At 43.8% G+C, this 72,089-nt stretch overlaps 1 protein-coding gene and 1 pseudogene across 1 annotated transcript; one reads left to right on the plus strand and one right to left on the minus strand.

Annotated features, from left to right (window-relative positions):
• Window positions 1-30,267: 30,267 nt before the first annotated feature.
• LOC116757730 lies at window positions 30,268-32,760 on the minus strand (annotated as a pseudogene).
• Window positions 32,761-48,636: 15,876 nt separating this feature from the next.
• On the plus strand, window positions 48,637-59,907 carry PLET1 (placenta expressed transcript 1). Its single transcript, XM_032639865.1, has 5 exons — window positions 48,637-49,129; window positions 52,656-52,857; window positions 56,283-56,344; window positions 58,135-58,142; window positions 59,794-59,907. Exons 1-5 carry the CDS (start codon window positions 48,946-48,948, stop codon window positions 59,905-59,907), a joined length of 570 nt encoding a protein of 189 aa, XP_032495756.1. The 5' UTR covers window positions 48,637-48,945.
• Window positions 59,908-72,089: the final 12,182 nt, after the last annotated feature.

Raw genomic sequence — 72,089 nt, forward strand, 5'->3', positions numbered from 1 at the left:
GTTCAGATTCTGACTCTATTTACTGACGACCTCACCTTGGGCATGTCAGCTCACGTCCAGTATCCTCATCTGGATAGCAGTGACAATGACATTAACCGGTCCACAGGGTTGTTTGTAAGGATCTGTGACCCAAGAACCAGGAATGCCCTGGCAAACTCTAAAGTGCTAGAAGGGTGGGGCCTACTTTTTTTGCTTTTCACATCACATTTCCTCTGCAGCTCAAAACCAAAGGAAGTGAGACCTTGTTGCTTTGGCTTTTATCATTTAACTTAACCTTAATTCACCCCCCCCCCACACACACACACACACACACACATACAAAGTCCCTAGAAGGCACAGGAGAAGAAAACCATCCTCTGGATTTGCCTCACTTAGTCCTGAGTTTCCCACCTACCCCGATCCTTCTCATCTCCCTCTCAATACCCCAAGGTACATGATACACTGAAGCAAGGGGATAAAGAGCATGCAGGTCTGAGCTCCAGGCCTTAGAGTCTGACAAACCAGTCAGAACTTTTAGCTCTGAAGTCTTGTCCAGGATGTACACGGATGTACTCAACACGTGGGCTGGGGGTCAACAGCGCTACTTCGATCTCAACACAGCCTCTTCCTTTTGGTCAGATCAGGATGGGTCAACTATAGACTAAGACAGGAGATCCTGCTAGAAAGAGCAGATACATGGAGAAGACCTGTGATCATGTGAGAGAGTCTTCAGGTGGAGGAGGTCCAGAATTTCCTGCTTATCCCCAGCTCTGCCTCTGACTTACCTGTGCCACTGGATGAATTGTTTAACCACTCTCAGTTCCTACCTCTCCTCCTGGTGTAGTCCTCCTGCATAAATCTCTATTAACACCTGAAATATTGTTAGAAAGTTACAAACAGTCCATCCAGTGTCAATTAATAAAGAATGGCTTATATTTATAGATCTTTGATCCTATTTAAAGCACTTGATAGATGGTAAACAAAGTAAGTATTATCATCCCCATTTTATAAATTTAAAAACTGGAATTTGGGTCCACTGATAAAATTGCTCAAAGTCTTAAAGTTTTATGTGAAAGGCAATGTGGAGAATAAAACCCAGGACTTCTGACTCCTAGGCCAGTGCTCTCCCACACGGCTAACTCCAGCTGCATTCTACTAAATGTATCCATGAGAAACATATTTCCATTTCTACCTCCATAGAGAAAAGCAATGGTGCGGGTGTGCCACGTCCAGTTGCGACTGGTCCTACTTTAGAGCTGAAGGGAGTGTTTACTTTCCAAATAAAGTCACTGCTAGAAAGAAAGTTTGCAAAATCTGGATTCATACGAAAGAGTTTTTCTGATTAGAGGGAAGCGGGAACAAGGCCAAGGAAAATCTAATGGGAGACAGCTGGAGATGCAGGTGTGCAGACTTATAAATTACTCTGCAACTCTTCACGAGAGCTCCCCAAGACCCACAACTCAGTGGGAAGACTGGTGCTCTATTCCACCCAAGTAACTCATAGGCCTGAGAGGAGGGTCATGGCCTGGCACTCCAGCTCCCCTCAGGACAGGACCTAGTGGGCTTTCTTCCCAAAGCCAAGAGTGATAGGCACCTTTGGGGAGCCTGCCCAAGGCACAATGAGCCTCTTTCTCTGAGAACTGCTGCCCCCCTGCCACCCCCTCCGAGCCCTGAGTTGGAGCCAGCAATTACGCTAGTACCTTCACATACATATACATACCCAACCACAGCTGATTGGGCCAGACTGGTCACCTGACCCAAGCCAGGCCCGTCAAGTTCCCTCTCTCCCTGGAGTCTGGAATTAGGACAGACTCCAGGAAGACCGTCAGTCAGCCTGAGGTGGATTACTTGAACAGAGAAAATGCAGAAGCTCTGAGGCATACATTTTACTCCAAGCCCATGAGAAGCAGACAAAGTCACATTACATCCTGAAAAGGCCTGTGTTTTACGAATAATGTTTCTTTCACAGGAAAGCAGGGGAAGAGAATGAATGGAAGGTCTGGGTTCCTAACAGCTTTGGAGCTTCTAGTCCAACCGTGCTTGTATTCTCTAAGGTACTCCAGCATCCCAATATCCAGGGCTTTTTTTCTTTTCTTTCTCTCTTTCTCCCCCTTCCCCACCCTGCCCCCACTGGCTGTAATTAGTTTCTATTATTAACAATCAAAAATACCTTGAATAAGACCCTAATAAGAATTACTCTCGACTTGATGACTGTTTGACATGGTTACCTGCTATCAAAAGAAGTCTCATCCCTGCCTCCTCCAAAGGCCCATGCAATGAAATTTAGAAAAGTATCTGAAGACAACTTTGGACCCAGTGGATGCTTCATGAAGTGACTGAAGGTAAACGGAACATAAGTAAACTGAACTAATTCCTAGACCTACTTTTTAAAAAATCAAATCAAATCACTTAGGGTTTAAAATGGCATCTGGCTGGATGCTCCTGATGATGTGTCTCCAGACTTTTCCCTAAATTACTTACAAAACAGAAAAAAAAAAGGCAAAAATTCACAACAACATCAAAAGTGAACCAACAAACTCTTACCTGAATCTAAAAGGAATTTCTATTACCTCAATAAAGCTAATGAAGCTAAGCTGCATTGAGACAAACAATCTATGTTTCACCTTGTAAAACAGAGTAACCCCACCCACCTGAAAAATGATAAGAATACGTTGCCTTTCTCCTACTTTCTACCCCCAGTTCAGAGATCCAGGACCTAACCAAACAAACAACTGGCTCTCTACTACGGGTGCTACTCTTTGGATAGGCCAGAGAACTATTCTGTCTCCCCCAATCTATCTACATCCATTCACAGACAATTCCTGGGAAACCATGGAACAGGAATTAGCAGAGGACCAGCGATAGCACATCACATTTTGGAAGGTATTTTTCCCACACATGATGCTTCATAGGCAGGACAAAGGCAGTTTGTGCTAGAGAGTAAGATTTTGACATACTCATCAGTTCTGACTGTTAGAGAACAGGCAGAAGTAGGAGGAGATCCCACATCAGTTCAGCAGGGCTGCACAAAATGAATCCCATCAATTCTGGGAACTGCTGAGGAGCTATGCACCTCAGCTGGCCCTCCAGCTGCACACCTAAGGAACAGGGCAGTGAGGAAAACCAAAGACAAGCCACATTTCTTCTGTTAGCAAGCACCGAGTCTCCATAGAGCTCTACATGCTTTAAGGTAAATAAAGTGAAGAGGGTAGTGGGGTAGGGGTGATGGGACCTATAGAAAAACAATGTCATAAACAAGAAAAAGAGAATCACCCAGAAGACTAAGAAAAAGAACACATCTCTGAAGATGATTTACTATAGAAACCAGAAGAAAATTTTAGGAAATTGGCATCTATAATATGAAAAACAACGTGAGCCTTTTATATTATGAGGTTGAAACTGAAAACAAGCTGAGATAAAATTGATACCAGGATAAACTTCAAAGACTGCCACCTTGAAATGACATTATAGGTCCTACAAAAATGTGATGGGGGGAAGCTCCTTTGTTTATGCAAAGCCTAATTGTGAATCTTTTAAAATAAACAATAAGATATAACTTTTAATAATAAAAGAGACAACAGTTAGTTAAAAGAGCGGAGTGTTTTAAAATGTCATCCAAAACAATATTAGACAATGTTCAGTTATTATCCACAGAGGTTTCAGTCACTTGCTTGTGAGAGTTCTTCTTTTCTACTTTTAACAAATGTCTGAGCAAATCAGAACTCCATGTACCCATTGGGGAAAGGTGGTATTCTGAAACTTTTTTTTTTGGCAGAAGTGACAGGAGTGTTAAACTCCAATAATTAGGACTTCCCTGGTGGCACAGTGGTTAAGAATCCGCCTGCCAATGCAGGAGACATGGGTTCAAGCCCTGGTCTGGGAAGATCCCACATGCCACGGAGCAACTAAGCCTGTGCACCACAACTACTGAGCCTGTGCTCTAGAGCCTGCGAGCCACAACTACTGAGCCCATGTGCCACAAGTACTGAAGCCCACACGCCTAGAGCCCGTGCTCCTCAACAAGAGAAGCCACAGCAACAAGAAGCCTGGGCACTGCAACAAAGAGTAGCCCCCGCTCGCCACAACTAGAGAAAGCCCACGCACAGCAACTAAGACCCAATGCAGCCAAAAATAAATAAATTTATTGTTAAAAATCCATTAATTACTTCATTACCTCATTTGAGATAGTTTCACTGTCCAAGTTACTCTCTTTTCTTAGCAGCAACAGTAATTAAGAAAGCAAAATTTAAGGCAGTTCTCATAGAAATTTTATAAGAATTTTGTAAAAATCTTTTAGAAAAGGTACATGGTGACTTCAGAATATGTATTATCAGAGTAAATTCAGCTGCTGTGCAAATACACCCAATATTTATATATTGGATGAAATATAATAAAAGTTGATTTGTCACTTAGAAAACAGCCTAAGACAAATGTTCCAAGTTGCCAAGAGCAGCTCTCCAACCTTGGGCACACAGGATAACAAAAGTTCTGCCATCTTCATCATGTGGCCTCCAAGGTTGTCATTGTCATCTCCTGGCACTTAGCTGGAATAAGGAAAAAAGAGCGTGGAGAAGAGCTCAATGAATGCTCTTATAGGCAAGTTCTGTAAGACACACACATCACTTGAATTCACTAGAACTCAGTTGTATGGTAAATATCCAGGGGCTTCAGGCCTATAAAAGAGAATCTGACCAGTGGTCTCCAAGAACAGATAGAAAGGAAGCTAGTTTTGATAAGAAAACTATCTGCAAGAAAATAAAATTATTTAACAATAATTAATTGGAAGCAGTAAATGAGTGGAATTGACATGGCAGAAAATGAGTAAGTATTATGGATGGCAAACTTGAGAAACACTTCCAAAATGCAGAGAAAGAGAACAAAGAATTGAAACTATCATATTTCACTGATTTTAAGATGTCCGTTTTTGCACATGTTTACAATTCAGAAATCAGGTTACGTCTTACAATTGGTGGCATCTTACAATCGGTGGCATCTTACAATTGGTGGCATCTTACAATCATAGTGGACCAGGGGGCTGTCTTGGTGAGGTTGTCAAGTCCTGGGTATGGCCAAATGTGGTCTCAGTTGTTCATGTTGTAAGCACTTTAATTGATTTATGTACATTGTTGTGATCACATGTGAGTTTAATTGCCATTTAAAATGTCTTTTATAAGATTACACTATGATTTGGCATTGAAACAAGAAGTTATTGTGTATGCAGAAAGGCGTGGAATTAGAGCAGCAGGATGTAATTTGATATTACTGAAGTAAATATCTGTTATTGGAGCAATGACTGCAATTCCTTTTTTTTAAAGCCAAGTTCTTTAAGGGATCAAAGAAAGGTAAAAGAAGTTATCCTTAAGTAGAAGCTTAGAAGCTGTGTTATGTTTCGTAACTGAGATACACGCAAAAGATATTGCCTGTCACATGCCAAACAATGCAATTGAAGGCAGGAGAAACTTCCAAATCTCTAAAATAGATGAAATACTTCAAAACAAGAAGGAAGCTGGTGGGATCAACTTACCAATTTCACAGGGCTATAATTATGGCATTACGTCATAATTTAACTGGCAACATTTTTTCTTCCTTAGTTGTACATAAAATATAAGTGCTTCTTACAATCAATAAAATACAGTAATTAAAAAAGAAGATAATAGCTATGGAAGACCAGGAACAGAGATTCAGCCCAAGAATTATGTTTCTGAAGAAGAATCCAGAACAATCAAAGAAGAAGCCATCACTGAAGATACAGCAAAAGAAAACTTTCCAAAAAGGGAGGGGAAGAGGGGAAGCTGAGAGAAAGAAACGGGTTCGCCAGGTTCCAGGAAAAAGTAACTAACAGAGACTCACACCTAAAAATATTCTGACAACTTTTTAAATTAAAATAGAAAACGTGTTTTCTATGTATCTATCTCCAGACCAATAAAAGAAGATAAAAATATCTATAAAGGAATAAAAATCATGCTGACCTTGGTCTTCTCATCTATGATAGAATGATGTCTATAGAGTTTTGACACAGAAAAAATTTAGACTCAGGTATATTACTCACAGATAAGTTTTAGTTTTTGAGAGGAGTTAACGAAAAAGACATTCATAAGAGCTCAAAATGTCTGCCACTCATATACTGTTTAAATCACTTTAAGATATATTCCAACTGCTCAAGTCATGACAAAATTAGGAGCTCAAGAATGGGAAAATCAAAATATAAAAGGACTAGCAGTGAGCATTGAAGCCAATCACACATAAAGATAGGTCTAAGATAGTTCTTTAAATACAGTTACAAGACAGAATGTGTCAAAAATATGTGTCAAGAACATAAGTGTCAAACATCTAGATCCAGGACACACAACATCAAAAAATAATTTAATAATAACCCAGGTTGTAAATCCATAATTAACTCATAATCTTTCAGGTAAGAAGGAGGAACAGAGGGAAATGAAAAGATACAAAAGTCATTATCCTACACAGTTGTGAGCCTAAAAATACTGTTTTACTCTTGACTTTACCACTGGGAGAAATATTGATTGGTGTTCACATACATTTTTAGAAACACATTACATATGAGAGTAGGGGGCTGTCCTTAAAAAGATTAAACTTCACCCCTGCCTCAAGGTCTTTAGTCTGAAGACAGAGGATAGATTTTAATTTGTTACAAGACTAAACAAATGTTAAATTCCTGGAAGAAACCTACGGAGAACCAGTCTTCCAATGGTGATTAGACTTTACTGCTTACCAGTATTTTCCATTCCTTCTGGTAAAAGATTCCTAAAAATCTGGTATGTAAGGATGCAGAGTTCTTTACAGTTCTCGTTCACAGTGGTGCCTCTATACCTGAGAACACCACACACACACAGATACACACACACACACCACGGCCCATGTCTGTGTAAATTGTGACAGTCCTCAAACTGGACAGCCTTGTTCAACAGCATCACTGGTGTCACAGAGAAAGAAAAATACAAAACTTCAGACCACAGGGAGGTGTTCCATGGTGACTATTGTGACACACACATCACTTGGGCCTGAATCAGTACATACACCAGATGTTTTCCATGTGCTACCTAATTTAATGCTCACAACAACCATCCAAGTAGGTACCATTTTTCCAGCTTTACAGAAGCGAAAACTGAGGCTCAGAGAGGTTGTTTTCCAGAATTCCACAGCCAGTAAGCAGGTGGCCGAGGCAGATCTCCAAGCCAGGAATTTCTGGAGTAAAAGTTTCATCACACCATACCATACCACTTCCCTAATTCAAAGAGAGAAGGTAGAAGGAAAGAGAAGAAGAGATTAAGTTTATAATTTATTAAAATCTTAGTACAGGTGCTTCCTCTTCTACAAAATAATAATAATAATGCAACACACTGAACTAATCACCCTGTGCTGGCACCACATTAACCCTCCCTTAAGCAGTCACAAAGTGGATATGGGGCTGCTTCTTCTCTAACATAAATGGTTCTGAAACATTCCCAGGGAGTGCCCTGGTCTCTGGGGCGTGATTAGCAAGTACCAATTAATGTGCCTTCACGCCTCTTTGTTTCTTCAGTATTCTGGGCTTTTCTCTTGCCAGGAAGAAAGATTAGATTAAGTCATTGATTTATTCTAAAGAGTTCAAGTTCTACCTAATGCATTGATCCTTCCCAGGGCCTTGAGGAGCGGACAAGACAAAAGAATGCATCTCTAACAGTGGAATTTTAGACACCAGCAAGGGAGTTATTTTTAATCCCTGCCACCCCTCCCCCACCCCCCAAAAAATTCTTCGCATCACACCATATTGAGCCAGTGGTTGCTCATCTCGCTGTTCGTAACTCAGTGTCTTGCACCCCTACAAATCCTGTGTAAAGAGACTCAACTAGGGTGTAACCAGACTGGTCCAACCCCAGCTCTCAGACTCCGGGAGACGTCGTGCCGTCGCTGGGGGCACCCCGCGTCTGTTTCCGCGGTTCCTCCCCCGCCCGCCCCCGCCACCGGGGTCAGCCCGGCCGGCTTTGGCGCCCGCATCCCCGAGCCACTCGCGCGTCCCCGAGCAGCCCGCGTCTCCGCGACCCCCGCCCGGCCTGACTGGAGGCTCGGAGGCTGCGGGCGGGCGGCTGCTGCCACCTCTCGGCCGCCTCCCTCCCAGCTGCACTCAGCCCTCTCCCTCTCCCACCCCGCCCCAGAAACCCTCCCTGGGCGTCCGGCCGTCCGCGGCGGGGGCGGGGAAGTACGTGATCCCTGGGCCTGGGAGGGTGAGGACCCACCCCGCAGAGGCGTCTTCCTTTCGGGCCACTCCCGCTGCGCACCCGCAATGGATGTGGGGATGAGCGCGGCTAGCACCCACCTACCCCCGCGTTCTGTGACGCAGCTGCCCGTGCCCCTTCCCCGCCTGGAGATCCGGAAATGCCACCTCGTTTCCCCGGGCCCACAGCCTGGACCCCAGTACACCCGAAAACAACCAGGACCCCGCCAATCTGGGCCTTCCTGGCTGCCTAAAGGAATGCGGGTTGGAGCAGAGACTTTTAAACTCAGATTCCTCCGTCAGACACCCCTGAATTCGAATCTCCAGGGCAGAGGACAGGAAACTGTTTTTACAAAGTTCCCCAGGTGATCCACATGGCAGGCAGACTGGGGACCCACCCAGTTAGAAAATCTACATGACCTTTTCCCATCACCTCCTCTCATGGACAAACAAGCACCCGGCGGCTATCAAGAGACATCCAGTATCAGGCCCAGGGCTTGGAAGGAGAAGGGTGTGACTGACAGCACTGTCACCTAGCCCAGGGGTGGCTTTCCAACCTTCTCTGTTCAAAGTGCTCTTAGAGGCTCAGGAATTTTTGTTACAGTCCTCTGAGGCCAAAAGAAATACCTAAGGGTTCTGTTCATTTAGTTAGGCCCAAACCATGTAATAAATATTTATGTCCTAATAAATGAGTAGCCGTTAGAAAAAATAATACATATAAATTAGGGAATAATTCATTCTTAAATAACCACAACTACTTACTAACGGGATGTGTGGTGTGCCAGTTGGGCGGTGCACAACCCCTCAAAACTCGGAATCACGTTAGACATTGCCACCCTCATTTCCTGTTCTGCACTGATTTGCCCGTGGTGCTTGCTTTTTATCACAGCAACCACTGAAAAGCCAGCTTCACAAAGAGATGTCATCAAAAAGCATGTAGGGCAATCTCATGGTGAAACTGCAAGCTATCCTGAGCTAGTTAGAAGTTTGCGTGGAGTCCAACAGACGTTGAGTGTTCTCTTAAACATTTAGCATCCCGTGGAGGCCTGTGAATTCATCGCAGGGCTCCAGGACACCCCGGAGCAGAGTTTGGCAACACGCTTAGCTCTTGCTCTCCATCTCATCTCACACCACACTCCCCAGGGTTCACAGTGCTTGAACTACTAGGACCTTCTTTCTTCCCTTGCATGAACCAGGCATTTGCCCTCCTCGGCACATTTCCTGCATCCTTGCTGTTTTCTCTGCCTTGAATGCTCTTCCTTCCGCAGGTCCCGGCAAGGCAGACGCCCCCTCGGCCTTCAGGTCTCAGCTCAAATATCACTGCACACCCCGAAGCCTCCTCGGGCCTCCTACTACATCACCCTCTATCAGCCTCTCTCCTTGTCTTTGTAGCTCTTATCACTATCTGAAATTATCCTGTTTATTTATTTGTTGGTTTACTAATTTTCTCGCTTCCCCATCAGAATGTGAGCTTTATGAGATTTTTGTTCATTAGTTTTCACAGAACCCAGAACAACGCTTAGCAATAAACAGACAATCAGTAATTGTTTACTGAGTGAATGCGGCCACCTTGACCCGCTCCGAGAGGTAAAGGTATGAAGAATGTGCTTTACATGTGCTAATTCTTTTGATCTTCACAACAGCTACTAAAAAACAGATACGATGAACCCCACTTTATAGATGAGGGAATCAAGGTTCAGAGAAGTTAAGTGTTCAAGGCTGTCAGAAGCTAAGAGTCAAATTCAGGGCCAGCTGACTCCAAGGCCGCTTTTCCTAAAATCACATTGCCTCCCGTGGACTTCCCATTTTCTGCCCAGAAGAGCTAAGGCCACGGCAACGTCAGGAAATGGAACATGGGAGTTAATCCCCAGAGTCCTTAAAAGAGAAACTGGCCCAGATTGGAGTTCACCGTGTAGAGGCCCCGGCGCCCACCTCCAGTAGAGACCAGCACAGGTGGCCCTCCCTGGGGAGGTCTTGCCTCTGCAATCCTCCTCCTGCCGGTGCCAGGCTGAGGGATGCCTCTGGCAGCCATATCTTTGGCCTGGCCCATGTTCCGTTGTAAACTTAACGACTTGTGTAACTGGTGGCTGCCTCTAACTGCCAAGTTCCCGTTGATCACCCTGACGGGTAGGGGGCCCAACACACACAGATGCAATGTGTGGATCTGATGGGCACACACCGTGCTGTCTGCCTTTCAGACACTCCCTGAGTGAAGCAAGGACTCTGAGGACACACCCACCTGCAGTCCCTGCAGGAATTTTAGGTTGCGTGACGCGCCCCCAGGAACTGTGAAGGGACTCACAGCTCAGACACTGGGTGGTTGCCCATTGACTTTGAGACGCTCGTACAAAGGAGAGGAGATTAAAATTTGGTCTCTAAAATCAAGGGACCTGTGCTTTGTCACTCTCTCTTCCTCATATGCTTTGCTTTTACCACTATTAAACTGGGTGGTTCAGACAGGAAAACAATTCACCTTTCCTCTCCTCATCTCTACGCTCCCCTTTGCCTGGCCTAGCCAGCTCCTGCTTCTTCTTTCACACTCAATCTCCTTGATTCCTCTTCCAGCAAAGCCTTCCTGAGACCCCACTGGGCCAGGTACCCCCTCCTCTGTGCTCAAAACACCCCACGAGGGCTTCCCTGGTGGCGCAGTGGCTGAGAGTCCACCTGCGGATGCAGGGGACACGGGTTCGTGCCCCGGTCTGGGAAGATCCCACATGCCGCGAAGCGGCTGGGCCCGTGAGCCATGGCCGCTGAGCCTGCGCATCCGGAGCCTGTGCTCCGCAACGGGAGAGGCCACAACAGTGAGAGGCCCGCGTACCGAAAAAAAAAAAAAAAAAAAACACCCCATGAATGACTGGGTCCTGGTCCTGACCACATTGCAGTGTAATTACATGCGTGTGCGGCTCTGTCTCCCCCACCAAACTGGACGCTTATTCACTACTGCATCTCCAGCCCTTAGCACCATGCCTGGCACAGAGAAAGAGTTTAGCAGTAAATATTTGTGATGGGTGAGTTACTGCATTCCCAGACCACATGTTCTGACATAGTTGGGAAGATCTGTCACCCCTGTTCTAGTCTCTGCGCTATCAGCATTCGTAGGATCTTAGACAAGACCTCAAAGATCATCTAGCCCAGCACACAGGCACCTGTACCCTGAGGTCCCTGCGCTGGAAGGGTGGCCCTTGAAAACCACAAACAGCGAGAGAATGATACCCTGGGAAAGGCTTGGCCACAGGCTGCTGAGAGCTCCTAAGGCTCTGAGCCTGCATCGCTGACTGTTTAGAACAAACTGTAGGTGACTGGGTCAGGGACCGGGCCCCCCACACTGTGTGACACTGCGGTTGCTCCCTCTCGGGTCTGTGACATCACCTCCACACACAGCAGCCACTCCAGCCTCCCTGACGCAAAGATAGCCTGCCAGACAAATGGTCAGAAAACAATTAACCTGAGACTGGGTAACAAGAAAGTAGGAACATGCAAGAACAAAGGAGATGGCTCCTAATAGCAAAGTTTGCAATGGCCTGCCAGCACCAGGAGACCTGGGGGTCAGGGCTTCAGTCATCAGGATCTGCCCCTGATGCTTCATCTCAGGACAACAGAGCCCCCCCTTTCATCATGAGCTTGCTGCTTGGCTGGCCTGGGAGCCTGCAGGGACCCCCTGTGGCCAGTGACGAGAGGAAAAGGCAGCAGCTCAGGAGAACAGCAGACAGTCTCCCCGTTGCCCGTGGAGAAACAGCAGCTTCTCTGCAGCCGGACTCGGAGAGGCAGGAAAGAGGAGAAACATTTAGGAAACATCAGGTGACCAACTGCTGACTGGCAAGCTTGTGGGGAGAAATGAGAGACAGAGACAGAACAGCGGGGAGGCGACACAGACACGAACACAAACTGAGAAACAGAAGTCCAAAACTTCAGAAAGAATTGCTAAAAAGAATGAGTTTTCACAATCAATGAGATCCTGAGAGCAGGAGGGACCCTCCTGAGAGTTGGGAGGGGAATATGAAAGCATAACTAGAATGTTCCGGACCTCATCCCCGGAAACTGCAAAGCCAGAGCACATTTCCTTTCAATTCCCAAACTGTGATCACCTGAGGCTTAGGTTCCACGCCCCCGCCAACCGACCTGTCAGCCTGTCTGCAGCTCCAGCCTCCCCGGGAGGCCACCCCCATGGAGCCCATGAGCTTACGGCTCTGCGGGTGACACCAGACTTCCGCCAGGGGGTGCCACCACAACTGCCACGCGGGCCACTAGAGAAAGGACCTTGCTCTGCCCCTGCTTCTCAGTCCTTACCGTGGGATCCACCACATAGCATGCCTGAGACCAGCTACATTTACCATGAATTCCCCAGAGGACTGGAGGTACAGAAGGACCTACATAGGCCCCTTACCCACCTGCCTCCCACCTTCTGCCCACCCACCTTCACAGGGCCAGCTGTCGCCCACCTCCCATCACCAGAAACATGCCAGGCACCTCCAGACACGCTCTGGAGTCTGAGTCCGAGAGATACTGCCTCACCCCAGTCTGAGGCCTCCTCCCGAAACCAATGTGTGCCCTGGATTGCCCCCTTTCACACCCCACCCCTTCCAGGGAGCACCACTCCCACCCACCCTGTAGTCCAGAAGTGCGCGGGCAAGACCATCTCATGATATCAGAAAACAGTACATTTCCCAAAGGCTGGCTGATCCTTAAATAACCTCGGGTGGGGAGTGTCAAAAGCCCAGCTCAGGGGGCTTCCCTGGTGGCGCAGTGGTTAAGAGTCCGCCTGCCAATGCAGGGGACACGGGTTCGATCTCTGTTCAGGGAGGATCCCACATGCCGGAGCAACTAAGCCCGTGCACCACAACTACTAAGCCTGCACTCTAGAGCCCACGAGCCACAACTACTGAAGCCCATGTGCCTAGAGCCCGTGCTCCACAACAAGAGAAGCCACTGCAATGAGAAGCCCACGCAACAAACAGTAGCCCCCGCTCTCTGCAACTAGAGAAAGCCAGCACGCAGCAACGAAGACCCAACGCAGCCAAAAACAAAATAAATAAATCTATAAAAAAAAAAAAAAGGGATGTGATGATAAAATGCTATAATAATTAAAAAAAAAATAAAGCTCAGCTCAGTTTCCTTTTAGTCTCTTAAGATCTTGTTAGGGGCCCAATCCCACACAAGTTCCTTTTCACATGTAGATGCCAGTGAATTCGCTCCTCAAAACTACCAATTGAGGGACTTCCCTGACGTCCAGTGGTTAAGATTCCCCCCTTCCTCCCTGGTGGCGCAGTGGTTGAGCGTCCGCCTGCCGATGCAGGGGACACGGGTTCGTGCCCCAGTCCGGGAAGATCCCACATGCCGCAGAGCGGCTGGGCCCATGAGCCATGGCCGCTGAGCCTGCGCGGCCACAGCAGTGGCCTGCGTACCGCAAAAAGAAAAAAAAAGAAAAGATTCCCCCCTTCCAATGCAAGGGGTGTACGTTTGATCCCTGATTGGGGAGCTAAGATCCCACATGCCACGTGGTGGCCAAGAAAATTTAAAAAACAAACAAACAAAAAACTATCAATTTAAAGTTTGCAAATCATCAAGGAAATTTGAATCAAAACCACAATGACTCATCACCTCATGCCTGTTAGAATGACTATTAGCAAAAAGACAAGAAATAAGTGCTATAAGGATGTGGAGAAGAGGAAATCCGTGTGCACTGTTGGTGGGAATGTAAATTGGTGCAGCCACTATGGAAAATATAGTGAGGAGGTTCTAGAACTACCTACCGTATGATCCAGCAATCTCACTTCTGGGATTATATCCAGAGAAAAAAAATCACTACCTCAAAAACATATCTGCACCCCTGTGTTCATTGCAGCATTATTTACAATAGCCAAGATATGGAAATAACCTATGTGTCCACTGACAGATGAATGGATAAGGAAAATGTGGTATATATATATACAATGGAATATTATTCAGCCCTGAAAAGAAGGAAACCCTGCCATTTGTGACATGGATGAAACATGAGGGCATTACGCTAAGCAAAATAAGTCACATAGAGAAAGACAAATACTGTATGATCTCACTTATATGTGGAATCTAAAAACTTAAAATAAAATAAAAAGGACACACACACAAAACTAACTCGTAGATACAGGGAACAAACTGATGGCTGCCTGAAGCTGTGGGAGGAGGGGGCTGGAATGGGTGAAGGTGGCCAAAAGGCACACGCTTCCAGTTATAAAGTAAATAAGTCCTGGAGATGTACTGTAGAAAGGAAGGGAGGGAGGGAGGGAGGGAGGAAAGGATAAAACAAACCATGTTGCCCGCCATCCAGTTCCACCTACATACACCCTGAAAGGAATGAAGGGCAAAGATCGGGAATGAGGCACGCTGTGCTCAGGGAAAACAGGTAGAACAGGCCCTCAGGTAGTTAGATATTTTCAGGAGAAAATTTCACGCGCCCAGATTCTTGCATCTTCCTGTACGTAGAAAAGCACTAAAACCTTTAACTGAGATATCTATTCCTTGTGATTAACAGTAACCTTCTACCAAGATGTGTGCTTGATTGCACATAACCCTTCGCCAAAATCACGTATCTACTGGCCTCCCCCTACCTCTTCAGAGCAGTTCCTCAGAGCTATCTGAGAGGCCATCTCCCGGCTATAGTCCTCAGTAAGTCCCCAAATAAACCCAAATCTCACAGCTCTCATGTTGTGCATTTTTATTTCAGTCAACAGAAGGAAGAGAGGGAGGGACGGAGAAAGAAAGGAAGAAAGAAAGAAAGAAAAAGGAAGGAAGGAAGGAAGGGAAGGAGGGAGGGGGGGAGGGAAGGGGGAGGGAAGGAGGGAGGGAGGGAGGAAGGGAGGGGGGAAGGGAGAGAGAGAGAAAGGAAGAAAGAAAGAAAGAAAAAGGAAGGAGGGAAGGGAGGGGGAGGGGAGGGAGAGAGAAAGAGAAAGGAAAGGGAAGGAAGAAAGAAAGAAAATAAGGTTACTTTGCACTCTTTGGCTTCAAAATGGGAGTCCACATGGTCTGGCTTTGCAGAGTTCTCTCCAGCCCTCCTCCAGCCACTTTGGCGCATTCAAACCTTCGTCCCATCCACTTCCATCTACTTCCAGGCCTTTACACAGCTGTGTTCCGCCTGGCATATCCTTCTTTGCAATTCCTACTCATCTTCAAAACTCAGTCCAAACATTTCTGCCTCTAGGGAATGTTCCCTGACTTAAAACATACAACCTAGTCGCCCCTGCTCTGTGCTCCCATCTCCCATGCCTGCGCGACTCATAAGAGGTACTTGAAAGTGCTTCTTGACTGGAAGAGTGATTGAAAGAGGACACCAGGATTAAATTCCCTTGAAGGCTACCAGGGAGACACTCATTGCTCACTAAAATCTTTCTCCTTCTATTGTAGGAATAGAACTGCAGCTGGGCACTGGCTACAGGAAGGGAATACTTTTCCCAATGCCCCTTGCTTCCATGGGACTAAATTCTCACCATTGGAAAATGAGCAAACGTGACGGGCCACTTCAAATATATCCACATGCTCCTTGTGTTCTTTCTGGAACCCATTAGTGCCTGCGTGCCAGCTTTAGGCAGCAGTCCTGGCTAACGCCCTAGGGATGGTTCCAGGTTCCTGAATGCCCTTGTGGAATAAATGAGCTCATTGATTCACCATAGACTGTTGAAGGAGAGAGAAATAAACCTCAATGTTCTTTAAGCCACGGTATTCTTGGGTGTTTTTCTTACAACAGCTTTTCCTTTTGCCCTAACTAATAATAAGAGCAAGCAGTTTCCTGGCATGAGTCACATCTGGTTCCAGCTCACAACAGCGGTCATGCCCTCTAAGGATCAACTTCATATGACGTGATGGTTAAAAGCACGTACTGAGCACTTGTAAGTGCCTCTCCTGCACCAACTATGGCCTCTGTCTTCCAACAGGTGACCCACCCCTTCCCTGTCCCTTCCCGGCACAGCGGAGGATCCAGTAGGAGCCACAGCACACACGCAGTAGCAACCCTAATCAGTCACTGGCCTCTGGGCACATTTTCCCTCCTTCTCTACAATGAGTGGCTGGACTAGATCAGTGCTTCTCAGCCCTGGCTGCTCAGTAGAATCACCCAGGGAGCTTTAGAAAACTGAGATGCTGAGTCTCATGCCAGACCAGTTAAAACCACATTTCTGTGGGTAGGGAACCTCTGACGTGGAACTAAGTTCGGTTTTCAGGTTGACTCCATCATACCCTGGAGGCATATCATTCCACTCCCAGTCCAGCCCAGCACAGCCTCCAGTGGGATCTGAGTCTTGCTGATAACCCAACACCTGGGACAGTAGTAGGTGTCACGCATAGTAGATGCTCATTTTTCCTTCTGAGAGGTGGCCGTCATTTTGGATAAAATTCCATACTTCCTGCACTTGATTTCAGAATATGTAAATGGAACTTTCTCTAAGGAGAAGGAAAAAGCTAACTTCATTTGCTTTTACTCCTATGGGGTCCCCAAGAGAATGATGCAGCAGGAAGAGCATTAGCTGTGTAGTCATTCAGACCTGGGTTTGGATCCCGGCTCTGCCCCTCCTTCGCTGTGTGGCTTGGGCGAGTGACTTACTGGCCCCACCCCTAACCGACATGCCGCTTTAACTACAAAGTGAAGAGCATCTCCTAGAGAATGAAAATATACAACTTGCAGCAGTCCTGGTGGAACCTCTCAGCCCAGTTTCCTTACCTGTAAAATGGGAATAATAATAGTTACAACAGACTTGATGCAAAAATATGAACAATGTATATGAAACAGTGTAGCACCTAGAGTATAGAAAGTGTTCAATAACTGTTTATTTTCTCCCACTCCCCCCTCCAAAATTTTCTATATGGCAAACCTATGCACATGTGTCCCCTGAGTGGGGAAGGACCCCTATTTCATAGCCATGTGGGATCCTTGCGAGGACCCGGTAGATGCAAGGTGGCTGAGATGCAGGTGTAAAGGAGTCTGTTTACTGCAACTAAAAGGATTCGACTAAACCACTTAGCAAGTAGGGACAGGCAGGGAAAATCATGAAAGGAGCCCATTATTAAGGAAGCCACCTAAAAGAACAATTATTCTGGAGTTTCTGGGAATAATATTAACATATGTATAACCATTTGCAAATTTTGGCTTAGGAAATTATGAGAAACATGGAAACTGAAGCCGAGCTCTCTCACCCTCACCAGTCACCACTGCAAAATCAGTTCATTTTAGTCAGAAAGTCAGACGAGGGGCTTTGCAGTCTACAGCTGATCCACCCACAGCTCAGTGGCTCTTCTTAACCTTATAAGGGAATGCTCATGGACCAAAGAGCAAGGAAAGGGAGGACAGCATCTTGCGATACACCCTGGTGGCCACTAGAGGGAGATGCTTCCTTGTGAAACATGCCTTAGCCGGCTACCTACCAGGGAGGATTCTTAGATGAGACCAGACGATGTGAGGGAATCCATTTTCCGTCTTCCTCTTTTAGAGACGTCAGGAGGCAGCATCCTCTCAGGGACTAAATGTCTGTCTGTCCACTTTGGTCAAGGCCAGGTGGTGTTTTACAAAGTCCATGTGATAACCCAGAGTTCCTGCAGAGCAAGAGAACACGACAGGCGGGGCAGAGGGAGGTTGAATGAGGGAGCCAGGAGAAGAAAAGTCTACTGCTGCCCTCAAACAGCTGAGAGGGGGCATACCTACTCAGTGCTGCTTCAAATGGCAGATAGCATTCGTGGGTGGGCGCTACAGAGAGAAACAGATGCTCAAAACCAGAAGGACTCCTTGAAAACAGAGCTGTGCCAACGTGGAGTGGATTCTGGACAGGGAGCTAATCCAGCTGGCCTTGACCACCTCTGGAGGTAGTGTAGAGGGGATGCCTGCGCTGTGTAGGAGGTTGGTCTCATAGTCTCTGAGTCCACGGGAAGGAGGAAAATAGTCTGAGTGTCCCCTCTGCCCCCCCCCCCCCATTATACTACTGGCAAAGCAGTCTAACTTTCCCAGTTACACTACTACATGCCACCAGAGGGCGTGGCTGCTCTGAGAGAAGCCATCCCAACCGAGGTTTTCAGAGCCACACCTGAGACCGTGCCCACCATGGATTAAAAGACTACCGACTGGGTCAGGATAGCACAACGAGTCCAGCTTTGTTGCATCCCTGCTGCTCCAAACACTTTGCAAAATATAAAAAGGGAAAGCCAAAAGATATAGTTGGACTCAAAAAACATCTCTTTGGATGACAAGTGAGCAGAGCAGAAGCTCGAGGCTCCTGGGTGCCAGGTCTGGAAGCCAGCAGAGTGTCGGGGGCTCAGCTCTAACAACAACAACAAGGGTCGGGACACCCGTGCAGGGTCACACAGGCCCCTCTGGACCTTCTCCATGTATTTCACCAGCCCGTCCTGTGCGCCTCTCCCCCTGCCCTTTCTCTCCGCTGGTGAACGTTTTACACAAAGTACTACCGGACGACACTCAACCAGAAAGTCATGGAAAATTCGGCACTCTCGGCTTGGTGTCCCTGACAACCACTCCAGGTGACCCCGTGGAGGCTGCAGCAGGACTGGACAGGCTGCAGAACTCCAGTTTTAATGTTGTGGGATCGCCGAGGGAGTGGAGAGGAAGGCCTGGAAGCGCTCTGCTGCTTAGACTCAGCTTTGGGTAGGTCGCCCCTAATCCAGAAAAGGAAGCTGACAAAAACTGTGGCCAAGTGCAGCCTGGGGCGACAACTTCCTAGGAAGCCGTGGGCCCAGGGAACTGGAGGACAAAGCCTTTCTTCCAGGAACCAAGTTAAGATGGCCCACCATGCCATCCCCAACTCCAACCACCAGCCAGCAGTGTAAGGCCTATTTCTGGACCAACCAGAGGTTCAGGGGGCCAAGAGGAACCAACCACAACACCTTTAGACAGGTAGGGTTGAACACAGAGGAGAAAGAAAACAAATCCAAACACTTCCTATTCCAAATGAACCTACACATCTGAAATTACAAAACACATGAAGAAATGGAATGCTAAGCGTAACAGCCAAAAACATCAATAATCCAAACGTGACCCAATCCGGATGAAATCAGTTTTAGCGAGCAGCGTAACAGACATAGGTAAGTATGTCGAGGAAGTTCCAGAGATAAATGAAGGTGTAATGTCTGCCACGCAAACAAAGGCAATGACCAAGTAGCACACGCACTGGCCCGCTGGAGCAGCACCCACTGCAGTACATCACAGAGAGGAACAGGTCCCCGTGCCCTTTTCTCTTAGGGCTGCACGGATAGGTCTAGCATGGCCAGACCTGAGACTGTAGGAGAGGCACCCTGACTCTCAGCTGTTGACTGGAGAAGGCTGGGCCTCTTTCCAAAGCAATCAGAGGCTGGGATGCAACAGCAGTAGGACGTGGCAGAACCTGGGCTCAGTGTTCTTGATGGGAAGAAGCACCAGCTTAATCCCTTTTCGTTGAGACTGAGGTCCAAGCTGAGTGGTCGCAGCTAAATGCGTTAGCGACCTAGTGCTGGGGATTCATAGTTGCGGAAGAACCAGCCCCCCTCTCCAGGCCTGATGGGGGAGCGAAGGCATGGGGCTGGTACCCAGTCCTTGCTGTTGATCAGGATCATCTGTCATAAGCCCTTGGGCCAGTTCCCATGGATTCCTGCGGGAAGCCAGCTCCGTTTCTGGGAGGCCCATCTGTTTGGGGGGGGGGGGGGTCAGTCCTAGAGAGACCCATTTTTACCTCTCAATATCTGCTTCAAGGAGAACAAAAAATTATGAAACCAAAACAGGTAGATATGAAAAAAATGTTTTCATCTTGGAAATGAAAAACATAGTGTTTGAATTTAGAATTCAGCAGCCACAAAAATCTCTACACTGGTCGCAGTCAGAGAGGGAATTAGTAGGTTGAAAGAAGGCACTGTAGAATTCACCCAGAATGCAGCTAGAGCACAAAGAGATCAAAGGGATGAAAGTTTAGTTAAGAAGGCTTATGGACTATATGAGGGTCTAACAAGCATACAGGTAGGAGTTTCAGAAGAGGGTGAAGGGAATAGTGGAGGTCTTAGTTTTCACTCACACCCCACATCCAGTCCGTCAGCAGGCTCTCTTGACTCAACCTTCACAATACACCCTGAATCTGACCGCTTCCACCCTCCCTGTTCGTCCCACCAGGACCCAAGCTGCCGTCATCTCTTGCTTCTTAAGTGATCTCTAGCTCCGTGACAGGTTTATCTTCGTGTAGCAGCCAACGTGATCACTAAAAGACATAAATCTGATCCTGTCACTCCCTGCTCAAAGCCCTCCAGTGGCAGCCGAAGCTCGAAGCCCTTACTGTGATCTACAAGCTCCTTAGTGACCTGGCCTGGCGTGCAGTGAGCATGCCATGCTGCTTTTCATCCCAGCCTCCTGGCCACAGCACTGCCTCCTTGCTTTCCCTCCAACGCTGGGGGTGCTTCACTCCAGGACATAGGTGCTTGTTTTGCCCTCTGCCTAAGGGAAGCACCCCCAGATAACTGCATGGTTCACTCAATTCCTCACTTATTCAGCTCTCTGCTCAATGTACCCTCATCAGAGAGGGCTTCCCTATCTTTCTATCTAAATACCCCACCCCACGCCCGTCACTGGCATTACAGGTCCATGGAGATGGAATGCTTTTGATGTAACTGGTTATCCATATGGAAGAATATTTGATTCTTATCTCCCACAGTCACAAAAATAAATCTCTGGTAAATTCAAGACCCAAAGGTGACATGTAAAGCTTCCCAACTTCAGGAGAAAATACAGAAGGATATCTTTTTAATACCTCATGGAAGGAGAGGATTCCTTTTAAAAGACTCAAAAAAACAAAAACACTGCCCACAGAAGAAAAGATTATAGATGTGACTACGTTAAAATTAAAACCCTAGCAAAACACACCATAAAGAAAGGTAAATAAGTCACATTTTGAGAAACAATATAATACATACAATCAACAAATGTTCAGTACCTGTAAAGAACTCCTACAGACCAATAAGAAAATGACAAGCAACAAAATGGAGCAATGAGCAAAGGTTATGAAGAGGTGCTTCTAGAAGAGAAAGCCCAAATGGCCATACTATAAATGTTATATGAAGGAAATATTCCTTGAAACTGAGATACTGATGCACACCAAATGTGCAAAATTAAAGCACGACAATTACAAGTATTAGCAAGGTTGTGGAGCACTTCCCATCACCCCTGACAGAGGGACATTAACCCGGAGACCTGAAACAAAACCAAAAAGGAGCCTGCAATTCAAGGAACTGAGGGAAGGGCTTCCAGGTGGAAGCTTGTGGGAGGCCTTGAGCTGCGAAAGTGTTTAGAGGAACAGAGAAAAGGATGGTGCAGCCAAAGCACAGCCACAGGAGGAAGAGGGAGGCTCTCGGTGTCACACCCGCAGGATGTAGAGTAAGAGGTGACAAAGGACAGCGTGTGCTGAGCAGCCTGCACTGAGATTCTTGGTGACATGCCCATCTGAGAAGGCTTCTTCCCTACCTCCTTAGTCTCTATCCAGAGCACCAGGCACATCCGGGTTCTATGGGAACTGAAGCTCATGCCACGTGGAAGGCTGACTTGAAGAAGAAGGGTACAAAATCACAAATTCAAAACATCTAGGCCCCCGTGCAAGGGAGAGACCTTGAAGGGTAAGCACCGTTAGCTTCGGGTGAAGCTGCTTCCTTCTGCCTACACATATCAGTTTGCAATTAATGTGTTTACTTCTTAATTGCCTGTCTGTACCACTAAACTGTATGGTCCACGGGGGCAGGGGTGTCTTTCACACCACCTAGCCTAGTACTTGTCACAGAGTAGGACTCAATGAGTCTCGTAGAATGAAGTAAATATATTGCACCGGCATCCCCAAGGAATGAAAATGATGTCCTTGGAATCTTCTCTGCCCCGTCACTCAGACCTATGGCTCCTCTGGTCCTGGGCTCTGCAGTTAGGAAGCCTGTATATGAAGTCAAGGCCTTCTGCAGGCTCACACTAGCCTTGCTTTCCTCATCTGTTTCCCACTATCACCCTCCTCCTTCCCTCTCCCATGAGGCTCTACTCCTCCCTGACCAACCCCTGGTCCTTTCCTCGCTGTGCCTTCATACATATCCAAATCCTACACTGTCCTCAGTCCAGATCAAGTGCGTCCTCTTCTCTGCCACCAAGCCCCCACTAGAACTGATCTCCCCTTCATCTCAAGCCCCACATCCCACGATCTTCCTTTGCTTATGGTGACCATCCCTCTCTACCTGATTTTACAGCTGTTTATGTACCTTAAACCCTCTCCCAAGTATAAGCTCCTCGAGGACAGTTTGGTTCATCCTCCTGTTTCCTCCTATCCACCCACTATGCAGATGGAGAGTGCCTTATGCTAATCAGTACTGATTGCATGAATGTGAGTTGTTCATGGGCTATATCAGCAAGACTTAACTAATCAGTAAGGGGCTAGAAGATATGATCCAGTAATCCCACTCCTGGGCATATATATGGAGAAAACTATAATTCAAAAAGATAGATGCACCCCACTGTTCATTGCAGCACTGTTTACAATAGCCAAAACATGGAAGCAACCTAAATGTCTACCAACAGATGAATGGATAAAGAAGATGTGGTACATATACAAATGGAATATTACTCAGCCATAAAAAAGAATGAAATAATGCCCTTTGCAGCAACATGCATGGACCTAGAGATTATCATACTAAGTGAAGTAAGTCAGACAGAGAGAGACAGATATCATATGATATCACTCATATGTGGAATCTAATCTTTAAAAAAAGATACAAGTGAACTTATTTACAAAACAGAAGTAGACTTACAGATATAGAAAACAAACTTATGGTTACCAAAGGGTAAATGTGACGGGGTCAGGGTGGGAATCAGGAGCTTGGCATGAAAACATAGACACAGTACTATGTATAAGATAGATAACCAACAAGAACCTACTGTATAGCACAGGGAACTCTACTCAATATTCTGTGATAACCTATATGACGAAAGAATCTAAAAACGAATGAATATATGTATATGTATAACTGAATCACTTTACTGTACACCTGAAACTAACACAACATTGTAAGTCATCTATACTCCAATAAAATTAAAATTTTAAAAAATAAATAAATAAAGTTTTGGGGGCTTTGTTTTTTGTTTTAAAAAAGTAGGAGGTGTGGAGAATGACACCCTGGATTCTGGTGCTGCCATTTTCCAAGGTGGAATACAGGAGGAGAAACAGGAAAGACAATAATTCCATTTTAGACACAAGGGGTTGGGCGTACTAGCAGAACACACATGTGTCAATAAACAGACGGCTCTGGCCCCCTGGAGAGAGGGCTGGCCTGGAAATTATGCCAAACATTTCCAGTGACATCACTGTCTCCATTTAATGAATAAAAAAATAGAATTTGGAGAAGGAATTTGTTCAAACTTGGACGGTAGCAAGTAGTAAATCCCAGTAGTGGACCCTATCTGACACTACTCTGCATGGGGAGAGGAGAGGACACAGAAGTCTCTCCCCAGGGGATTCAGAAGATTCTAGAGATTCCAGATTCTACTGGTGACTCCAGAGGTTTGGGGGATATCCAGGGCTAAAGCCACCCCTCTCTTGAGGCCCAGGTCCTCAAAGACAGACGAGTGCAGTTGTAAAAGCACTGGCTCAGGAAATGTGACACCTGCTACTAATTTATGTTTTATCCTATATATTTCCCTCTCAGTGCCTCAGTTTCCTCAGCTGTAAAATGAAGTTAAACAAATTATCCCTAAGGGCTCTTAAAATCCTACCATAGATGAATCAGTAGTTCATCTCTTTAATTCTTTTATTTTTTAATACAAGCCCAAGGCCATTTCTTTTCTAAGCACTTAGTTTCTGATTGTAATATTAATATCATTTCCATAATGTTCACTGTAGAAAATTTGGTAAAAGAGAAAAATCCAAAGAAGGAAAGAAAAATTACTACAATATCACCAGTCAGAGACAACACTGCAAACACTTTGCTGTAATTTCTACTGGTCTTTCTTTCACCGTGCAAGTACACGTCTTGTCTTTTTTTAAAGCAGAAATTGGGTAATAAAAACCACTACTAACTGAGCATCTGCTACACATCAGGCTCAGAACCAAGTGCTCTATGTACACAGCAACAGTCCTTACAGCAACCCTGCAAAGAAAACAGCCACGGCTCAAATTTACAGAAAAGAAAACCGAAGGGCAAAAAAGGCCAAGTAACCTTCCTGAGGCCACACAGCCAGTAAGGAACAAACCAGAATTCCAGAATGCCTATTGTTCTAGCTTTCTGAGCTGGTTTTTTGTGATATTTTAAAATTTAATCTATCTTTAATATGCTCCCATTTTTCAAATACTTTTCTACCACATTATTATAGGTTGCTTCAAGATACTAATCATACAGTCCCTTAAGATGTTTTTGACTTTCACTACCATGACGAATGCTGATTATCTTCTTTCCATATAATTCTTTCCTCTCAGCAGTAATTTTTGCCTTAGGGTAAATTCGTAGAGTTTGGACATCTGGGCAAAAGGATACGTGCATGCTTAAGGCTATTGACAAAGAGTATCGGTTTGCCTTCCCCCAAAATACTGAACAATTTTTCTCCCTTTAACAATTTATAAAAGCTCCATTTACCTGCAGCCTCATTAGTGTTGGGAATTATTTTTATTCATCTTTGCTGATGTTATAGGTGAAATTTCTTATCAATGAAGCTGAACTTCTAACATGACCATATCATGATTCATCTTAATAATCGTTTATTGTACAAATCCTTGGAAGACAGGAGAGAAATGAAGGGATGGGATGAAAGAGAGGGAAAATTAATTTTATTCATTTAAGAAAACCAAGTACCTAACACATGAAGAGCATGTTTTAAGCCCTGCAGGCACTGAAATGGATAGGAGGGAGCAAATATTGAGCACCTACTCTGTGCTTAACCCCAGGCATGTAGAGTATCGTGGGAGACACAAAGGGAGGTACAAGATTTATCCTCCAAGAACTTGCAATCTTGTTGGGGAGGAGAAAAGAAACAACACACAAGAAGGTGTTCTGAACTTAATTCCCCACTTCCCTGTTCTTTCAGAGAACTGCCTTTCCATGTCCAACACGGTTTTGGGGAGTTAATCTTGAACTACTGTTACGTGTCCACATGCCTCTCTTCCTGGATCACCTGAGAACCCCAGAGGGCAGGGACGGTGTCTTACTCACACTCCCATCACATCATGTCAGCGAATGATTTCATAATTCCTACACAATTAATTATTCATTTTTGTAAAATAGTGGCAGGGTGCCATGTCCTCTGCCTACTGCCCTGCCCACCCCTGCCCCCCATTAGTCCACTGTATGCCTGAGAGCATCAGAAGCACAGGCAGGCACTCGTCTACAGGGGTATGGGAATATTCAGTAAATTAACATGAAGAGCATGAAGTGATTGGTTTGATTAAGTAACCACCACGCTCCCTTCTGCCATCAGATCCTAGGATTTTCCTCTGTCCGTTCATTTACATGGCTGACCGTGCAGGGGGATTCAGGGTCTGGGGTTTGTTTGCAAGCTTGCTTGCTTGTTTTTCACCTTCTCGTACCTTACTGATGTTCCTGTCCTCCCAGGCCCCACAGACCTCGTGATCATCTCCTGTCCCTCTTCCGAGTATCTGACTCAAGAAACCAGCCCCTCTGCACGTAGGCCGAACAAGGCTCATTTCACAAGCCCTCTCGGCTTGTTTTTCCCCCTTTCACCTGCTGCACTTTCTCCAGCCCGTCTCTCAGCCCCACTCCTGACAGTTTCAAACCCAGCCTTGCAAGGTCTCCTTTCTCTTTTCTCTAAGGCACAAGAGTTTTCCGTTTACTGTTGACTGATGTATATCATCTGTATGACCCAAAGCATCTAGGGCCAGTACAACTAAAGAAACATTTGCTTCACTCAAATTCTGATGTTGAATTGAAATTGAATTAATTCAAATTCTGCTTAGAATTTCAAGAGAGTTTCAGATCAGTGCAGGCTGAAGGGTCTGGGAAGAACTGGCTGCCAAGGTGGGACTGGAACCCAGGTAAAGTGTAAGATGTAGGTGACAAGGTGGGCGGGTCTTTTTCCCCGAGGCTCATTCTTTCCTTTTCCCTTCCACCCCCTTCTCAGGAGCCTTCAGTAAGACAGAGACAAGAGGTAAATTGTTAGCAAAGTACCATATTTTGAAGGAAGTGAGGGTAGGCAGTTGGTACCCCTGCCTTGTTCATGGTCCGTACACCAGCCTCAGAAATGACCCGGGCCCCGGACTTGCAGCACAGCCGTGAGAGAGACTGCGAATAGAAAAGACTAAGAGGCTGTGGAAGAGAAAAAGGGGGAGACCAGAGCAAGAAGGGGATCCCCAGAGGTATGACTGAGAGATGCTGTGAAGGGAAAAGTGAAGCAATATTCTGTCCCACCCTCTGGATGGCATGTGTATCAGCTAATAGTAAAGTCTCTTTCTGGTGCCTACACACCTACCGTGTCACCGATACAACCAAGGGGTTGTGTGTAAAAACTGTCATTGTCCAGATACGCCCTGCACAGGTGCTGTATCGACGTTACCTCACTGAATACCACCATGCGCTGTGCACCCAAGACCACCAAGACTCCCAGTCAGGGGTTCTCAGACTTTGGGGTGCTTAAGAATCACATTGGAGCTGAGCATAATGGCACACAGAGGTGTCACACCCTTAGATCTGGGGTGGGGTCCAGGAACATGTATTTTTAATAGGCATACTGACACTGATGTAGATGTCCAAGGACCACAGTAGTCTATCCAAATGGGATCCTTCTGGAGCTCCAGACTGGCCCTGGGAGGCTAGTGGCTTCCCTTTGGACCCTTGGAATCAGCCAGTCTGTTAATGCCTCAGAGCCTGCCATCCCCGGTCACCGTCCCAGTGAAAGCCCCTCCAGTTACCCCTGCTCCACAGGACACTTCAGGGCTGCTCCTCCCTCCCCCCCCTCCATCTCTCTGTTTTGCTCTCTCACCAACCTTCCCTCTGGGCCACTTGAAGCCCCCACTAACTGGTAAACTCCCCTACATCTCTGACCCATTTCCTACACCCTGTGATCTTAGATGAAACCCAGCTCTCTGCTCAGGACACCACTCCCCAAGGCCACCACTAGCCTTATGGTGCCTTTGGTAAATTAGAAGAAGGTGGCCCCTCTGGTTAGAAGGTCACATTGATTAAAAGCACCCCCCTAGGCAGTCCAGCCTCTGAGGACCCAAAATGTGATCAAAGCTCAGATTTCAGTCCCTCCCCTCCTTGGACAATGTACTAACTGACAGATCCCAGTCTGACCACTTCCCTGTAGCCCTTCATAGAGATGGCTCAACATCCCCACTCCCCACCGGACCCAAGGTCAAGAAGGGGGGTGCTCTCCTCTTCACTCTCCACTTCCAAACCTTCACTCTTCCCCTTCCTGCAAAAGCCTCTGCCACGAGGTTGTATGAGCCTCCAACGTTCCTCGTGACCATCGACCACCAACCTCACGCTGAAGACCGACATCCCTTCTCACTCTTCCACATCCGCCATCTTGCTGGGAAGCCTGGCTCGTCCAGCACCAAGTCACAGCTCACAGACCTCCTCAACCCAGTGGGCTTGGTTTCATTTCCTTCAGACTCCCCCAAATCCAGGAACCTTTTCAGAATTGTCCCACATCAGAAATCTCAAACTCCAGTAGCCCAGCCCCCAACGGTAAGTCTCCTGCGCTCACTCCCTCTACATCTGTTCCTCAGCCTGAGGCCCCTGGCCCGAGTCCTTCATTTTCTGTCCCCCAGCCTAGACCACACAGTTGACCTGAAAGCATCTACCTTCTATCTCCTTCTTCTGAGAAAACCCAATGCATCCCATCATCCGCCTCAACCCTCCTCTTCTGTTGAAGAAAAGCACACAATTCTATCATGGCACCAGGGGCTCCAAACTCAACTGTGTGCTGAGCGCTTCAGATCAAGGATCTTCTTCCTTGTGCTTTGTAGGCCATCTCTCCCATTCTCCTCAGGAACTGCTCCAACCTCCACAGCCCTCTTCAAGACCCCCACCCACCCACCCAACTCCAAGCCCTCCATCTCAGCAGACAACAACTCTTCCTATCTTAGTGAGAAAACTGAAGCCCTAAGATGAGTCTCCCTAACTTTCCAGCCCCCACCTATACACTTACCCATCTGCACTCCTTCTTCTCCTTCTTCCCCAGGGTGAGTGTCCTTCCTACCCCAGGCCAGTCCCTACCTCTGTGTTCTCCACCTTTGGAACCTGTTTGCATCAGTTGTCACTACTTATCTTTCTTTTTTTTTTTAATTTTTATTTATTTATTTTTGGCTATGTTGGGTCTTCGTTTCTGTGCACAGGCTTTCTCTAGTTGAGGCAAGTGGGGGCCGCTCTTCATCACGGTGTGCGGGCCTCTCACTGTCACGGCCTCTCTTGTTGCGGAGCACAAGCTCCAGATGCGCAGGCTCAGTAGTTGTGGCTCACTGGCTTAGTTGATCCGCGGCATGTGGGATCTTCCCAGACCAGGGCCCAAACCCATGTCCCCTGCATTGGCAGGCAGATTCTCAACCACTGCGCCACCAGGGAAGCCCCTCTTTTTTTTTTATTTAGAGTATACTTTATTAGTTTCTGTAATCAAACCCATGTAGATAAGACCTTACATATTTAATACAGTGTGTTACCCCTGTACAAATGGAAACAAATGTTTGATGTGTTTAGACCAAATGCTTGTTAATTTCTGTACAATGCCAACCAAACATGGTACAACTGGGATACTTTTTCCAAAGTTGAGAGCACCACTAATGTTTCTAAAAATTCAAATTTTATGTATATAACATATGAGTATATATATGAAGAGAGGGAGAGAGACCAATAGCAATATGTTATGCATTGATAGCAGCAACAGCTTTTCCAGGTTCTGCAGTCATACAGAGACATCCATTTAAAAAAAAAAAAGATAAAAAACAAAACCCCAGAAAACAGCAAAGTTCTGTTACTGTTGTGGTACCTGGCACTATCTTTTTTATTGGCTTCTCAATCATCATCTGAAAAGAAAACATTGTAGAATAGCCTCATTGAAAACAGCTCTGATAAAGCACGGTCACTACTACATATCATAAAGCAGGTACAAGATAATTCACAGGGGTAGGATACAGTTCTGTCCTACATCTTTAATACCGGAGGATATAATTTAAAAGGCATTATCTGAGACTTGATTCTACTTTTCCAGCAGAGGGCCCAAAGGTTGGTTATGACACAGCTCTGGCACAGAAATGCACCTTCTTGGATAGGATTTCCTTTCTTTAGTGGCACTGTTCTAGGTACTCACTGATCTTCATGAACATCAGTTAAAACCCACTTAAAAAAACAAACAAAAAACAACCACTGGATTCATACAAAGATGACCGAGGAGAGGCAAGCAAGACTCAACAAGTATTTGACCAAATCTGTCAGGTCTGAATGGGAAGAGCTCCATGGAAGAAAGGAGATGCCAGGTAGAACTTCAAAGCTTCGGGCCACAACCAAAACCCAGCATCATTTCAGACAGAGGCAGTAGCCAAACACTGCCCACTTGGGTATGTTCAAGGATGCTGACATCAATATTTCCCTCATCCAGGAAGAGGGGGAGATCAGTTGCTGAACTTTGATTGTGTTCAATTCAATCACCATGTTACAAAAATAGCAAGTTGTCATAATAAAAAATAAGGCTCCTCTACCAGTTATCTTATGTTTTCACCACCAAGCCTACAAATGCTACCGCCATATCCAAAGAACACAGGGAGCAAAGAAACCACATCTGATGTCTTAGCTGAGACCACATGGCTCAGGCTGAGCTATTCCTCTGTGGTGTCATTTCTCTCATATTTCTGGTGTGTCATCTAACCATAAGGATTTTAGTTTTAAATTATATGCACTCAAGGAATGTGTGCACATATACGTGCATAAATTCTGGTTGAGGATGCATGGCCATCCAGAGTGCATGTTACACAGTAGGGGCGAGCCAGCAAAGCCTCGTTTTCCTGGGGCAGCAGCTGTGTGTCACTGTAAATTGCTCCTACGTCCCTTGTGCACCTCCAAGCTCTGGGCAGGATATTGTCCCAGACCATTTTACCCCTGGCTGCTGGCATTATCTGACTTCATTCTCCCTCTTTCCCCGTCCCCTCTCCCAACCCTTGCAATAAACCACATTTTTGAGCCTTTGTTTCTTCCATTTTGATTGCCTGAGGTTTAACCGGTCCAGTTCTAACAGGTTTGGTGGCTACGGTGGGTGCAGGGGGTGGCTTTTCTTCAGCTTTTTCCTGACCAGGAGGGTCAGTCAGTGTTTCAGGAGGTTTACTGTAACCACTGATCACTTTCTGCACTTTGCCTCCTATCTGTTTGCTCTGTTGCTGTTCAGCGAAGAAGCACTGCATGGACTGAAAAACCTCTGCTCTCTGCCAACACCTAGGACCAAGCGCCTTGTGGCTGAGTCCTGTTCTCACAGCTCTCTTCTGGGGTGCAAACTGTGTAGGAAATGGTTGTGTCATTCTCACAGTGGCAGGGGCTGACCGGAACGGCTTCTCATAGATAATGCTGTTTGTTTTGCTGGACTGGCTGTTCAGACTTGGGGACGTAGCCCGGAAGGGACTAGACGTCGGTATAGTGCTTCTACTGCCGATTGGAGGTATGCCTGGTTTTATATCAGTGCCACTTCCTAAGGTTTTCAGTTCCATTTCAGACATTTTTTACTGCAGTTGTGATCATGTTGTGCTCAGTTCCAGCAGGAATTAATCCTCTGAAAGGCTGGCTTATTTGCACAGGACGACTCATGCTCTGTGCCTGCACTTGTGGGGTGGGATGCTGTAATGGGGGCTGAAGAGTCTGAAGCAGAGCAGTTAAAGGCTGTCCCGTAGACCCAAAATTAGACAAGAAAAGCTGGAATGCTGGTAAAGGTACTGCAACCTGCTGGAGAGCCCTCGGTGACTGGGCAGTGTTATAAAAATTTGTCTGACCAGGCTGTTGTAGTTGTCCAGAATAAAGATTTGAAGCCTGGGTGAGATCCACTCTAGCCTGGAGAAGATGTGTAACAGTCAGTTGCGAACCTTCTAGTCCTGATGCCTGACCCAGCTGATGTTCATACAATACAGGAATAGGCTGCATATTTGAAGTTTGTTGAAAGGCAAGACCCAATTGTGCCTTGGCAGGTCTCCGGAGTTGGACAGCTGGAAAGTTGCGGATGGCAGTACCAGAAAGGACCATAGACAGCAGGGATAGACTGCTTTGAATAAAGGCTGGCTGAGATACATACAGTTGAAGTGAAGAACTAAATAATGCCTGAGCCTGGGAAACAGCAGGTCTAGCACCCAGTAGGGCTGGATGCTGTCCTTGCAGTGGTGCATAAATAGGGATTGGAATCTGCTGGACTGAGTTTGGCTGAGAAAGACCTTGTTGGAAGCCTCATTGCTGAGCCAAGGGTGGTGGAGCCAATCGTGCATGTTCAGTGTTGAATAATGACTTGGGTCCATAGAGAAAGCTGGGATTTGAGCTGCTGCAGACTGAGACACGTAGACTCGTGGACTCTGTTGCTGCTGGGTGATGAGCGAAGGCATACAGCTTAACTTGCGGAAGGCAGGCTGCTTGTCTGGGGTTTCACGTTACAAGTATTAGGAGGGTGTGATGTGGTTGTATTCACTTCTCATCTTTCAACCTCTCCTCTAGTGTTTTCCTGCCTCTTATCCTATAAATACATTCAAGTATTGCAACATTTTAAAAACAAACAAAAACCTCCTTTCACTTGGGTCTCCCAGCCCCACCTTATCTCCCTTCTTCCTCCTTTATTAAAATCTATACTGCTCTCCCCACTTCCTTCCCTCCCCAATTCAATCCACTGCAGTCTCTGATCCCCTAGTCACCACTCCTCAGTCAAAAATCATCAATACCTTCCTATTGCCAAATCCAGTGGAGAGTTTTCTATACTTTTCTTATTGATGCACTTGAATCTATTATTCACTTTCTCTTTCTTAAAACTGTCTACTCCCTCACGACTGTAACGCCATCCTTTCTACACAAGTGTGAGTCTCCACTTTGGAATCCCCCTCCACCCACCACGCAGTCATTGGGGTTCCCTCTCAGTCAGCCCTTAAACTACTACTCTTCACATTCCACACGGTGCTCTTGGACAATAGCATTCAGTGTTGAAGTTTTCACTATCACCTATATTCAGGTAACTCACAAGTCTATATCCCAGCCTGGATTTCCTTCCTGAACATCAGATTCGTGTACACAACTCTGTGCTAGGCATCTCCACCAGGACATTTCACAGGCACCTCAAACTAGATCTGTCTCGAGCTGAACTCATCCTCTCCACTCTTACCCCAAACCTGATCCTCCTGTGTTCCCCATCTTAGTCAACGGCACCATCATCCACCCTTCCGGTCATCCTTAACCCCACCCTCTCCTCAGCAATCTGCCTCTAAGATCTGCTCTCTTTATTGCCTTGATTTTTAAAATCTATCCCCTCCCCTCTATGCCCTGCACCTGCTGCTGATGAATTGTGTGGTAATTCATCATCGCTCACCTGGACTATTGAGACAGCCTCCTAACTGGACTCCTAATTCCAGATTTTTCACTCTCACATCCGTTCCCCACATAATCGCTGAAGTGTGTGATCCAGACCAAGATCTGGCCATGTCACTCTCCTGCTTTAAAACCCATTGCCTATAGGATAGAGTTGTAAATTCCTGGCATGACCTACAAGGCCTCCCATTACTTGGCCTCTATCCAGTCTCCAGCGTCAGCCCCATCAATCCTGGTACTGAACATTATGTTGTAGTAATTCTCTGCTCACAGCACGCTGTTTCATCCTCCACACTTCTCTCATTCAGAAGAACCTCCCCCACTTGTCTGGGTCATCTCCCCCCATCCCTCAAAACAACTCCTCCACTGTTGACTCCAAAACTCATTCTTGCCCTTCATTTGTACTCCTAAACCATCCTGTGCTTACCTCTGTCTTAGCATTTACCCATTACTTTGAAGCTACCTGCTCATGGACCTACCTCCCAACACTAAACGAAATGCAGAATCAGGGATTGGGTGCTGGGTGCTGGTCTTTGCTGGGTGATTGCCCACTGCCCCCACCACCCCCAGGGCTGAGCAGAGTGCCTGACACCCACTAGGCACTCAAATAACAATTACTGAATTGACTGTCACAGCAGGGCTATGAATCAGAGACAAACAAAAATACGCAGATGAACTGCCAGCAGTGCCAGGCCTGAGCTGCCCGGTAGGTAAGTCTAGATGCTAGGCCTGAGGCAGCCAGTGTCCCCACAGACACTCAGGACTGTGCTTCACAGCCATCTTCTGAGTCCTGCGCTTACCCCTCTCTTGGGCACAAGCCTCCAGGAAGTTCCTAGTGTAGATCAAGACAGGGAATATCCAAAGGGTATTACAAGATAAATAAATGTGGACCTGTGTGAACAAGAGCTGCCATGTCCCTCAGCCTCTCTTGAGGGAGGTTCCCATCCTTCTCCCACCCACCCTCCAGCAGCCTTCCCATACGACCTGAAACAGAAGGCGGCCACCAGAAGGAGTCAAGTGGCAGAGGCTGAAATAAGCCAAGGAAAGCTCAAGTCCAGGACCCCACAGAATGAAGGGAACATTCTGAGACAGCAGGCAACAAGGGGGACCGTTAGATGTAGCTGAAGAGCCCACACCTGCATGCATCGAAACACGGCCCTCCCTGCCCTGGAGGAAGATTGTTCTGGACAAAGAAGGTACAAGGGCATGGGGTTGGAATAACACCAGTGAAAGAAAACTAAACGTATCTATGTTTACAAAACACAGGAAGCCAGTAAGGGTGTGGACAAAAATGGATAAAGATGGGGTGCCCTTCTCTGGTAAAATCCATGTCAAAGGCAAAGAGCCAGAATGACCTCATTAGCAGAGAAGCTGGCAGGTATCCAGGGCATGAACACCCCACCCTTTGTCCTCACCTGAGCATCTGGGGGCAAGCCAGCCTATCACCTCCCCTAGAGAGTTCTAGAGAGCTCATGTCCTGCCTGGGGAAGAAGTCTGGAGCAGCCTTGGCTCTAAATCATGTTTCATTCACAGATGGAGACATTCACACACCTCTCCCCACACTGCTTCTGCTCTGCAGACTGCAGTGAATGTTTTCAGTTTAAAAACTTTCACAGGAAAAGAGAACTCACTATCTATCCTCTTTCCCACCTCCCCCAGCCAATCAAGCCCAGCGCCACCTCAGTTCGGCTGCAGTGAACAGCTCATTACCAGCTGGACAGGTTGCGTCCTAGAGCCCAAGTGAAGCACCCACAGCCCTGATTCGCCTGTCATTGCTCAAGGAGGAATCCTCTGGAGGAATTGTGGGCAGCTCCCAGGCCCCACCTCAGTGGACTCTCTCCAACAATGATAACAACAAGGAAAGCAAGACTTTATTGAATGCCTCTCTGTGCCAGGCATTGAGCTCCACATGTATCAATATTACCTCATTAAAATCTCCCAACAACCTTATGATATGGGTGCTACCATTATCCTCATTTTAGGGAGGAGGAATTATTAGAGCAGTTCAACGTATTGGTCTGAGGTCACATGGATAGCAAAAGGTGAATCAGGAATGCAACAAAGATCTTTCTTCCCGACTTCAGAAATGCTGCTCTTAACCACTCACATAGAAGGGACCATCTTCCTTGTCATTCATTGTATGGACTATGATTTTGATAGCTTCTGACAGCTGCTCAAGTTTTCAGAACTTTCTTGGTTTCCCATTGGAGTGTACGCTTCCTGAGGTCAAAAACCATTTTTTTTTTTTTTTTCAAAAACCATTTTTAATGGAACTTTGGACGTGATACCAAGAACACAAATGCTGACTGATCAACTGAAGGGTTCAAAACACCACGGATGTTTAATAAATGGTATTTATTGGTTGTTATTAAAAGTCACTAATATTTCACATACCAGGCAAGTCCTTTCCTCTAGAGCAGGTTTTCACAACCTCGGCACTACTGACACTTGGGTCTGGATAACTGTTGGTCATGTTGTCCTGTGCATTGTAGAATGTTTGCAGCACCCTTGGCCTCTACTACTCACCAGTAGCACCCCCTCCACCAGTTGTGGCAACAAAAAATGCCTCCAGACATTGCCAAATACCCCGTGGGTGGCAAAATCACCCCCAGGTGGGAACTACTGCTCTAGAATAAACAAATAAAGATAATAGCACTTATTCTCTCAGCATAAAACACAACAAAGCTTATTTCCACCTACAATAAAACAGCACTCTTATTACTCAGTTAATAAATATGAGAGATCCTGAGAAGTACTTACTAAATAAAAGCCCCAGAGCACCAATTTCAGAAGATCAAGATAATGTTCTTGTTATGCCTGAACCAAATCACTTTCTGCTGCTAGAATCTTGTGTAGTGGGATGTCAAGCTGGTGGGAACCCACGGCCAAAAAGGAAAGGCCTGATTTCAAATCCCAGCTTGTAGCCCCAAATCATTTTTTTTTTTGTAACAAGATGGAGTGGACATAAATGTTTTTAAATCTCAGCTCCTTTACTTACTAGCTTCTGGTCAATTCACTTAATATCACTGGGTCTCAATTCCTGTAAGATGGGAGTGATGGTTCCTAGCTCATGGGATTGTTGTGAAGATTAAATAAAACAGATGCAAAGCAAGGTCTGCCTCAGGAGGGCTTAAAAATAGTCACTCCTTTCCCTGTCCTCACTTGTCACCAGGCCCTTCAGAGCATGATACATACCGATTTATTTTTGCTTTCTCCATGCCATCCAACAGAGCTGTTCTCAACTCTGGCTGCACCTGAGAATATCTGCAGAGCTTTCAAAATGCTGATGTCTGGGCCCCACTGCATACCAACTAGATCAGAATCTTTGGCTTGAGAGTATATATTGTAAGCATTCAAAATTTTATTCATGATAAAAGGAATACATAATCTTTCACACAATTTTCTTTATGCCAAATAATAAAATAATAATGTTTGTATCAGTTCTTAAAATATGGCAATATTATATTATCATTAATAATCAATACATTATAAATAATTTAAATAAATCAGTATATCTCCAAATGGCATCTATTGTATTCTTAGGATCCACATGTTCCATTAGAATTTTTAGATTATATGTTTCAATTTCAATCATCATTTAAAAATAGCCCTTATAGTTGGGGGGGAGGGATAAATTAGGAGCTTGGGATTAACATACACATACTACGACATGCAAAATAGATAACTAACAAGGACTACTGTATAGCACAGGGAATTCTATTCAATATTCTGTAATAACCTATATGGGAAAAGAATCTGAAAAAGAATGAATATATGTATATGTATAACTGAAACTAACACAACGTTGTAAATCAACTACACTCCAATAATTTTTTTTAAATAGCCCTTATATGTTATTCGTTAAAAAGCATCTTTGAAATGGTAATTCTCAACTGAAAGATATGTTAGAATAAGACTTTAATTTCTTAAGTCAATGTTTCTCAAAGTTTCAGGAAACTGTGCTACAAATATTGTATCAATAACAAATTACATAAGTGACAAAACTGCATTTGTACACAGGCTAAAAATAGAGCCTATTTGTTATCAGGAGAGTAGATACTGTTATTTGTTTTGTTTTTAGGAAAGATAAGAAGCTATAGTATACAGTAATAATATTTTAAATGTTGCTACATTGTATCAATTCAGTACAAAAGGAAAACAATCAGAGTTCACAATTAATGGCATAAGTTAGTAGCATCTAACAGAATTAAATGAATTAAAGGATGTTCCTGTGACTCAGCTAATGAAATGATATCGAAAAGGGAAAGGTATGGGCTGGATACAGGGCTGTGTTTCAATAGGGTTGTATATTACATCGGCACATCATAAACTCCATTGGATCAGGGGTTTGTCATTCCCTCAGTGCCTACAACAGTATCAAACCCAGAGAAACAGTCAGCCAACGTCTCTAAAATAACGAACCCCACCTTCCTCTTACTGTGTTATTCTTTCTACTCCTATTACCCTTAGATCCTTAATTTCTTATTTTTTAAATCTTATATTTCTGTTAGCTACCTGAAATCCTATATGAATAAGGTAGGATTTTAGAAAATCAATACACTTTTAAAGAATTGGATGTAAGGGAATTCCCATAAGTAGCAACTTTCCTTGACTTTACCTCTGGAGGGCTGTCTCCATCACTTTCTCATCAGACGACCACATAGATCCATGGCTCATCCAGGGAGTCCTAAGTCACGCCCCACTGATTAAACCATATATTCTCACTATTGAGCTGTCCAGTTAAACAGTACGAACAAGAATGTGAATTTCTTGATAAATACTTCACCCTGCAAAGAAATTTCAAAGTCTAGCTAACAGGAACTAAAGGGAGAGCCAATTGTTTCCAGAGGTTATTGACCAAGGCTTGCTAAACTCTCCCCAAGCACCTTGCAATGCACCTCCTCTCGGGCAGAGCTCTTGCCTCTCCAGGGAGAAACCAGTCACCAAACCAGGGGCACGTGCACAATGTGCAGCAAGCTAAAGCTGAGATGCTGAGTTTGTAACAAAGAAACGGTTTATTCACGAGGCAGCCAAGTGAGGAGGTGGGAGAAGGACTCTCAGATCTGCCTCGCCAAAGGCGAGGGGCTTGAAACGTTTACAGGATAAAGAAGCAGAGCGGTCTTAGGCATGAGGAAAGATGACTGGAAGTAGGGAAAAGGTGAGGTAATCTATGTTCTACCCAGGTCCAGTTTTAGGGTCAGTGGTCCCAACTAGTCTTAGCTGACTCGAACTGGACAAGAGTTGACTCCAAATTCCTAGGCTACGTGAAGCTTCAAGGGTATGCAATCGGCAACAAAATAATTAAGGCGAGCTTGCGCTTACGCTTTGCTCAGAGAGGGCAGGCTATAAGCGGAGGGGGGTTTTAACAAGCTAGTCCCTTACCTGCTGTTCTGTAAGATAAGCTCAAATATTTCTGTTAGTCACCAGTTTCTGTTAACGCCGTGGGGCATGGTTTCAAATGCATGCTGGCCGGCCACATGAAAAGGGTGTCCAAACCTTCCTCCTCCCTCTGCCTGGGATGCTGTTTTGAGTCCCTCTTCTGCTGGGGGTTGGGGAGCATTGAGCCTGGACTTCTCTTCTTGTCTCATTTCACTTCTTCACCCACCAAACCAGACCACGAAGTGCCCTCAAAAATGAACGAAACCAATTTTCAATTTGGGGGGACTGTGGATTCTAATGTTGGAATCCATTAAAAGCTTCAACCTCACACTCAATGAGAAAGAGTTCTTTGACACTCACCCTGAGACAGCTTTCCAGTCCCTACTTAAAAGCCAGCAATCCCAGCTTCTTACCACAAGGCATTTGGGGAAGATATGAGGCAAAGTCTTCATAGACCCTGGTTTCCAGACTTTGGATTTCAGGGATCTAGATAGGGTGCCAATCTTTCCAAATAAAGCCAACTTATTTCTTACTTTGCCAAATAAGGACATTTTAAAAATAAACAGATGAGTGGGAGGGGGTCCTACTATCTACAATCTACGAGGGCGGTATTTTCATTTAAGAAAAATGCCATTTTAATAATAAAATGTCAAAACGCTGTAATGTCGGAATAAAAGGCAGACCTATAAATTAAATAAATTTTTGTGTTCTCTCTTTTTTTTTTTTTTTTTTTTTTGCGGTACGCGGGCCTCTCACTGTTGTGGCCTCTCCTGTTGCGGAGCACAGGCTCAGCGGCCATGGCTCACGGGCCCAGCCGCCCCGCAGCATGTGAGATCTTCCCGGACCGGGGCACGAACCCGTGTCCCCTGCATCGGCAGGCGGACTCTCAACCACTGCACCGCCAGGGAAGCCTGTGTTCTCTTTCAGAATCTCACCATCTTACTCTCATTTCTCTCATTCCATGAAGACAAGTGAACATTGATCAACCCTCTCCCTGGTGGCCCTTCCTCTTAGATTTGCACTGTGACCTGCCATCAGTGGCTAAGAACCACTCCTTACAGAGCACTGACTGTGGCAGGCACATTATCGCTTAAAGCTTGACACAGTCCTGCTGTGTCAAGCTGGTATTATTTTCTCCATTATATGAATAAGAGAACTGTGGCTCAGATAGTTCTCTTATTCATAAGTGAAGTACAATCCAAGGTTACGATGAGGTCTGAGGCCTCTCTGACTCTAAAGCCTGCGCTCTTTCCCCCATGACGCCCATGTTGCATCCCCAACACCTTTGACATACCCAGGACACTGGATCAAAAACCCCGAAGCACCTCGGGCTGATGATCCCTGCAGTCGCCAGGGGTTGCTTCTGGTGAATTTCAGGGAACCTCCTCTCAGACTTTGGCCTTAGAAGAGCAGCTGCCCTCTCCTCTCTGACAGCTCTCCTTCCCAGAGAAAGCAACCAGGTATGGAAGTGCCCACCACACTTTCTACAGCATGAAGAGTTTCAGCAGATAAGCTCTAGGCAGACTGGAAAGTTTGGGGTGCACGGTACAGTCATAGAATCCAGCTTTTTCAACTTTAACAATTGGTCTAACATTCAGCTTCAATCTGTTTTATGCAGATCAGCTGCTAAACCTTTGCTATTCAAGGTGTGGTCCATGGATCAGCAGCACCTTGGCATTACCTGGGAGACTGTTAGAAATGAGGGGCCTCAGGCCCCACACCAGACCGACCGAATCAGAAACTGCGTGTTAGCAAAATGCACCAGGTGATTTGAATACACGTTAAAGTTTTAAAAAGCACTGTTCTAGAATCACGTATGGAGTTTTTTCAAAGTGTGCATTTCCAGGAAATAGAGTCCAAAATTTCAGAGAAAGGGGTGGAGGAGAGGGAAGCCCAAAGGAGTGCATTTTTTAAAAACTAGTTTTCTTGTGGTCCCTGTCCTCAAGAAAGATCAAGTCATTTCTGGCTGGAATCAAAGAACAACTTTGTTTTGTCAACAGCTGTCCCCATAGCTAATAGCTCCCTCCTTCCTAGAGGCAAAGTTGATGACTTCCTACAGACCCTCTCTTGGGCTGAGCTCCACATTGCAATGAATGAATGGAAGACTTCTGCTTAAATCAGAGTTTTCCCCTCTGAGTTGTCCCCCATCCCCCCAGTCTTCTGCCCCAATTCATAGGGAAGGTTAGACTATTGTCTCCATATACTAGCAGGACTCCTATATTTTTTTTTCTCCTGATCCAGTGCCTTAATCTGGTATGAAGGAAGGAAGGAAAGAAGGAAAGGAGGGAGGGACAGAGGAAGGAAAGAAGGAAGGAAATAAATTACCATGCGTTATACACTTACTATATGTCAGACCCACCCCATCCCCCAAAACAGTTTACATATATTTCTCATTGAATGTACATAAAAATATGTAAGATTGGTATTAATGCCTCAATTTTCAGCAGTGGAGACTAAAGCTCAGATAGATTAAAACTCTCCTGAAGCCAGGTTTCTAAACAGGATCTAATACTAAAGTTCTGTCTCATTCTTTCTACTACCCCAACTTGCCTTCACAGAATAGTATATAAATAAAAGAATTTACTGAGGTATAATTCACATACCATAAAATTCAATTCAGTGGTTTTTAGTATATTCACAAGATTTTGAGACTATCACCATGATCTAATTCCAGAACATTTCCGTCACCTCAAAGAGAAAGCCCAAACCAAGTAGCAGTCACTTTCCATTCTCCTTGTCTCCCAGGTCCCTGGCCATCACTTTCTCTCTCTATGGATCTGGGTATTATGGATATTTCACATAAATGAAATCATAGGATAGATGCCTTTAGTGTCTGGCTTCTTTCACTTAGCATAATGTTTTCGAGGTTTATCCATGCTGTAGCATCTATCAGTACTTCATTTCTTTTTACAGTTGAATAATATTCCACGGTATGGATATGCCACATTTTTTTACTCATTCATGAGTAGATGGACATTTGGATGTTTCCACACATGTTGGCTATTACAGAACATGCTCCTATAAACATCCATGTACACGTTTTTGTGTGGACAATGTTTTTAATTATCTTGAGTACATACCTAGAAGTGAAGTTGCTAGGTCATATAATAGTAACTCCATGTTTAATTTTTTGAAGGAATGCCAAACTCTTTCCCAAAATGGCAGCATCCGTTTACATTCCAATCAGCAATGCATGAGAATTCTGATTTCTCCATATCCTTGCCAACACATGTAATCATCTGTCATTTTGATTATAGCCATCTTAATGGCTGTGAAGTGGTATCTCTTCACAGTGGTATCACTTTGTAGTTTTGATTTGCATTTTCCTAATGACTAATAATGTTGAGCATCTTTTCATGTACTTATTGGCTATTTATACATCTTCTTTGGAGAAAGTATTCAAATTCTTTGCCCATTTTTAAATTGGGATATTTGTCTTTTAGTTGTTGAATTGTTAGTGCTCTTTATATATTCCAGATACTGGGCCCTTATCAGATATATGATTTGCAAATATTTCCTCCCATTATTTGGGTTGTCTTTTCACTTTGATAGTGTCCTTTGAAGAACAAAAGACTTTAGTTTTGATGAAGTCCAACTTATCTATTTTTGCTTTGGTTGCTTTTGCTTTAGGCATTATATCTATTAAACTGCTTTTTTTTTTTTACATCTTTATTGGAGTATAATTGCTTTACAGTGTTGTGTTAGTTTCTGCTGTATAACAAAGTGAATCGGCTATATGTATACATATATCCCCATATCCCCTCCCTCTTCAGCCTCCCTCCCACACTCCCTATCCCACCCCTTTAAGTTATATCTATTAAACTGTTGTTTAATCCATGGTCTTAAAGATTTACATCTCTGTTTTTTTCTAAGAGTTTTATAGCATTTAGGTCATTGATCCACCTTGAGTTAATTTTTTATATGGTATGACATAGGGGTCCAATTTTACTCTTTTGCATATGAATACCCAGTTTTCTCAGCACCATTTGTTGAAAAGACTAATTTCCCCCCATCGAATTGTCTTGGCACCCTTGTCAAAAATCAGTTAATCATGTGGTGATCATTTTGTAATGTATAAAAATATCAAATCACTATGTTATACACTTGAAACCAGTGTAACATTGTAAGTCAACTACACATCAATTTTTAAAAATAGTTTTGAAAAAAAGAATGTATGATGGGTAGAAGAGGTTATAAGGTTCAAGACAAAATGGAGTTTGAGAGTGTTTCCAAGCACATAAATATATTATTTCATAAGAATTCTTAATTACATAAAAGGAGTCATAGGACCAATAAATTAGCAAATTGTTTTAATTCTAACATTCAGAATGATTTCACTCTTTTTTGAAGCAACCTGCATCAAAAGCACTCTAGAAGATATACTCAGTAAAATTCATTTATTCAGATTCATTGGGAAAAGGCATTTAATCCTGTATGAATCTCCTCATAACAGAAGTTTAATCTTCATGTAATAGAATTTATCTTAAATGACCAAAAAAATCAGTTGATCATAAATGTATGTGTTTATTTCTGGACTTGCAACTCTGTTTCATTGATCTATATGTCTATTCTTATGCCAGTACCACACTTGTCTTTTTTTAATTAAGGTATAGTTGATTTACAATATTACATTAGTTTCAGGTGTACAACACAGTGATCCACAATTTTTATAGACTATATTCCATTTAAAGTTATTACAAAATATTGGCTACATTCCCTGTGTTGTACAATATATCCTTGCATCTTACTTATTTTATACATGGTACTTTGTACCTCTTAATCCCCTACCTCTATCTTGCCCCTCCCTCTTCCCTCTCCTCACTGATAACTACTAGTTTGTTCTCTAAATCTATAAGTCTTTTTCTGTTTTGTTAAATTCATTCATTTGTTCTATATTTCAGATTCCATATATAAGTGGTAACATACAGTGTATGTATTTTTCTGTATGATTTATTTCACTAAGCATAATAACCTTCAGGTCTATCCACATTGTTGAAAATGGCAACATTTCATCCCTTTTTACAGCTGAGTAATACTCTATTCTATTACATATATATATGTAATTGTAGATAGATAGATGCACATACACACAATAGAATATAAATATAAATAAACAAATAAATAAATAAATATATATATATATATATATATATATATATATATGTAAAACAGATTCTTTATCCAGTCATCTGTTGATGGACACTTAGGTTGCTTCCATATCTTGGCAATTGTAAATAATGCTAGTATGAACACTGGGGTGCATGTATCTTTTCAAATTAATGTTTTCATCTTGTTTGGATTTCTGGATCATATGATAGATTCTATTTTTAGTTTTTTGAGAAATCTCCATACCATTTTCCATAGTGGCTGCACCAATTTACATTCCCCCCAACAGTGTACTAGGGTCCCCTTTTCTCCACATCCTCACCAACATTTGTTATTTGTGGTCTTTTTGATGATAGCCATTCTGACAGGTGTGAGGTGATATCTCATTGTGGTTTTGATTTGCATTTCTCTGATGATTAGCAATGCTGAGCATCTTTTCATGTGCCTGTTGGCCATCTGTATGTCTTCTTTAGGAAAATGTCCATTCAGGTCCTCTGCCCATTTTTTAGTTGCATTGTTGGTTTCTTTGATGTTGAGTTATATGAGCTGTTTATATGTTTTGGATTTGGATGTTTTGGATATTATATATTTTGGAGAAGGATATCAGTCATATCATTTGCAAATATTTTCTCCCACTCAGTAGCTTGTTTTTTTCTTTGGTCAAGGGTTTCCCTTGCTGTGCAAAAGCTTTTAAGTTTAATTAGGTCCCATATGGTTATTTTGGTTTTGTTTCCTTCGTCCTTAAGAGACATCCAAAAAAATATTGCTACACTTTATGTCAAAGAGGGTTTGCCTATGATTTCTTCTAGTTTTATGGTTTCCAGGTTTACATTGAGGTCTTTAATCCATTTTGAGTTTACTTTTGTATATAGAGTGAGAAAATATTCTAGTTTCATTCTTTTACATGTAGCTGTTCAGTTTTCCCAGCACCATTTATCGAAGAGACTGTCTTTTCCTATCGTATGTTCTTGCCTACTTTGTCAGATTAATTGACCAAAAGTGTCAGTGTTTACTTCTTGGCTCTCTCTATTCTGTTCCATTGATCTATGTGTCTGATTTTGGGCTAGTATCATACTGTTTTGCTTACTGTAGCATTGTACTGCAGTCTGTAGGCTGGGAGCATGGTGCTGCCAGCTCTGTTTTTCTTTGAGATTATTTTGACTATCTGGGGTCTTTTGTGTTTCCATACAAATTTTAGAATTATTTTTTCTTGTTCTTTGATAAATGTCAGTGGTATTTTAATAGGGATGCCACTGAGTCTGTAAATTGCCTTAAGTAGTATGGTCATTCTAACAATATTCATTCTTCCAGTCCCTGAACATGGTAAATCTTTCCATCTGTTTGTGTTGTCTTCAGTTTCTTTCATCAGTATCTTATACTTTTCTGAGTACAGGTCTTTTACCTCCTTAGCTATTTTATTTGCAGGTATTTTATTCTTTTTGATGCTATTGTGAATGGGATTGCTTTCTTAAATTTTCTCTGATAGTTCATTGTTAGTGTATAGAAATGTAACAGACTTCTGTATATTAATTTTGTATCCTGCAACTTTACCAAATTCATTGATGAGCTCTAGCAGTTTTTTGGTGGTGCCTTTAGTGTTTTCTATGTATAGTATGATGTCATCAGCAAACAGTGAGTTTTACTTCTTCCTTTCCAATTTGGATTATTTCTTTTTCTTCTCTGATTGCTGTGGCTAGGACTTCCACAACTATGTTGAATAAAAGTGACAAGAGTGGGCATCCCTGACTTGTTCCTGATCTTAGAGGAAATGCTTTCAGTTTTTCACCATTGAGCATGATGTTAGCTGTGGGTTTGTCATATATGGCCTTTATTATATTGAGATATGTTCTCTCTATGCCCACTTTCTGGAGAGATTTTATCATAAATGGATGTTGAAGTTTGTCAAAGCTTTTTCTGTATCTATTGAGGTGATTATATGATTTTTATTCTTCAGCTTTTTAATATGGTGTATTACGTTGACTGATTTGCAGATATTGAACCATCCTTGCATCCCTGGGATAAATCCCACTTGGCCATGGTGTATGATCCTTTTAATGTATTGTTGGATTTGATTTCCTAATATTTTGTTGAGGATTTTTGCATCTATGTTCATCCACGATACTTGCCTATTATTTTCTTTTTTGGTGATATCTTTGTCAGGTTTCAGTATCAGGGTGATGCTGGCCTTGTAGAATGAGTTCAGTGAAGTTCCTCTGCAATTTTTTGGAATAGTTTAAGAAGGATAAGCATTAAGTCTTCTCTAAATGTTTGGTAATATTCACCTGTGAAGGAATCTGGTCCTGGACTTTTGTTTGTTGGGAGTTTTTCTTTATTACTGATTCAATATCACTATCTGTAAGTGGTCTGTTCATATTTTTTATTTCATCTTGGTTCAGGCTTGGGAGATTGTACATTTCTAGGAATTTGTCCATTTCTTCTAGGTAGTCCATTTTTATTAATATATACTTATCTGTAGTAGTCTCTTTAAGCTCCTTTATATTTCTGTGATGTTGGTTGTAACTTCTCCTTTTTCGTTTCTGATTTTATCGATTTGGATCCTGTCTTGGGCCCTGGGACCTCTGGCTGCAGGGCCCTGGGCATTCCAGGTCTAGTGCATGTGCACTAGTGTGTGGGGCCAGGTCCTGGGCCTTCTAGTGGAGGCCCTTGACCAGGCTGGCTGTGGGCTCTGGGGGTATTAAGGTAGCCTGCCTGCTGGTAGGTGGGACTGTGGCCCCCACAGGTAGTTGCTTGGCCTGAGGTGTCCCAGTATTGGTGCCAAAAGCCTGGTGGGTAGGGCAAGGTCCTGGCATTAATTAGCTAGAGGGAGGGTCCCAAAATGGCACTTGCCAGCACCAGTGTCCTTGTGGTAGAATGAGCTCCCAGAAATGGCTGCCGCCAGTGTCTATGTCCCCAGGGTGAGCCCCAATTGCCTCTTGCTTCTCCAGGAGACTCTTCAAGATCAGCAGGTGGGTCTGACCCAGGTCCCTTTCAAATTACTGCTTCTGCCCTGGGTCCTGGAGCTTGTGAAATTTTGTGTGCACCCTTTAAGAGAAGAGTCTCGATTTCCCCCAACCCTGTGGGTCTCTGCTGGCCTTCAAAGCCAAACATTCTGGGGGGTTGTTTTTCCAGTGCAAGACCTCCAGGATGGTGAGCTTGATGTGGGGCTCAGCTTTCTTACTCCTTGTAAAGAACCTCTGCAATTGTCATTTTTTTCTCAGGGGTATGGGTCTTGATAACTCCTGACCTCCTACTTGTCTCCTTGTGGTTCCTTCTTTATATCTTTAGTTATAGAAGATCTTTCTGGTAGACTTCAGTGTCTCTCATCAACAGCTGCTCTGTAAATAGCTGTACTTTTGGTATGCCCACGAGAGGAAGTGCGCTTATTGTCCTTCTACGCCACCATCTTTCCACACTGTCTTGATTACAGTACCTTTGCGGTTTTGAAACTGGTAAATGTGAGTCCTCCAACTTTGTTGTTGTTTCAAGATCATTTTGACTATTATGAGTTCTTTGTTATAGTTTTCAGTATACAAGTCTTGCGCTTCATTTGTTAAATTTATTCAGTATCTTCACTGAATATCTTCAAGTTTATCGATACTTTCTTCTGCCAGTTCAAATCTGTTCTTAAGTCCTTCTAGTGAATTTTGCATTTCAGTTATACTTTTCAACAACAAATTTTCTGTATGGTCCTTTTTACCATTTCTATATCTTTATTAACATTCTTTTTTGTTGAGACATCATTCTTAAACTTTTCTTTTATTCTTTAAACATGGCTTTTGTTAGTTCTTTGAACATATTTATAATGACTGAGTTAATGTTTTTGTCTAGTAAGTCCAACATTTGGACTTCCTCAGGGACAGTTTCTATTGGCTGGGGGTTTTTTTCTGTATACAGAACACACTTTCTTGTTCCTTTGTATGTCTTATAATTTTCTGTTGAAAATTGAACATTTAAAAAATATAATGTGACCATCGACCATTCTACACACCAGATTCCCCTCCTTCCCAGGGTTTGTTGTAGTTCGCATTCATTATTATTTGTTGTTGCTGCTGCTGCTGCTGTTTATTTAGCAACTTTTCTGAATTAATTCATTCTGCAAAGTCAGTATTCTTTATTATGTGTGGCCACTGAAGTCTCTGCTTAGTTAGCTTAGTTGTCAGCTAATGAATAGACAGAGATTTCCTAAATGTCTTGAACCAATAAGTCGCTCAATCTTTGCCAACTTCCTCTCTGTGTGCATGCCTTCACTGGTCAAATAGGCAGTTTACAACTCAGCCTTTGCCTACATTTCTTACTTGTATAGACCCTCAAGGTGAGCCAGAGATAAGAGATTAGGGCTTTCTCAGATCTTTTCTGGGCATGTGCATAGCTCTGTACATGCAGATGACCTTTTAGATTCCCAGGAATTTGTCAAAGCTTTCCAAGGCCCCCAACCAACATCTCAGTCCCAGTTTTTTCTTTTAAATTTTGTGCTCAGCTCCTTGTTAGTCCCAGTTGCAACCACTGCTTCAGACAGCTGCAATGTTAAAAACTTCCCACTGATTATTTTCAACCAATACCCTAGCAATAAGGCTGTTTGCAGAGAAAGTTCTGAAAGCCCTGAGAATTCAGCTTTAATGGCAATTTGCAGACAGGTCATATAGGAACAGTTCTCTGGAAATGAAGCTTTTTGGAGCACTCCAAGCCCATTCTGTCCCCTCCCTATTGGCTGCTAGTTTGCTGGTCTTCATGGCTATCACAGTTGCAAGGCTGTTGGTTTCTAAGGCTACTTGAAGAGGTGGGGTAAGAGGGATGGGAACAGGGCAAGTTAAAATGCCTCGATGCTCACAATGTTTAATGAGATTCAGCCATTTTTCTTAAACAAATGCTCCTTGAATTGTTGCAAGTCTTTGCTTAATTTCTAGAGTTCTGAAAAAGTTGATTTAGACTGTTTTTGCTCATTGCTTTTCTGGAGGAGTAGGTTTTTCAGAGGTCCTCACTCCAGCATTCTGTAAGTGCTTCTCCTGAAAAAACATTTATAAATATCTCTTTGATTCAATTCTACATTTTTTGTTTTCTTTCCACTCACACAGAATACATCTCTCCTCTTTTCTCCTTCAGTGAGTGAATTAAAATCAGAGAAGAAGTATGAAAAAAACGTATTTTCTGATTTTTTTTCAGTAGTTTCCTTGTGCTACAGTAGTATAGAGGAAAGTGTCAGGCAGGAGCAAGGTGAACCAAAGCTGTTTCTTTCCTAAGAAACAAATATAAATCCAGAAGCACAGTCTTTCTAGTTCTATGATAGTCGCAAAATGAACTGGGACAGGAGACATGTTCGATTAAGGAGACTTGGAAAGGATACGTAATATTCCATGAAGAAAAGTGCTTTAATGCCTGAGTTTCCTGTAGGGAGAAGAGTGTAGTTCCTAAACAGGACAGGTATGTGATGATTACTCAACTCCGAATTTCACTTTGCCGGTATTGACCCCTTCTCACAGCTTCCTTCAAATGTCAGATGCTGAGGTGAATGAGAGGCAAAATAAAACCACGATCAGTACGTTCCCCTTCATGAGCAAAACTGGAATTGGCAAAGGGTCATGGTGACAGATACAAGGAGATTCATTCCTGGTGATATCTTGGGCCAAATTCCAGAAGCCAGTTCATCTTAGGGAGGAGTGGGCAGGAGATTTGCATGTATGACCTCACCCAGAAATTCCAGCCCCAGAGCATATAAACAGGTGAGTTGAAGCTCTTACCCAGTTTCAGGCCCAGTAGTTTCCAAACGGATCAAGACCATGGCAATCCTTGGGTCCCTGCTGCTGCCACTGGGGCTGTTTCTGTGCCTTGGACTGCTGTGTTCTCCTGCCAGCTGCATAAGTCACAATGACAACTGCATGCTCTTCAGTAAGGTCATTGTCGCCACTTACTCAGGAATGCATGCCAACCCAAATGTCTATAAAAGCAATACAGTCTACACAGGTAAGTAGAAGCCATTCTCTCTGCTGTCCTCTGTTTTCTGAGGGTAGATAAAACTGGAATTGCAAAACATATCCCTCCATCCCTGCTCTCAATGACACAAACAAAACATGTATTTTTGACCCGTCTGGGACACAGAGGCAGAAAGAGGGAGAATGAGAACATGTGAGAGGATGGGTTGGGTGGGACTATTTCCTATTTCTGCATGTCCCCTGTGTGAACCTGAGCCATGGGAGTCATTACATCCCAAACTCAGGTTAACCGAGTCCCAGCAAGAGCACAACTGCGGCAAGTTCTCTCACTTAAATAATTTGGGCTTTTTTTTTTTTTTTTTTACTTAAAACAGTCTGTATGGGGGGGGGGACATTTTTATTATTTTAAGGAATAGAAATTGCACCACAGTTTGTAGTCTTTTCCTATCCACTTGATGAAACAATGCCACCATGGATGATTGTATACGGCACAACTCCAGGAGACGCTGTTCACTTTTAGTCTGTGGGTGGAAAATCTAGTGAACTAGACAGGGAAAGTATTACTATCCCACCTGATAAATGAGAAGACTGAAGCTGAGAGAAGTTAAATGACTTGCTCAGGGTCTCACAGCTAATAAGTGGCAGAACTGCCTCTTGAATCTTGGTCTTTTCATTCCTAATCCAGTGCTTTTCTTTGAGGCGCCTAGAAATATTTTACAGACATCCCTTTTGGGATCAGTCAAACCTAGAAGTCAAGGCAAGTGCTCTCGAATAACTTTCATAATAACAACAAATTTAATATGGCTGTTTACATGTACTAATGTATTTAGTCCTCACAATGACCTACTAGGTAGATACTGTTGTCATTTCCTGTGTGTCAATGAGAAAACAGAGGTAGAGATGCTAGTGACTCGCTCAGGTCACAGAGCTGCTTAAATGATGGACCTGGGACGTGAACCCGAGCATTCTAACTTCAGAGACCCTGCTCTTAACCACTAGACTATACGCCTCTCAGTTAAGGTAATGAGAGCTAAGATGTCATACTGTGTGCTGAGTACTGTTCTAAGGGTAAATGCTATTATCTTCGCCATTTTACAGATGAGAACTGAAGCACAGGAAAGTTAAAGTTTTACCCAAGGTCACTAGTAGGTTGCACAGCTAACATTTGAACCTAAATAATAGCCAAGATTTGTCCTGCTTTGTCTAGCCAGGCCATCCAGCTTCAGAGCCTGACTCATCTACCATGTTATCCTGCCTCTCTTAAAACTCTAACCAAATTTTGCAGAGAACACCAGGGTGATATCTATACCCATGCTCTACAGATTCCAGGCTTCAGCAGGAGAATGACTATGGCCTGCCTTCACACACTCATCCTGGCTAGTCCTTTTTTCTATTTTTTCTTGGGGACTGCCACTAAGTGCCTCAGCTGTGGTGGGTCTCCCTATGTCCCACTCCCTCAGGCAGCAGATCTTGTCCTAAACAGGGCAGGGAGGGTAATCTTGTGCTTCAAGATGAGGACCAGGAGGGCATGTGTGTGACCTTGTATACAGAGCAGGACCTGGATAGTCAGGTCTCAGACCTCTGACTTAAGGTAACACATCACGAGGTGAAGAATTTTGCTGTTGAAATGGAAGAAAAAGAAACCTATCTTGTGAATATGCAAGGGGTGCGGGGTTGGAGGTGGGGGTGGCAGAGGAGCCATGTGAAAGTAGGAAGACAGAAGAAAGAAGTATCAAAAGATGATCCATAAGACCCCTTGAAAGGGAACGTGCTGGATGAGAGGGACAACACAGCATTTACAGAGGCACTGGGTAGAGCAGAGAGAAAGGAGAAGAGGAACTAAGGCTCACTGAATGCCTACTACGTGTCATGTACTTCTTGTGAGGATCATAAGAGCCATGCGCTGGGTCCTGCAAGCAACAGAAGCAGAAATATAAAACCAGAAACGTTTAGAGGCTCTAGAAGAGCACTTTGAAGGTTTTGGACAGGTGTGTGTCCTGATGAAAGTGTTGAGTGTGGAAGTCTGATCAGTCTGAAGCCTGAGGGAGGGGACTGTGGAGGCCAGGAATCTGGATAATACAGATAACTAGGAGGGATGAAAGGCAGATGTAAGCCAGAGAGTGGGGTGGAAAACAGAAGAAAGGACAAAGGCAAGCCCAGGGGAGAGCTGACAGGCTTGATGACTGGATGACACCGTCGCTCATCACCATCCACCTCAGCACCATGCACACACATCTAGGACAAATGTCAGGTTCTCGCTGAGCAACTCAGGGCAGGGGGATCTGGCTCAGCAACCTTGACTGGCAAAAACAAACAGAACAGAGAAATATTTCGTGCTAAGAATAACAATGGCAACTTATCCAACACCCACCAGTATTAAAGTCTTTACATTCTTCTCTTCAGTCTCCCAGGAACCTTTCAAGATAAGGTACCATGATCTCCATACAATGAGAGATAATGTCATTATCCTCAGACCTAGAACCAACCCTAGTGCAAAGCGGGCATTCAGTAAATATTTGTGGAGTGAATGATGAACAGGAAAGAAACCAAGGATCGGAGGTGAAGTGACTTGGTCTTAAATGTTAGGGCTAGGATTCAGATCCAGGACTGTCTAATCCTATTGTGCTACAAGATCAATTTTCTTTATTTTGTAAAGGAGAAGCCTTTAAAAGAAGTCGGGGTGGCTGAGAGGACCCTAGCATTGAGAAATTTGTTCAGAAGGGATCTTCTAAGGGAGGAAATGGACAAACTGAAACAGTCTCTTGAAATTCCCTCCCTATTACACATCAGAAGGCTGAAAATAACAGGTGGAATTAACAAGTGTCAGTGGGGTCCCTGTGGGCACACGCTGGGCTAGGTCAACAGGTGAGACTCACCTGAGTGGAGGGGGTCAGGGAACCTTAAGTGCTTACTTAGAGGTACTTGGATTGGGGCTTTGGCAGGTACTTGGATTAGGTACCTGGATTAGGGCCTCTGGGTCTCAGAGGCCCCCCCTTCCCTCACTCTCAACAACAAAGACCAAGAACATCAGCATTTCTGGAACCAGGAAATAGGCTTTGCTTTGACTTGGCAGTAGCAGTTCCTTACTGGCAGAAGCACTTCCCAGGAGGTCCGCTTGACCCTTTCACATGCATCCACCCCTTCTCTCCCCACACTGCATTCCTCCTGAGAGAAGGGCAGAACTCTCATCTGGCAGATAGGAACAGGGCTCAAGAGGTTAAAAGTCAGCCAGGACCTCATCCCTGATACGTAGCAAAACCAGGGCCAGAGTACAGGTCTTCTTTTGTTCACCTTTTCCTGTAGAAAACTTGGAAAACACAAAGAACTAGGAAGAAAATAAAAACCATCTATAACCCCACAACCAAGAAATCCTCATAGTTAATATCTTGATGTATTTCCTTCCAGACTTTCTTCAACTTATTTCACAAAAATGGGACCACACTATATTTACATACTACTTGTAACTTTCTTTTTTCACACTTAATTTTGATTTCATGACCCCCATCTCTTGTCTTACTGCACAGATGGCTGATTGTTTCCTTCTCATTTCCTCCTAGTGTCAGTTCCTGTGAATAACAGTATTAGCTCTGTGGTCCTGCGAGCAATAGACCAGCACAACTCAGTCATTGGCTCCTGGCAAAAAGCTGACAAGTATTGCAGCAGCAGCGTCTTGTACCACATGAAGAGCCCACACAGCAAGCTCTTCAAGGCAAAATGGGTATCTCCTAGTTCCAGGAACATAACTACAGTCAAGCTACAGTAAGAACCTATCCATATATGATTTGCTTTGGGCTTTTACAATTTCATATTATGTTTGTACAGTTTTATACTGACTTTGGAGGACTCAAAATGCAATCCAGATATGATGTGGATAATTCAGTAGCTGTACTCCTTTTCTGCCTCACCGTTCTTTGTCCTACCTTTATCTGTAGAAGTTTATACATCACACACACACACACACACCAGGTATGCTCAACATAAAGAGTTGGTGTTAAAGAAAACCAGAGCTGGATAGTAGTTAAGGCAAAACTAATGAATGAATGAACAAAAACAGATTGTATTCAGGACTATCACAATAAGAGAAAAGAGACCTCTGTATGGAACAAGTCTCAACTCTGAATACAACATGGGCAAGTGGGAATTTACAGCCCAGGAACAGGGTGAGGGCTCAGTGGGTGGAAAATCACTAAGAGGAAACATCAAGACCTGTAAGGGGGCTCCGGCTAAACTGACCTAACAGGATTCTTGCTTAAGGGAGGCCAAGCTGATCTGATATCACCTGGGGGGTAGTAGAGGATGAGGAATTCAATCAGATAATAAAGGTGATCAGATATCAAGGGTGGAAGGTTCTTGCTAAACTGACTTATGAGGATTCTGGCTAAAACTGGATTTTATAAGGAAGTACACAGATGGGCCTAGGAGAAGGTTCCAGAGCCTGACTAAAGTTTGGTCAAGCAAAGAATCCTTGTCACTGGCACCCAGTTTGCCTCAAATTCTCTATATTCCCTCCTACTCCCACCCAATTCATTCCTATTAGTCTGGGGCAGACAGTACTCCAGAGCCAGGCAGGGTTGGGGGCAGCAGCAGCAAACAGTTAAAAATAAAGACACTCTTCTTGAAACCATCTGGCCACCTGAGCGTTCCCCTCTCTGCCAGCCCCCAGGGCAGTCCTCCAGGAGGCCTTGCTAAACTGGGGGTGCAGAGAAGCTGCCAGTAGCCAAGAGCCTGGAGGAGGGGTACTCAGTCCCCATTGTTACCAAACCGAACTTGGGTCCACTCGCCTGCTGAACAGCAGAGCCAATTTACTGACTCCGGGCTGTGGTGAAGGAAAGTGCAGCGTTTATTGCAGGCACCAAGCAAGGAGAACAGGTGGCTCACGCTCAGAAGACCCGGCCTCCGCAATGGCTTTCAGGGAAGGTCTTTTAAAGGCCACATTTGGGGTGAAGTTTTCAGGGGGCATGACTTTCTTCTGATTGGTTGGTGGTGGTGAGGTAACAGGGTGATGCTTCAGGGATCTGAATCATCAGCCTTCTGATTCCAATCAGTCTGGGGTCTACGTGCTTGTGGTCACCATGTAGTCACCATCCTCCACTTGGGCAGGGGTCTTAGTTTCTGCATAACAACTCAAAGATATGTGTCAGATTGTTATATGTATCCCTTGAGGAGAACTAGGACTCTGTTTTATCACTGAAGTATTATTTCTTGACTGCTTTCCTTTGTTTCTGCATTCCCTCACTTCCCTAATTAGTAACTGCTTAAGTCTGCTCTTTGGAACTCGAGGAGGGTCTAGGAGACTAAAGCCTTTTTCTACAAACAAGAAATGGGGGGACACGGAGTGGCTTTTGTACTAGGGCGGGCCCCCAGGGTCCTGCTTGGTTTCAGTCCCCCCGTTTCTTTGATACTTTTCAATCCTAAGGGGAATGGGGGTGGGGAGTGGGACAAGAAAGAGAATAAAGTTTTTGAGAGTGGTTAATCATAAACTCAGCAGGGGATCTCAGTTTTAGGGAGACTCGGTTTCACCATGACACAGAGAATCATTTTTTAAAACATAGATTCATTTTGGAAATGGCTTGCTGGCAGAAAGTGTGATGATTGTACAATAAATCCGGCTTCCTCCTGTTGCACAAAATGGACACACTCAGATTCTGAGGTGAGGCCACCTGGGGACTCTAACAAAAAACTTCCGTCCCAGCTAGGGATTTATTTTCAAGTTCACTTTAAGAACCAAATGTTGAGAGGTCCTTACGCTTTCAGACTGCCATTTTGTACTGAAAGGGCAGGTCTGACCATCAGGCCATGTCCACTATGAACTGCCACTAAGTCTCTGTAGACAGCGGTGATGGTGATGCTGCCAAGTCACTCCAGCCTCTCCAGCCATGCCCAGGCCTGGTTGGACCTAGCTGGCTCTGGAGGAGGTGCTATTATGCCCACAGAGCAACCTGCAAGACTAAAATCCAAAGGGAGGTGCTACAACCCAGCCTCACGATGACAGCAGCCCCTTAGAAGCTGGCCAGGGCTAATGAGGGCAATGGTTTTCCTTTCATCTCACCTCCTTAAGGCCTCCACACTCCATGCAACAACAGATAAAACACCAAATGGTGGTGACAATCTTCAATGGAAACAGCACATTCTCACCAACAGTGCGGTCTCCAGACCCCTCTTCACTCGCACCTGCTGTGATGCACTGGCCTCTCTTGCTTGTTTACGATGTACACACGCAGACTTGATCAGCGAGGCTGACAAGGGGAGGGGAGCAGCACATACAATGGGGGAAGCCCACTACGCTGAGTAGCGCACAAAAGGCAACATGAAGAGGTTCCTGCCCACCGAACTTTACAATGAGGGTTGGGAGGCAGGGCCTATACAGAAATAATTACTGAGGTTACACAGCACTTCCTCAGAAAGCACCCCCTGAACCCCCAGATCAAGTTCCGCTCCCTGTTTACTCACTCTCATCACTGCCACTGCCTCGTTGCAATCACTTACTTGTCAGTTGACTATTCGGTTAAAGTCTCCAGGGTAAGAACCACGCCTGCTGTGTTCACCACTGTTCCCTCAGCAGTAAGCACAGTGACTGGCATGTACTGCACTCTCGTTAATTGTTCAATGTATGAACAAGAGACTGATATAATAATGGACCCAATGATATCAGAACAACAGACCAAGCTGTACAGGTCATTTAAGGACGCTACACGTCAGGCGTTGTTGACAAAAGAACTTGCCCTCGAAGAGCTGGCCCTCCAGTCGGGGGAGAGGCTCACAGCAAGGCAGTGCAGTAGAGGGGCATGTCTCTCTGATGGGGCTCTGTCTGGGTCCATGACAACCAGGAGAAACAATTTCATAGAGGCTACTGTCGAGTCTGTGGGCAGATGTGCCCGGGACTGGTATTACAAGCAGAAAGACTAGCCTGAACAAAGACCAGCCGTGTATACCAGCCTGTGGGGAATCCAGGGTGCTGGTGTTGGTGGGGGAGAGGGATGGACATGATCTTGTCTGGAGCAAAACTGTGGGAGATCTTGGTCAAGACAGTATACAGCAGACCAGTACTGAATGATCTGCTACTTGTGCTGTAAAGAATTTAAGCACAAAAGGAACTAAGAAGTTGGGGTCCCCTGGGAAGGCAGTAATGTGAGCTGAACTTGTGAATTCCCCACCATTATCTCTCTTCAATTTTCCCTCCACAGAGTCTTCACAGTCGATTTCCACAACATGGCTAGAGTTTCTTTTAAGATACTGAAAAGAAATGGTAAGTTCCTCTGCAGTCTATTTACATATCTGGCAGTGAAATCCATTGGCCCGGAAAATTATCTTGTGGGTGCCCTAGAAAAAAGTCTTCTAATCATGCATTACCCAGGTACCAGTTAAGTCTCCCAGCACCCTGAGGTCTACACAAGATTAGCTCAACCCCTTATCCTGTGCCCTGTGGAAAACAAAAGCCAATTCCAAGGGGCCTTCGATTCTCATGGTCACTTGTGGCTCCAGACGCCAGCTTCCTTAGGAGCTGTTTCCATTCAACACCACACAGACATGGATATGGAAGTTGGTTCCTTCCTCAATTTTCACAAGAATACCACCTCACACAGAGCCTTCATCGGTATAGCAGACTTTACTGAAGGGTTTAAGGGATGAGAAGGGAGATTTGCACAAAGCAGGGTTGATAGCATAGAAAACCAATAATTTCATTAGTTCTCAGAGTGGCCTCTGACCTCCAGCACAACCACCAGGAATTTCCACTGGCCTTTCCCAGGCTGTAGTCCTCAACTTCAAACCATTCTGAGGCTCCCTGCCCTTCTCCCTTCTCTGCACCCTTCATTCTCTCTTATCTCTCTCTTGCAAGCAAAAACAAATTCAAGAAACTGAGGTTCAGAAAAGATAGGTAATTTGCCCAAGGCCACACAGAAAGTAAATGGCAAAACGAGGACTCAAATTCCACATCTTATACTTTTCTCGACTTTTCTTAAACTTACTTTAAAACTATAAAGACAATCTTTTTTTTAATGAAGTTTTTAAATACAAGCTTCAACCAAGAACAAGTAACATTAGTCCTTCTCGGTGTCTAGATAACAGGTCTTCCTCGTGAGCCCCCAAACACTGAAATGCATCTAGCACGCTGCCCATTTTCCTGTCAGTCAAGCATTGCAAATGTGATCAAAGGCATATCTATCTTCAACAACAAATATTAAAGTGATTATGCCTAATGAAACTATTATATGAAAGCCCTAACTCTTTCCTTGGTGGTTTCCCCTCTGTGAAAAGTTTGGGATGTTATTTTCTTTCTCTAGGACATTTTTGAAATGAACACTCGTATAGATGCTAGGAAAGGAAAAGAAAAAAAAAAAGTTTGTCTCTAGTCAGGACTCCTTAGCTCCATGCTAATAAAATCCAGATTTTAAAAAAGGAGAAGAAAGCAGTTCTGTTCAGACTTTGGGCTCAGTGGTGTGCTAGAGAAACATTTGCCCTGAGGAAATGCTAAATGAGATAAGACAATGCCACAGAGCTGGAAGGCACCCTGCAAGTGGGCAGAATGTACAGGTCTGCGCAAATTGCTTTGCATTTCCCTTCTTCGTCCTTATAGTCCCCTCTGTGGTTCACTCAGACCCTTGGAAGTATCATTGCCAAGCTCCAGTTTTTCAGGATCAGACAACCCCCCAGGGATGTAGGCCTGGCTTTCTCTGCTTCTCTGCAAAGCAACCTCAGAGAACCAACGTGTGGTCAGATCAATGCCTGTGAAAATGATCAATGCCTCAGACACCACAAAAAGGGATTCAAGCATTTGGACAGGGCCTCCTTCCACTTCCTTTAAAGCCGAGTCAGCCATCCTCAAGTCTGGATGGTGTCTAGTTCTTATAACCTTTACATGGAAACTTTGAAATTAGCAAAAAAATAAAATAAAATAAAATTGTACCACTCTGGATCACATTTGCACTGATTGATCGAATATAATATTAGGGACATGAGGACATTTGAAGGCAGACTACCTTCCCAACAGCAAATTCAATAGTTATGTAAGTTCAGTATAAATTCCTTCTTCCATAGGTCTTAAGGTCAGAGTGTTTCTTATTTTTTGTTCCTTAACATTCTGTACCCCTAGTTTCCCCTCCTCTAAATACACTTGGCCCTTGCGAAGTGTTCACTGAATTCTGCCCATGAACTCTGGCTCCAGCATTCCATCACATTAGCCTCGTTTCTCTAGTGCCCACTCGCTACCCAAAAGAGGTCCTGATGCCATTTTTTTCCCCAGGGACAACCTCAGACTTGACCACCAAGATCTCCACAATCAAGCCAACCACAGCCAAAACCCCAATCCCAACCCACAAGCTAACCACAACCCCGACCCACAAACTAACCACAAGCCCGATCCACAAACTAAACACAAGCCTGACCCACAAACTAACCACAACCCCGACCCACAAACTAACCACAAGCCCGATCCACAAGCTAACCACAACCCCGACCCACAAACTAACCACAAGCCTGATCCACAAACTAAACACAAGCCTGACCCACAAACTAACCACAACCCCGACCCACAAACTAACCACAAGCCCAACCCACAAGCTAACCACAACCCCGACCCACAAACTAACCACAAGCCCGATCCACAAACTAAACACAAGCCTGACCCACAAACTAACCACAACCCCGACCCACAAACTAACCACAAGCCCAACCCACAAGCTAACCACAACCCCGACCCACAAACTAACCACAAGCCCGATCCACAAACTAAACACAAGCCTGACCCACAAACTAACCACAACCCCGACCCACAAACTAGCCACAACCCCGACCCACAAACTAACCACAAGCCCAACCCACAAACTAACCACAACCCCGACCCACAAACTAGCCACAACCCCGACCCACAAACTAGCCACAACCCCGACCCACAAACTAACCACAACCCCGACTCACAAACTAACCACAACCCCGACCCACAAACTAACAAGCCCAACCCACAAACTAACCACAACCCCAACCCACAAACTAACAAGCCCAACCCACAAACTAACCACAACCACCACGGCCCACAAACTAACCACAAGCCCAACCCACAAGCTAACCACAACCCCGACCCACAAACTAACCACAACCCCGACCCACAAACTAACCACAACCCCAACCCACAAACTAACAAGCCCGACCCACAAACTAACCACAACCACCACAGCCCACGAACTAACCACAACCCCGACCCACAAACTAGCCACAACCCCGACCCACGAACTAACCACAACCACCACGGCCCACAAACTAACCACAAGCCCAACCCACAAGCTAACAACAACCCCGACCCACAAACTAACCACAACCCCGACCCACAAACTAACCACAACCCCAACCCACAAACTAACAAGCCCTACCCACAAGCTAACCACAACCACCACAGCCCACAAACTAACCACAACACCGACCCACAAACTAGCCACAACCCCGACCCACGAACTAACCACAACCCCGACCCACAAACTAACCACAAGCCCAACCCACAAACTAACCACAACCCCAACCCACAAACTAGCCACAACCCTGACCCACAAACTAACCATAACCCCGACCCACAAACTAACCACAACCCCAACCCACAAACTAACAAGCCCGACCCACAAACTAACCACAACCCCGACCCACAAACTAACCACAACCCCGACCCAGGAACTAACCACAATCCACAAAATAACCACAACCCACAAGTTAACCACAACCCGAACCACAGCCAAAAGCTCAGCCAACAGAGCCTTCCTCAGCCCCATGAGCGATGCCATTCAGATCCTGCTCGTCTTTCTCACCAGCAAACTCCTCTTCTAGAAGGAAGCTGGGGGAACAATTGCTTCTGCCTCCACTGCATCCTTCTATGTTCAGTCCCAAGACAGGGCTCTGATCTGTGTGAATGAAGACTGCGTTCTCAGAGGTACAACTCTACTGCCACTGCTTCAGACCCAAACGGAGACCGGAGGGTCACTTAGTGGAGGGTAGCCAGTCCGCTCACTGCTGTTCAACTGGATCTCTCAGGACACAAATTAGGCTTTTTGTAACCTGGTCTGGGTGTAACTTGGAATTCTGGTTCTTAATTTAACATGTCGACAGCCAATTCCACAGTCAGTTTAAACTTTTATTTAGATGCAACACCAGTAGTATTTGAAGGGAAAGAAAATAAGAATGTACCATGTCTGAGTAGCCAAGGATAGGTAAAGATTATGGTATAAAGGCATTATCTTCTGTCATACCAAATATGCTATGCTTCAAGCAAGAATAATGAATGTGTTAAATTCAAATATGTCTTCAATGAGTGATTAACTTAAAATACAGAAAATGTCATCTAATTTTATTCATTTACGTGAGCATTTAAAAATCAATGGATATAAAATAGGAAACTAATAAGGACCTACTGTATAGCACAGGGAACACTACTCAATGCTCTGTAATGGCCTATATGGGGAAAGAATCTAAAAAAGAGTGGATATATGTATATGTAAAACTGATTCACTTTGCCGTACACCTGAAACTAACATAACATTGTAAATCAACTATACTGCAATAAAAATTTTTTTTAAAAATCAATGGGATGGTGAGAGTGTGTATATTTTTAAGGCCCGATATAAAAGTAAAATTTTCTCAATTTTAATTTTTCTCAGGTGCAAACTGGTCATTTTTCCCCTAATGGTAACTTCCACTAAGAGAAATGGGCAAAATGTTTATAATACTCGTAATACAATATAAAACCAAAAGTAAGTATGGTATTTCCCGTAATAAGCAACTGCGTTTTAATAGTTATGCTAAATTCCAGTACGCCAACATTCAGTGACTGGATGCCAACTTCCAGCTGGCCTTCCTCAGGGACAGTTCCTGTCAATTTCTTTTTTCTCCCCGTGAATAGGCCATACTTTCCTATTTTGTATGTCTAATTTTTGTTGAAAACTTAACATTTTCAATATTATAATGGTGACTCTGGAAATCACATTCTCCCTTCTCATCAGGGTACGCTGTTGTTGCTTGTTGAGGGCTGCAATCATCCATTTGTCCAGTAACTTTTCTAAACTAGTTTTGCAACGACTGCGTTCCTCGTTGAATGTGGTCACTGTTCTGTTCTCTCGGTGGTCAGCCAGTGACCTGACAGATTTTCATGAATGTCAAAATTTAGCAGCCTCTTCCCTCATTAAGCATTCCCCTAACAACTACAAGGTTTTTTTTTATTAGACTCTGGAGTTCGGAACAAGTTGACCCTGACAGATTTTGCCAGTTTAATGGCTGCTTCAGTGGAGGGACCAATTCTTGGCATTCCTGACTCCGCAATTTTCTGTGATGTCACTTGGTAGCCACTACAGGTATCTGCCAGGCGCTATACTCAGCACTTTATATGCGTCATCTCACTTAATCCTCACAACAACCCTATGAGATATAGCCATTTTACAGAGGACGACACTCAGGCAGAGAGAGAGACATAATTTGCCCAAAGTCAATCAGTGAATACACAGTGAAGCTAGTGGGTTTTGAAGAGTGGTCTGTACCACTTTAGAGCCTGCACTTTAACCAGGACACCCTAAGGGCACTGTTGAGAAGGATTCCGAAGCAAAATACAGGTTCAAAAATACTTCATATTCAATTAGTGATATCTTCTTTGGGCTCAGGAGGCAGGAGTTGAAGCAGGACAGGCTCCAAGTATTTGCCATCCTTGGTCACTCCTTAAGTGAATCCAGTAAGTGGCAAGCGCAGTGAGTAGCAGAAGAAGAGTAAAGGGCTAAAGAAGTATGTACCTTCACAGTCTCAGGGACAGCTAATCCTGATCTTGACTAATGGGAAGTGATAGACCAAAACAAAAAAAAAAAAGGCACACAAGCAATGGCAAGGAAGCCCACAGGCTGCATGCACCTCATGCACAGACAAGAGACAGACTATTTATCGCTCCCATACTCCCTTGCCCAATCTTGTTCTTCCACTTGTGGGTTTTCTTGTTTGCAGCTTCGTGTTTTGTAAATTCAATGCGTTCCTATTCTGTGTCAAACAGCAACTGCCTACCCATTGTAAGGGAAGTGATAATTCTTTCTGAGAAAGTAGAAAAGAAAATTAATGTCTTCCAAATCCTGTTACCTCAAAGATTTTTCACACACCAGAAAGGTTCCAGACCTGGTCAACACAATACCTGGTAGTGTAGTCCAACTACAATACCGACCATTCAGAGCAAGAAAAAGACTCAGAACAGGGAGAAAATGTAGACAGTATCTTATTGTCTATCAACCCCCAAGTTATTTTTTAAAGTAAGTGTTGAAAACTTTCAGTAAACTTTATTATTTCATGAGAGGTAGTTTTGGCAATTGTCTTAAAGGATAAATTCTGAAGCCAGACTGCAGGGTTCAATTTCATTTTATTTTACCCCTTATAAGTTACCTTATAAGGTATAAGACCTCGTATAAGTTACTTAACTTCTGTGTACCTTGGTTTCTTCATCTGTAAAATAGGGAGAAAAATAGTAGCTACCTATTGGCTGTTGTAGAAATTAAATCAGTTAATATATATAAAGCACCCAGAACAGCACCTGGCACAAAGTTAAACACTATATAATTACTTAATGCCTTAAAAAGGCACCACGAACAATACACTGATGTACAAGTAAGCCAAGCATTTCGATACTATATATATATAATATAAATAACAATATAAATATATACAAATAAAATGGTGCCCTAACAAGGACTAAAATTTCTCATTTGTAACTGTTGTAAGAAACGGCTAATGTCTGACTTTTCACCGTCTTTCTCCCTCCAGCCCCACCTTCACCTCCACCCCTCAGGATTCTAAGTAAAATGTCTTCTGGCTTCTGGGTCAGCTCCTAGGCTCTCTCGTAAAGAATCTAAATAATGAGTAAAGGGGTTAAATTATTCTACATAATAGAGAGCTGGGACAAGGGAGAGGGTGGGAGAAGAGGAAGCAAAGGCAAAGTTTGGGTTGAGTATTGCGTGGGCTGAGATAGAAAGAAGCTTTGGAGCCTCTGTGGACTGAAAGGAGAGGCGAGGGGTTTCCCAAGCACTACTCTTGGTGACAAACCAGTTCTGGCAATGTCGTTCAAGAGATACAAGTGAATATCAGAATTATTTTAATTCTGATTGCTGGACTGTATTTCTCTGAATGTGGCACAGCAGTGAAACCAGGACATATGTACCATCCCACCCTGCTTTTATGTAAGTTATATCCATATATAGATAAAGTTAAATGTATATACCTAATATAACCAGGAAATAATGTAACATATGCAAAAATATCTGCATATTTATCGATGCATACATATATAACCTATACGTAAAAATAACTTCAGACTCAGATGCTTGAGTCCAACAAACTCAAAAAGACTGGCGAAAATAAAATGTGTAGACAAAGCATATTTAAAGAGCTTGGGATATTTTTTGAAATAGTTATTATAATTGTTGAGTCAGGTTTTTTTTCTTTTTTCTTTTTCTTTTTAAGCCACACAAACCTAGGTTCAAATCCCAGCTCTCAATCTACTGAAACCCCAGATTCCTTTTAGTAAACTGGAGCTGACTCCTACCTTAAAGGGCCTGATGACTGAGATACTGGACACATTCTGACTGACATAATGCTAATTTACAACAAGCCAATAAACGCCAAAAACCTGTTAGTTAACTACACATACATCAACACAACTTCAAATGAAGGTGGAAGACGTCACACCCCACACCTGGTTAGGCTGAATTTTTTCTTTTCTAAACAGTTTTCTCCTTCAAGAAAGGAATCTTGACGTTCCCCCTAGTTCTTTGGGAATTACTGAAAGTTATTATGGCAACAAATTGAGCCCTAGTTTGCTGAAAAACACATATTGCCTCAGTGATCTGTTAGATCTACACTCTACAAGGAACCCTGCTCCTAGGGGCTAAACAGATGGAACGATAAAAGGCATTCTTTGCAAGACCAGCTGAGGCCTCTCTGCCTGAGGTAAATCCACTCTCCACAAGCTGGGACAGGGACTACCCACCAATCTTCACTGTCTGTCCTGCCATAAAGGGAGCCCCTGAGTGAGCGCTGCTAACAAATGATGGTGTGGTCATAAGGACAGCAATTTGCTAAAAGACCCGTGATTCAGAATTCTAGCTTATCTGTGCTTAAATTAGTAGTTGAGGACTAAGACAAATTTTACCCACAAATGGAAATGGAAAATCCCCACGAAGATAAAGTTAGCCAGACAAACAAGTTTGGAGGAAGATGGGATTTTATTTCATATTGCAGTGGTTGTTCTCTAAGCTGAAGCATGTAAAAAATAACACCTATCTGAAGTATACTTTAAAGTCTGGTGTTAAACGTTGTAAATCAACTACACTTCAATTAAAAAAAGACGTTTTGGTGTTAAATCTCAAAATTTTTACCAAACCAGTTTCAACCAGTTCTTTACTTTCGGGCACTTTCATACATGCAATAATTATTCAGCACCTGCTCTGTAGGAGGCACTAGGCTAGGTCCTGGGGAAACAATGAATAAGACAGGGCTCTGGCCCTCATGAAGTTGACATCCTCGAGGTGAGTACAGACAATAAACTAACAAGCAAATAAATAAGACAAAAGGAAACATATATGTAATTTTAAAACTGCAAGAAAGGGCACTGTATAGGTATTACAATAGAAAATAACAGAAGGTTTCTACCTATACAGGGTGATCAAGGAAGCCTTCAAGAGGGTGATATTTAGGGTGGGATCTGAAGAACGATTAGGTTTTATGAAAGGAATGAGGAATGGGCCAGGGGCAAGGGTTGGGGCAGCATTCTAGGCAGAAGGAAAGTAAACACAAAGATCCTGAGAGACACTGCTTTGGGAAAGATCCCCGGTGTTCTCCCTACTTGCTGCAATTAATAAGTTTTTCTCTCGCTTACAAAAAAGAAAAGATCCTGAGGCACGAATGAAGTGAGTGTTCATTAGGATGCGCAAAGGCCAATACGACCAAAACACAGTGATCATTTTAAGGCTGGGGAAGTAGGCAGTGACTGGATCATAAGGGGCTTGGCAGGCCAACGTCAGGAGTTTGGATTGTATTTTAAAAACAAGAGGAAGCTTTCAAGGATCGGGGATGAGGGGGATGACAGTGTGGAAGAGAACCAAAGTGGAGCAGGACACCAGTTAAGAGGCCATGTCAGTAATCCAGGCAAACAAATGGTGGCAATCTGGACTGCGGTGGTGACATTGGAAATGGAGAGAGAGAGGCAAAAATCATTGTTTGTTTAGAGGTAGAACTTTCTGATAGATTGGAGGTAAGAGGTGAAAAGGGGGAGTGGGAATCAAGGACAACTCCCAGATTTCTGGCTTGAAAAAAATGAATGGATGGTGGTCCATACTCATTCCCATGAGTATTTTTAGGGAACTAGTAAAAGAAGATTCTGAAGGAGAAATCAGAAATTCAGTTTTGGAAGTGTTAAGTTTGAGATGTCCACAAGACGCCCAACCACCCATATGCAGTTCTATCTGTGCAAATAAAAACTTTAAAAGGTAAAGGCCAACACTAGTTCTTTTTCTTCAGGTTGTCCCCAGCCATAGCACTCACATTTATTAAGATATTTGTGAAAAGTAAAAAAGGGTTTTTAAACTTAGTTCATACTTCTTATCATACTAAATTGGAAATTTTCATTGACTAGTAAACTAGTTGTATGAGGGTGAGCTTGGGCTTAAGTACCGATGACTTGTTTCTTGGGCATCTTTAAGAATACATGCCTGAGATGTCACTTCTTTAAGCCAACAACCAGGAAAGAAAAGGGAAAGGAATTCTAATTCTCTTTTTTAATGATTAATACTTCTGTCTAGATGGTGACAGAATACTGGTAGGAGTGGGTGGGTGGATTTTGAAGGAAGCAAACTAACTGATGAAAGCATAACTGCTGCTTTGAAAATCTTCCAGTGCAAGAATCACTTTCCCCTACTTTTCTTTTATGGTGATAGCAGTTCTCTCAGTAGCTATGCAGAGATAGCGCTTATCTGGGGCATTTTCCAAAATGTCTGTCTTGCAACAGAATCTTGTTATAAAGTTAAATTGCGTGAAACTAACAATGAGTTTTCTTTGTGCAAGGGAGGCTAGAAATATCCCAGACATAACAAAAGCAAAATGAGCACAATCTGTTTCCCGTCTTTAAGATAATTCCATTTCCAGGAGGAATGTAAAAGTTTGCAGTTTAAAAAACAAAACGGACACTTATCATAGATCTTTTTCACTCTTGCAAAATGAGATGTGCTTTACTCCCCTGGGGTCAAAAAGGGCATGCTACACACTCGCTGCCTACCTCTCCAGCCTCATCTCCTGCTATTCTCCATATCACTTTACACACTAGAACATGTTTAATCCCCTCCCCTTGAGTGTGGGACGGATCTGGTGACTTGCTTCTAAGGAACAACAAACAGAAAAGTGAATAGGTTACCAGACTGTGGCTTCCATCCTGCTAACGCTCATGTTCTCACTCACACACACCCCACTTTTCTCCCTCCCTCCTCGCCCCCCTCCTCTCACTCTCACTGGCACTCTCCTTTGCTCACTCTGATGAAGCAAGCTGCTCTATGAAAAGGCCTACATGGCAAGAAAGGAAGGCAGGAATGAAGGCCTAAGTCCAACAACCAGTGAGGAACTGAATCCTGCTATCAACCACACGAGTGAGCAAGGAGGCTCATCTTTCCCAGTCAAGCCTTGAGATGCCTGCGGCCTTGTGAGCGACTCTAAGCCAGAGGTCCTAGCTACGCCACATCCAGACTTCTGGCACATTAAAAATGTGAAATAATAAATGTTTAATATATGTAATAAATGTAAACATCCATGTAATAAATGTTTAATAAATGCTGTTTTAAGCCCCTATGTTTGGAATAATGTGTCATGCAGCAGTAGGTAAGTAGTATGCTCACCCCGCAGAGTGGTTATAAGGATAAAGTGATGTAACATAAAAAGTATTAGCAAAATGCCTGACACCACAGCAAGGGCCGCACGACATTAGCTCCATTTCCCTTCCCATCACTCTATCTTCACTGCCACCACCACACGCATGACACCGTCACCTCCTGTCTAGATTCCTGTAATGACTTCGCAACTGGTTTCTTTGCTTCCCTTTGTGCAGCTGGCTATCTTCCTTAAAAAGCAAGCAAATAAAACTTCAACAGCTCCTTACCCCTGGGTAAAAAAAAAAAAAAAAATTCACATACTGAGGTATGGGGAAGTCATTCTGGCTTATACATGAGTTAATTCAAATGTTATTGCTAACTAAAATAGACTGTGGCTTACCAAACCTGCACTGTACATCTGCTTTAATTATTAAAGGAAAAGGGCACGGTGACCAGAAGTGTAAAGAACAGCCACATTAAAAATAAAGATTAAATGCCTCCCTTCCTGGGACGCCAATGCTGGTACTCCTTCAATAAGACTCCCTTCTCAGGTGCCAAGGCCATACTGACTCGTTATGTACATGCTGATCTGGTTTTTTTCAAACGTTGAAGGAATGTATCCCCGACTTGTTTGACATTCTTCGTTCTGACAAGACACAAAACTGTGCTTTGAGCAGTTCCTCAGAGTTATCTGAGAGACTGTCTTCTGGACTATAGTCCTCAGTTTGGCTCAAATAAACCTCTTTCCTATTCCTATTATAGACTGTTTATTGATTATTTTCATCAACACCCTTAAAGAATAAAAATCAAACAAATATTTAAGGCTCTCTAGGCTGTCTGCATCCTGTATTTCCAAGCTAACTTCCCACGGCTCTCTCACACAGCATCACCATTCTATTAAGATTAATCTACTCATTATATCCCAAATATACTTTGTACACTCCCACCGTGGTAACCTCACTTACGAAATTTTACCCTTTCAGTATTTTCTCCCCTTTTCTCCTGAATTCTAAACCAACACCCTCTCTGTCCCATCACTTTAAACACCATTCAGGACTAATCTTGTCCACACTAAGCTTTTCCAAACCTTACGACCCCATTACAATTTTTTCCCTTCTCTAAATTAATATTTACTCATTTGGTATTTAAAATCATCGAGATACAAAATCTAAAAACAGGCAGAAGCAACTTCAGAAAACATCTGTCCAACATTCATTTTGGAAAACTAAGGCTCTGAGATGAAAGTGACACAACTGAGCAGTAATGGCACTTGGACTAGAACTCAAGCCTCAAAATTTTCATGTTATTCAATTCTAAAAATATTTCCCAAATGTCCACTATGTATAAGACACTGTAAAATTTTAGCAGTTTCTACCAATATGCCATTCATTTATTTAATCAGTGAAAATTATTGAGTACTATTTACCAGATACCCTGCTTAGAATAATTTTGCCCACAAGGTATCGGGGTAGTGAAAAAACCAAAAGGTAAAGCAATAATAAAATAAAGCTTACTAAAGTCTCTGATAGCAGGTTCTAGGGAGACTTAGAAGAAATCACCTATATCCTATCTTTGGTCCTTCACTCATCTACTCACTCACTCATTAACTAAATAGACAGACAGACAGACAGTAGGTACACAGATAGAATTCTCACTTTCCTAAGGAGAGCAAGTAGGAAAAAAAATGTTCTCTTGAAACAACTCATGAACAGCAAACACCTGGAGTGTCCCTGTTACTATAAAAAAAATGATGTTTTTCTAATATGATATCAGATCTGCATAATGTGGTATTTAAAAATCTTGAAATGTATACACTATCCTTTTTTTAAGAGCCTGTGCTTGACCCCTCCATGCCACGTGGGTCCTTGGGGTCATAGGAGGGAGGCCGGGGAGACCAGGAGAGGAAGGCGGGAGGGGTCCTGCTGAGCTCCCAGGCCAATCCACTGCCCTCCAAAGCCCACTCCAGGTCATGTGGGTCCTTGGGGGCATAGGAAAGAAGCCTAGGGGAGAAAAAGAGAGGCAGGCGGGAGGGGTCCTCCTAGACTGGAAGAGCAGGAGAGGAGAGGAGGGCGTTTGCCGTGCCCACTTGAGCCCAGGAAGCCTGCTGGGCTCCCAGGTGAGGTCCCCCATTCCCTGACACCAGGGGTTTGGGGCACGCCTGGGCCCCTTCTGTTCTATTAAGCCTAAGCCCCACCCCCACAGCCTTTTCCAGCCCTGTGGGTCCTAAGCATAGGCCCCACCCACCACCCAAACCTCACCCTTGCTTAGGCCCTGCCCTGCACAGCCAAGTCCTTCCCCCGTCCCTTTTTTTCCCTTCTCCTTTTCTTTTACTATTGTGGTACTGTTGTACCTTCTAGTTGCTGATTCATCTATATTTTTATTTTTATATTCTTTCTAACATGTCTGTTAGTTTCCTATGTTATTGTTAGCTTTTTTTTTCCTGCTGCCCCATGCTGCTTGCAGGATCTTGGTTCACGAGCCACGTGTCAGGACGAAGCTCCTGCAGCGGGAGCTCTGAGTCCAAACCACTGGATTAACAGAGAACCTCAGACCCCAGGGAATATTCATCAGACTGAGGTCTCACGGAGTTCCTCATCTCAGCACCAAGACCCAGCTCTACTCAATAGCCTACAAACTCCAGTGTTGGAAGCCTCGGACCAAACAACCAGTAAGACAGGAACACAGTCCCACTCATAAAAAAAAAAAAAAAAATGAGACAGCATAAAAATATGTCACAGATGAAGGAACAAGGTAAAAACCTACAAGACCAAATAAATGAAGAGGAAATAGGCAGTCTACCTGAAAAAAGAATTCAGAGTAATGATAGTAAAGATGATCCAGAGTCTTGGAAATAGAATGGAGACACAGATTGAGAAAATTCAAGAAATGTTTAACAAAGATCTAGAAGAACTAAAGAACAAACAGAGATGAACAGCACAATAACTGAAATGAAAAATACACTAGAAGGAATCAGTAACAGAATAACTGAGGCAGAAGATGGAATAAGTGAGTTGGAAGACAAAATGGTGGAAATAACTGCTCAGGAGCAGAATAAAGGAAAAAGAATAAAAAGAATTGAAGACAATCTCAGAGACCTCTGGGACAACACTAAATGCACCAACATTCGAATTATAGGGGTCCCAGAAGAAAAAGAGAAAAAGAAAGGGTCTGAGAAAATATTTGAAGAGATTATAGTCAAAAACGTCCCTAACATGGGGAAGGAAATAGTCACCCAAGTTCAGGAAGCTCAGAGAGTCCCATACAGGATAAACCCTAGGAAAAATACACCAAGACATATAATCAAACTAACAAAAATTAAATTCAAATAAAAAATATTAAAAGCAGCAAGGGAAAAACAAAAAATAACATACAAAGGAATCCCCATAATGTTATCAGCTGATTTTTCAGCAGAAACTCTGCAGCCCAGAAGGGAGTGGCAGGATATACTTAAAGTGATAAAAGAGAAAACCTACAACCAAGATTACTCTATTCAGCAAGGATCTCATTCATATTTGATGGAGAAGTCAAAAGCTTTTCAGACAAGCAAAAGCTAAGAGAATTCAGCACCACCAAACCAGCTTTACAACAAATGCTAAAGAAACTGCTCAAGGCAGGAAACACAGAGGAGAAAAAGACCCACAAAAACAAACCCAGAACAATTAAGAAAATGGTAATAAGAACATACATATAGATAATAACCTTGAATGTAAATGGATTAAATGTCCCAACCAAAAGACATAGACTGGCTGAACAGATACAAAAACAAGACCCATATATATGCTGTCTACAAGAGACCCACTTCAGACCCAGGGACACATACAGACTGAAAGTGAAGGGATGGAAAAAGATATTCCATGCAAATGGAAATCAAAAGAAAGCTGGAGCAGCAATACTCATATCAGATAAAATAGACTTTTTATTTTAAAGACTGTTACAAGAGATAAGGAGGGATACAACATAATGATCAAAGGATCAATCTAAGAAGAAGATATAACAATTAAAAATGTTTATGCACCCAACATAGAAGCACCTCAATACATAAGGCAAATGCTACAACCATGAAAGGAGAAATCAACAGTAACACAATAATAGAAGGGACTTTAACACCTCACTTACACCAATGGACAGATCATCCAAACAGAAAATAAATAAGGAAACACAAGCTTTAAATGACACAACAGACCAGATAGATTTAATTGATATTTATATAACATTCCACCCAAAAGTGGCAGAATACACTTTCTTCTGAAGTGCACATGGAACATTCTCCAGGATAGATCACATCTTCGGTCACAAATCAAGCCTCAGAAAATTTAAGAAAATTGAAATCGTATCAAGCATCTTTTCTGACCACAATGCTATGAGACCGGAAATCAATTACAGGAAAAAAACTGTAAAAAACACAAATACATGGAGGCTAAACAGTGCGCTACTAAATAACCAAGAGATCACTGAAGAAATCAAAGATGAAATCAAAAACTGCATAGAAACAAATGACAATGAAAACACAACAAGCCAAAACCTATGGGATGCAGCAAAAGCAGTTTTAAGAGGGAAGTTTATAGGAATACAATCTCACTTCAAGAAACAGGAAAAATAAACCATATAACCCTACACTTGAAACAATTACAGAAAGAAGAACAAAGAAAACCCGAAGTCAGGAGAAGGAAAGAAATCAAAAAGATCAGAGAAGAAATAAATGAAATAGAAATGAAGAAAACAATAGCAAAGATCAATAAAACTACAAGCTGTTTCTTTGAGAAGATAAACAAAATTGATAAACCCTTAGCGAGACTCATCAAGAAAAAAAGGGAGAGGACACAAATCAATAAAATTAGAAATGAAGAAGGAGAAATCGGGACTTCCCTGGTGGTGCAGCGCTTAAGAATCCGCCTGCCAATGCAGAGGACACGGGCTCGAGCCCTGGTCTGGGAAGATCCCACGTGCTGCGGACCAACTAAGCCCACGTGCTACAACTACTGAGCCTGTGCTCTAGAGCCTGCGAGCCACAACTACTGAGCCCACAAGCCACAACTACTGAGGCCGCATGCCACAACTACTGATGCCCACAAGCCTAGAGCCCATGCTCCACAAAAAGAGAAGTCACCACAATGAGGAGCCCGTGCACCACAACAAAGA

Source organism: Phocoena sinus, chromosome 8 (assembly GCF_008692025.1).
Source record: "Phocoena sinus isolate mPhoSin1 chromosome 8, mPhoSin1.pri, whole genome shotgun sequence".
Taxonomy (NCBI): Eukaryota; Metazoa; Chordata; class Mammalia; order Artiodactyla; family Phocoenidae; genus Phocoena; species Phocoena sinus.

Bases quoted from the DNA above. Each gene is read 5' to 3' on its own strand.
- PLET1 (XM_032639865.1), top strand. From the start codon at position 48,946: ATGGCAATCCTTGGGTCCCTGCTGCTGCCACTGGGGCTGTTTCTGTGC. The intron at 49,130-52,655 runs GTAAGTAGAAGC...ATTTCCTCCTAG, and splicing joins AAGCAATACAGTCTACACAG to TGTCAGTTCCTGTGAATAAC. The intron at 52,858-56,282 runs GTAAGAACCTAT...TTCCCTCCACAG, and splicing joins ATAACTACAGTCAAGCTACA to AGTCTTCACAGTCGATTTCC.